At 40.5% G+C, this 61,506-nt stretch overlaps 3 protein-coding genes across 3 annotated transcripts; 1 reads left to right on the top strand and 2 right to left on the bottom strand.

The window, feature by feature from the left end:
- Positions 1-1,530: 1,530 nt before the first annotated feature.
- Positions 1,531-3,524, bottom strand: LOC131306863 (uncharacterized). Its single transcript, XM_058333292.1, has 3 exons — positions 3,239-3,524; positions 2,596-3,193; positions 1,531-2,542 (listed from the first exon to the last, which is right to left on the bottom strand). The coding sequence occupies exons 1-3, from the start codon at positions 3,522-3,524 to the stop codon at positions 1,531-1,533; spliced, it is 1,896 nt and encodes a 631-aa protein (XP_058189275.1).
- An 18,839-nt stretch (positions 3,525-22,363) lies between these two features.
- Positions 22,364-25,109, bottom strand: LOC131308515 (protein LOL1-like). Its single transcript, XM_058335455.1, has 6 exons — positions 24,945-25,109; positions 24,595-24,800; positions 24,005-24,118; positions 23,741-23,854; positions 23,547-23,656; positions 22,364-22,741 (listed from the first exon to the last, which is right to left on the bottom strand). Exons 2-6 carry the CDS (start codon positions 24,653-24,655, stop codon positions 22,607-22,609), a joined length of 534 nt encoding a protein of 177 aa, XP_058191438.1. The 5' UTR covers positions 24,656-24,800; positions 24,945-25,109; the 3' UTR covers positions 22,364-22,606.
- A 24,129-nt stretch (positions 25,110-49,238) lies between these two features.
- On the top strand, positions 49,239-51,290 carry LOC131306862 (uncharacterized). The gene is made up of 2 exons (XM_058333291.1): positions 49,239-49,862; positions 49,917-51,290. The coding sequence occupies exons 1-2, from the start codon at positions 49,239-49,241 to the stop codon at positions 51,288-51,290; spliced, it is 1,998 nt and encodes a 665-aa protein (XP_058189274.1).
- The last annotated feature ends 10,216 nt before the right edge of the window (positions 51,291-61,506 follow it).

The raw sequence follows: 61,506 nt of genomic DNA, 5'->3' as shown, positions 1-61,506 counted from the left end.
CTGCTTATTTGTTCGTCGTCGCTCGCTGAAAAAAGAATGCCAATATTGATTGATTCATCTCTTGACCAAAGACCCACGTTTCCTTTTCTTTTCCCGTTGCTGCTGCGTTTTCTAGTTGCCCTAGCAACCAATGAAAGATTGCTATATATAGTAGGGATAATAAAATAAATTTACAACTCAATAAATAAATAATCGCAATGACACGGACGAAAGGACGCATGCCATTGACAATCATAGATATTTTGCCCTTATAATCTCCCCCTTTGGCAATGCATGACAAAACACATCAAATAAAAAATCTAACACCTAATCCCAACAATCACAATGTCTCAACAAGCCGCAGTTAAATCCCACAACATCCTACTCCCCCCTTTTGTCCCCTTTTGTCATTGATTGACAAAGGAGCAGGGACAAATGAACATAGACTAGGCATAAACACAGATATATCGTTGAAACCAAGATACTCCCACTCACCAAACAAAGATATGCTCCCATAGAGAGGGATCTCAAAGAGACGAAAGAATATACCATGAAGCACTCAATCACCAAGATATATCACACAAAAGAAACATTGCATGGTACCCCTATTAATGATTGCTTTCAAAGGAGCTACTCTAAGAAAATTTCAAAGAACGACCATGGGTATGAAATCATGCAAGTGTTATAGTGAGTGTGTGCAATGATAGCCTTAACAATAGAATCAACTCAATCCCTATGAGGTCATATCAACCAAGAAGGGACCAACTTACATCATTCTCCCACAAGGGTGGCAGACCAACTCCAACCCACATGAAATATGATCATATCAAAAACGGGGTTAAGTGAGTATATAACATGATATTCTCCCCCTCAAGAGATGCCAACCTTATACCAAATAATCACACAATATTTTTGCACCGTCATGGGCGGCTTTCACACATCTAAGGCCGTAGCTTAAATCCATGACACGAAAAGAGAATACAAGAGGTGCAAGTCAATGGTAGGTTACACGTGCACATAGAGGTAGCCATTTCCTCAGGTCTCTCAATTTTTATATTTTCTCTCTCTTTTTTTTTTATCCCATCAAACCGAGCCAATCGACCTCACATGGGGTATGCAAGTCAAAGGTCAATACCCAAGGTGAATGACATAGGGTGTCCACCACAAGGACAAATACTCATCCAAAGAGAAAATGATCAACTTCTCAAGGCTATCAATGGGCGTGTACAAACACATGCAATGATTGCCATACACATGATTTTTCGATAAAACTCTCATGAAAGTAGCTCGTGAGAAGGCATGCATGACAAGTATGAAACCATGAGATGCACTATCATGAGATATAGCAAGGCATCAAGATGAAACATAGCATGCTCAAAGACATCCCAAATCATGTGGGTCATAGAAACAACTTCTTCTTTTTTAATATTTATAAATATTGAAAAACACAAAAAAAATAAACAAGAAATGCAAAAACAACAATGAAACTCATAGAGCTAGGCAATAGATTATTAGCATAAAACATCATAGTCTATGAATAAGGACCATGCCTCAAAAAGCAAGGTCAACATCTCCAGATGACCCAACATCATCTAAAGAGATACATGTATGATTCACTTGAGGCCTCACATCCAAACTTCTCACCCAAAGTGTTGGGATTCTCACTTTCTCAACTTTTGCCTTAGCCTTCGGAAAAGGCTTAGATTGGTGAATCACATTGGTCTTACGTGTAGGCATGTGCTTGTAAGTCCTACCCCAAAAACTTTTATCATAAAAATTAGAGTGAGCATGGGGGTATCCAATCAACTGATAACAATGTGGCCTTATGTGACCCTCGACACCATAGTGGTGACAAATGGGTATGAAACCCCTTTGCATAGGGGGGCTAGGAGGAGTAGGCTTTCGAGGTGCATTATTAGTTTTCTTGCCACAAATGAAAGATGAAGGATTAGAATAGTTACCTTTATCCTTACCAAATCCATGATTACCTCTGCCTTTAGAAGTTGATGCTTTCTTTCGAAACCCAAGGCCGGTTTTATTTGAGATTTCCCTTTGCACTCCAATGATCTCTTCTAAAACCTTTGACCCTGCATTCATTTTCTTAAATGTAGCATTGGCCTTGTCAAGCTCAACTTGCGAATTAGCTACCTTCAAGTCAAGAAGCTTGTTAGTTTCATAAGACACATGCAAATCAATCCCAAGTTTACCTTTCACACTCTTAACATCAACAAGTTCATTAATCAAAGAATCTCTATCATTCTCAACATGACTCACCCAAGTTTGAGCTTTCAAAAGCTCTTGCTTGAGTTTTACATTGGACTCATCGCTCTTCTTCACTTCACTAGATAGCTCAATGTTAGTCTTAGTCAACCTTAGGCTTTCTTTGTAAAGTTCATTGTAGGCTTTCTGCAAACTCTCTTCCTCCTCACTCTCGCTATTGCTCAAATACTCACCATTCACTGTCTCATCTCCTAACTTAGACTCACTCACATGGGGATGCACAGAAGCTCCTAAAGCCATGACTTTACTATTCCCCCCACAATTTTCTTCTTCATCAGAGTCACTATATCCCAAGTTTTGACATTATAGGATTTATTTTTCTGTTTATTAGCACACTCTTGGGCAATATGACCAAGCCCCAAGCACTCGTAACACTGGGGACCCGATGATTTGCTCTCTTTCCTCTCTTTACCCTTGGAAGACCTACCATTCTTATCTTTTGAATTAGGACCAAAAGCTTTATTCTTTTTAAAAAACTTTCCAAATTTTTTAACAAATAAAGCCATTTCCTCTTGGTCTAATTCATCGTCATCACTATCCGAGACCTTAAAACTATCTTTAAAACCAGAAAAAGCCAAGGATTTTTCCTCGTTTTTGTTCTTCTCTTTTTGAGGTCTGTATTGTGATAATTTAGTTTCAAAAGTTAAGAGGTGACCAACAATTTCCTCAACCTTCATGGAAGCAAAATTAGGCATGCATTCAAGAATTTCAACTTTTGTAATAAACCTCTCAGGTAATGAATGCATGATTTTCTTCATAATTTTTTCTTGGGAGATAGGCTCGCCTAGGTTAAAGCTTGAGTTCACCACTTCGCTCAACTTAGCATAAAACTCACCAAACATCTCATTATCTTTCATCCTGATCATCTCAAATTCAGTTATGATGCTTTGAAGTTTTTGTTGCCTCAACTGACTATTCCCCTCATGAGTAATGGCTAAAATATCCTATGCATCCTTAGCAATTTCACAAGTGGAAATACGTTGAAATTCAGGCAAAGACACACAACCAAATATAGCATTAAGAGCACATGAATTATATGTTTCATTCTGATGATCACCGTTGGTCCATGACTCATAAGGCTTTCGAACATTTTTACCATCCACGGTGGAGATAGGCTCAGTATAACCATTAACCACTGAGAGCCAAACTCGATTGTTTTGAGACTTCAAATAAGCCTTCATCCTAGCTTTCCAATATGCATAATTAGACCCATCTAAAACAGGAGGTTTCGTAACAACAGAGTTATGAAAATTAGGATTTTCCATAATAGCAAATTAGAAAAAAATAGGATCCGCTCTAGGAATAAACCCTATTAATACGAGCGACCCGCTTTGATACCAATTGAAATTCCTATTCTACTATCAACCCAATAATCAAACAATAATATGAACGAAGAAAAAACGATGAACACCGGATATACGTGGAAAACCCTAAATGGGAAAAAAAACCACGGGAAGTGATGCAGAACAGAAAAATGAATAATATAAATTAATTACGAATTATTTTGAGTTTATTATTTTGTTAGGAAATTCCGTTTTAGTTGCCTCTTGTTTTGGCAACCTTATATTTCTTTCTAGTATTTGATTTCCTAGTTAAAGTAGAAATTTTGCTTTTGGTAATTTTTGTTAATTAATTGATTCTGCTTCCTTTTCGAACGAATCAATTAGGGTTAGATTTTTTTCCTATATAATAAGTTGTAAGCCTTATGGCAAAGGAGTTGTTTTTTATGAATTGATTAATGAAAATTGAGATTATTTCTCATTATTGTGTGTTCGTAGAGGGAGTACCTCTAGTTCATACTTGTTCGTGATTGTCCTTGTTGCGCGTACTTCTATTTTGACACGCCTCCTTGCATCAGTTGGTATCAGAGCTTGCGTTCGATTCCGGATCATGGCGCGACAAGTAGTTCGTTATGGTCGTTATGCTGTTACCGAAGATGTGTATGATCGAAGTAAAGCTGCACGAGAAGCACGAATGGTGGCGCGGTTCCAACAACTTGAGCAGCGTGTGATGGATGCGATTGGCATCCTAACCAATCAGGTGGCTGCCATGGCTGTTGGGGGGAATCCACCTCGCCGTCGTCCGGTTCAACCTCGGTTTCCGAAAGAGGAGGAGGTGTCGGATGATATTTCTATCACCAAACCTTTGGCTGGTAACCCTCAGTCGAAGGGGAGGACAAAAGTGGATGAAGCTACCATCGAGTGGCCATTCACATCAAATATTATTCCAGATCCAGTAGTGGATTGGAATAAGTCACCAGTTTTTGATGAAAAACCAGCGAAGAAAATTCCAAAAAAAGAAAATCAGAAAATAATACAAAAAGAAGTTGTTACCGTGCTTGAAGATGGTGAAGTTGACTGGCGTAATAAATTTGTTGATCCGTTTTGGAATTTTATTGAAGGTACTATAAAGAAGAATTGTTGGATTGAGTACTTAGAACAAGTTGTGACAAACAATTTTGCTTTTATTTTTCAAGACTCATCTCCACAGTTTGGGGTCGAAAAAATTAATTTGAAGAACAAGCTTGATGCAGACAGGTTTCGGCGTATTCAACTGTATAAACTCGAGGACGAGTTTCTTCAAGACAGGGAGAATGATGCAGAACAGAAAAATGAATAATATAAATTAATTACGAATTATTTTGAGTTTATTATTTTGTTAGGAAATTCCGTTTTAGTTGCCTCTTGTTTTGGCAACCTTATATTTCTTTCTAGTATTTGATTTCCTAGTTAAAGTAGAAATTTTGCTTTTGGTAATTTTTGTTAATTAATTGATTCTGCTTCCTTTTCGAACGAATCAATTAGGGTTAGATTTTTTTCTTATATAATAAGTTGTAAGCCTTATGGCAAAGGAGTTGTTTTTTATGAATTGATTAATGAAAATTGAGATTATTTCTCATTATTGTGTGTTCGTAGAGGGAGTACCTCTAGTTCATACTTGTTCGTGATTGTCCTTGTTGCGCGTACTTCTATTTTGACACGCCTCCCTGCATCAGGAAGGAATCAAACACTGCAAAACACGAGGTTACAAGAACTCTTACGATAAGTTTGAACTCCACAAACCTAAACCTAGACGCTCTTGCCGAATCCACGTACACCTCTCTGAATGCTTGATTGTTGCTGCCTCAAATCCTCAAGCCTTCCAAAAACCCTTCGAAAATCCACCGAAGAACGAATCTATGTTTGTTGAGATAAAAATTGTGAACACCTCTTGGAGTTTGATTGTAGCTTCAATGATCCAATCATTGGAATGGAACTCCAAGATACAAGATGAACTTCATTCTCGGTTCTTTTTCAAAAACCCACGGCAAGTATATTGGCTGCTTATTTGTTCGTCGTCGCTCGTTGAAAAAAGAATGCCAATATTTATTGATTCATCTCTTGACCAAAGACCCACGTTTCCTTTTCTTTTCCCGTTGCTGCTGCGTTTTCTTGTTGCCCTAGCAGCCAATGATAGATTGCCATATATAGTAGGGATAATACAATAAAATTACAACTCGATAAATAAATAATCGCAATGACACGGACGAAATGAGTTTTGGCGCATGCCATTGACAATCATAAATATTTTGCCCTTACACATGTATTCTTGTCCTTGCCTTCTTTGCCTTTATAAGCCAATAATACCGTAGATTTTATTTCTTCCCCTTTGCTAACAAGGTTAGCTTTCTCTTTCACATGGTTAGTATCATTTTCACATTCCGAAGCAAAATGACCAAACTTTTGACAATTATAACATTTAACTTCAGATTTGTCATACCTTTGCCTTTCGTTGCCATAAATTTCTCTCCTACAACCTCTATTTGGTTGGAAATTTTGACTTCTTTCTTCATTGCGATATTGTCCACCTCTTCCTTGTCCTTCTCCTCGGCCATGACATCGGCCACGGCCACGTCCACGACCATTTTGATTCACTTCACATCTTTCATTTAGATTGAGCCTTGTTTGAAGAACTTGCTCCAATGGCTCTTTCTTCCTTCTATTGATCTTCAATTCATGGTCTTCCAATGTTCCCATGAGTTCATCAATAGTCATGGAATCAATATTTTTTGATTCCTCAATGGCCACAACAACAAAGTCAAATTTCATATCCAATGACCGGAGGATTTTTTCGACCACCCAAACATCATTCCAATTTTCACCATTTGCTTCATTTGATTTACAACCGCAAAAACTCTTGAAAAATAGTCCAAAATTGATTCAAACGTGTTCATTTGTAAAGCTTCAACTCACCTCGAAGAGTTTGAAGACGAACTCGGTTTACTTTGTCTGCTCCTTTGAAGGAATTTTGGAGGATCTCTCAAGCTTCTTTGGCGGTTGTAGCACGTGCAATCTTCTCAAAGTTGGCATCATCCACTCCTTGATAAATGAATGATAAAGCCCTTTTATCTTTCACCTTGGCGTCATGCCTTTGCTTTTCGGTAGTTGCACCAATTCCTTCAACGCCTTTTTCCACCACGTCCCATACATCTTCTCCACCAAGAAAGACCTTCATTTGAATACTCCAACGGCCATAGTTATCTTTGACTAGCCGAGGGAATGGGACTCCTTGGGTGGTCATCATCTTTAACATGAACCAACCTTAGCTCTGACATCACTTTGTTGGAAGGGGAGGGTATCTAGTATATATTTGGACAAGATTTTGAAAGGGAAGAGTACTTGTATTTCACTTAGAACTTGAACCTTTTTTGACATAGTATATAATGAGTAGAACTCATCCATATTTATAGTGCTCTATGGAAGGTTCTAGATATCTTTTACAAGATAGTTTATAGGTATATTCTAGATTTTACACATGTGACTTATACTAACAACAAATATCTAGATATTCTAGGGATATTCTAGAACTCTTCTAGAAACTAGGTCTTCTAGAAACAAGATATTTACACTCCTTCAATAATATTTTCTATTTGGGCTTCTTAATTGGGCTTGTCTTAGATTTTTCTTGGGCCAAAATACCAAATCAAGTTTATGCTCCAACAATCGTGTCAAACAAGGAAGTTGTGGCATCACAAGTTCGAATCCTGATCTTTGAAGCCGGTATTATTCAGTCTTTTGGCTTGTTTTCATATTGCATTGTATTTCATTATCAATTACAAAGTGATTGCTTCTGTTACTTAGTTAAGCCGTTCAGACTCTTCAGATCCGCATACTACTTCCATTTTTATATATCTAGACCGCACGGGCCATAATTTGGTTAGAAGTGTTACAGAATCTTTGCTATTTTTCTAAAGCAATAGGACACTAACGCTCCGTTTGTTTCGATATAAAATATTTTACAATGTAAAATGTTTTTCATGTAAAATATTTTTTCGAAAAATAAACTTTAAACTTTTATTTTCTGTTGTTTGGTTGGTACATGAAAAATATTTTTCAAAACAATGGTTTCTTAATAAACAGATATGCTTTTTTTTTTATCCGAATAAACATATATGCTCAACAGCTGTTGAAAGAAACCAATTGACAGGTGTTGCCATGGTTTTCTTGGTTGTGTGAAGGCACTGGTTGTTGCCAAGAGTGCTGCTTGTCCACCGAGGACCAAGCGAATGAGAAGATGATGGATTACGTGACAAGTGTTCGCTACTTCGTCAATTTGGAAAACAACTTACAGACTTTCTCCTCGTAAGTCATTTTACGCCAACTAGTGTAAAATAATTTACATGGTAAATAATTTTACCGGGCATTTGTACAGCTAAACAAGTGAAAATGTGAAAAATATTTTTGCTGAAAATATTTTACACCCAAACAAACAAAGCCTAACTATTTGTCTCTTTGTCAAGTACTCTGTTTCGAGTTGTTGCACTAACTGTGTTGTTCATCTGAAATCCAGACAAATTAGACACCTAAAGCATAGGGATATCTTCGGAATTGAAATCTATGGCATGCAAAATTCATATTCTGGTTTGTGAAATACTGTAGGGAGGTTTCTCGAATAGTGCAATTGATAGCCGAACACATGACAGATGGGTCCATGCTAGACCCCTACCTCCGATCAAGGTGATGATCAGAGGTAGATATGACGACGGCACAAGAGGCTAGTAACGAGCATGGGTTGTTTGGCGATGAGATAGCCGAATAGTAGGAGCGTCCAGTCTTGAGTTACCTAAAGAGATAAGGCGGTAAAGACATTCTGGAAGATTCCCGTGCGGCTAAACTCTGTGATGGAACAAGATCCCGCTAATGAGGGATGCTAGCTGTGTTTCCTAATAAGGATAGGATATTCAGCTTGGGGAAAGAGTCCCACAGAGATTGAAGGTGTGATCCAATAACGGAACGAGAATCCATTGTATTTGGGATAGGAAACCTAGGGAAATTAGGATGCTTATGCAGCAAGCATACAAACATCTATAAATGCGAGGTAAACCTAGACGTAAAAGGTATGCAGTTTGTTGCAATCAAGTTATTCACCTACTGATAATTAGGATTTCTTGAGAGTACGTGATACTGACTTTGGCATCGGAGGGCCTTTGCCAACAAGAGGCAAAGGTGCGCTCACCCTTGTTTGTTTTGCAGTTAGGGTTCCGGCAGAAGGCTAGGGTTCCGTCAAGGAGGCACGTGAAGCTGTTCACCAAAAAGCTAGAGTTAGCACTAAACGGATTTTTTCCCTTTACAATTGGCGCCGTCTGTGGGAAATGATATAGTTCCCATTGAAACTATTGTGGAAGAAGAGCCATACGACCCAAAGAACACGCGAGGTCCTGAGGGGATCATGACGAAATGCCACTGCAGGCTCCGAAAAAGCTTCTGGTGGAGAAAAAGAAGGGCGCGGCAGGTACAAGTCACTCGTTGGTTCAATCCTAGAGTTCTAAGGATAAAATGGCAGGATGAACTCAAAGTTCATGAGTGGGGGCAAATACTACCAGGAAAGATGAGTCCGCTAGGCACTCAAAGAGAGCTCAAAACAACGATGATCTCCTCGATAAGAGAGGCAAGAAATCAAGGGGTATGCACGCCTGATTAAAAAGCATGAGAGAGAGATTCGAGAAATCGAGTACAAAAGGGGTCACCTTGAAAAGCGTGGGAATTCACGAGAAGAATCCAAGAGGAGGAGCTGAACAATGGAAAGGCTCAAAAAGGCTTCCCCACGAAGAGGGAGGAGCATGAGCTATACTTATGAGCAAAAAAGGGTTTCTTCACGAAGAAGGAACCGTGACTGCACGAGAAGCAGCAAGGAGGGCCCTCAGTAATATTGCTTATTTTCCTTTCTCAAGGAGGTTGCAAGAGGCACGATTGCCGAGCAAAGTGAAGCACAGCCCGTTCATCCTCTATGAGATAGATGCGGTTCCCATGGCTCACATACAGCATTACCAGCAAGCCATGTTTATGCTTGTTGGCGATGATGCCATCATGTGCAAGATGTCTCCTTCAAGTTTGGGGAAGGTTGCTCTAGCCTGGTTCCATAAGTTGGACCCACACTCTATATGAGGATGGAGGCAACTAGCCGAGGAGTTCACTGCTCAGCCCCTGGTGAGCAAGAGAGCACCAAAAACCTTTGGGACCCTCTCTGCTATGAAACAAAGAGAGGATGAACCGATCAGAGAATACCCAAAGAGACTGGGAGGGCCTTGGAGTTGGACTAAGAATAAGTCCTTAAGGGCGTATTCCATATGATACATGGGTCAGCCCCACCTTACACAAGGAATGAGGTAAGGTCTCTCTAGGGGCACGCCAATCATGATTAGCATGTCATGAGTTAGAGTAAGGAAAGTGTCCGTGAAGATGGGTATGCAACGAGGGCATTGTCTTCACGGACGAAGACTTGGGAGGAGTCTAAGTGCCGCATAATAATGCTTTGGACATAACCCTACGAGTAGGGGATTATGACATTAAGAAATTCAGGGGCAGAAAGCCAGACGGTGACCAAGAAGGCCCAGAAAGCCCATCGGGTCCAAATGGTGAAAGTTCCCGATCAGCCGACCATCGAGGGTGGCAGAGGTGATCCTGTCGAGAGGGTGGTGGAAGGTTTGAAGAAAATACAGATCAATGAGTCTGATCTAGAGAAGTATTTTCAGATTGAAGAGACCTTGACAAAAAGATGAACACATCGGATAAAGTTTTTAAAAGGAACACGTGGATGTGGTTGCTTAGGTAGCCAGAGAGATACCCAGGGTGGATTCAGACGTGATCTTTCACCACTTGAATGTGGATCCCAACACAAGACTATGAAAGTAAAAGACACCACGAATGGAGGATGATCCGACAAGGAAAAGAAGAAGATGCCCTCTTCGTTTGGTGCTCCAGTGGAAGCACAAAATGGGGCTATGAACAAGTCCATTGATGATAGATGTTCCAAGAATTGGGGGAGTAGATCGAGATCCCTGGATAGAACACAGGTATTTGGTTTGATCAAAGGCGTACGCATAAAGCAATCTGAATCTGCTAGGCGTTCGCGTAAAGCAGTTTGAATCTGCTAAGTGTTCCTGAAGAGCAGTTTGAATCTATTAGGCGTTCATATAATGCAGTTTGAATCTGCTAGGCATTCCCGAAGAGCAGTTCGAATCTGCTAGGCATTCACGTAGAGCAGTCTGAATCTACTAGGCGTTCATGTAAAGCAGTTTGAATCTGGTAGGCAATCTTAAGGAGCAGTCTAAATCTGCTCGGTAGCAGTGCAATGTAGTCTGAATATCTGTTAGACGATTGGGTGGAGCAATTTGAATTTGCTAGGCAACCATGCAAAGCAATTCAAATTGCTATGCAACTACACGGAGCAGTCTAAATTTGTTAGGCAATCGCGCAGAGCAGTACACATTTGTTAGGCACTCTCGGAAAGCCTATCTGAATTTGTTAGATGAACGACAAGATCGGTCTAAGTTGGGCAATCGCAACGTACTCGAGACTACGAAGGGTCTCAAAGAAAAAGAATGTGATATTGAAGAAATTGCTTAGCGTATGAAAAAACGTGAGCAAGAGATCAAAGACTTATAGAAATGCCTACGAAAGAAGGAGAATTTAGGTAGGGCTCGAATAAGCGATGAACTGAAGAGCCGAGCACCTCTATGGCCGGAAACCTGGAAAGTGTATAGTTAGCACACAACGATGCTCTCGTAATAAGCCCATGAATGAGGGATTATGATGTAAGAAGGAATCCACCGAGCAGGATCAAGAGGAGTGAAAATTACTATATATGAAGCCTTGTTGATCAGGCTACGAGAAGCGAGAAAGTGGCAGCCTAAGATCTACTGGACAAGTATGAAAGGGTCTACGAGCAATAGATTAGCTTGGGATGGGAACCCGGTGCCTATACCATGGAATATACATATAAGTATTGGAATTACTTATTGCAATTTATTTTTTATTGATTAGCTATGGAGTAATATAAGGGAATTATGAACAGAATTTCGTAGAAAATATTGCTTATTATGCTTAATTAGCTATGAATTGCTATGAGAGAATTATGATTAGAATTTCATTCAGCTACGAGTGGCTTTATGATGAAATTATTAAATTTCATTTTATTTGTGTTCAGTCCTAGCATAATCAGCTAAGCATGGACCTAAAGACAATTAATTTGCCTCCATATTGAGGAGTAGAGAGAGTGTGTTTTGAAACTCAGAAATTGGCTAAGTGTGAATGAACTTAGGCCATGGCAATGAATAATGCCGAAATCCGATTGAGTACGATCAAACTCAGAATTTGGCTAAGTAAACTTAGGCCATGGCAATGAATAATGCCAAAATTCGATTGAGCACGATCAAACTCATAATTTGGCTAAGTGTGAATAAACTTAGGCCATGGCAATGAATAATGCCTAAATCCGATTGAGTACGATCAAACTCAAAATTTGGCCAGGTGCGAATAAACTTAGGCCATGGCAATGAATAATGCCCAAATCCAATTGAGTACGATCAAACTCAAAATTTGGCCAGGTGCGAATAAACTTAGGCCATGGCAATCCGATTGAGTATGATCAAACTCAAAATTTGGCCAGGTGCGAATAATCTTTGGCGAATAATCTTTGGCCATGGCAATGAGTAGTGCCAAAGATTGATTGGGTACGAACAAACTTAGAGTATGGCTAAGTACGAAAACACTTAGGCTTAAGCAATGAACATTACGTGATTATGGGGAATTACGAATAAAATTCATTTGTTATGATTTTAAAGTACAAGTTAGTTGTAAAGGATTATGAATAACATTCCTTTGAGTTTGAGTTATGAATAAAATTCTCTTTTCTGATAATGAAAATTGTGATTGATTGTGTTAACTATGAATATGGTTCCAAAAAGAAAGGAACTTTTCATTCCCATATTGGGGAGTAGTGGTTGGGTATACCATATTATATACGAAATAATAGCTAAGTTAGAAAAACTTAGGTGCGTACGAACAAGCATACAAATTTGCTAAGTCTGAAAAACTTAGGTGCATATGAATAGACACACAAATTTGCTAAGTATGAAAAACTTAGAGGTGTGTGAATATGTATGAGAAACTTAGACGTGTACGAGCAAATACGCAAATTTGTTAAAGTATGAAATACTTAACTATGTACGAATAAACACACAAATCTGCCAAGTATGAAATGCTTGGGCGAGCAAGCACAGTACTAAAAGTGTGTATGAATGAACGCATGAAATTGGCCAGGCACGAAGGGCCTAGGTTTGTAAATAAATGTGGTAAGAATTGAGTACGGTTGAGGTGTACGAAGAAACACACAAACCCGACTAAGTACGAATGCTCAAATGTGTATGAATAAACACACAAAACTAGGGTGTGTGCATGTAAGCACAACAATACTAAGTATGAGAAACTTAGGAGCTTGCTAAGTATGAAACACTTAAGTTTATGCTCGAATGCGCATAGAACAGTTTATTAATAACACTTAGTTATATGTGCATGAACAAGTGCGAGATCGAGTCACGTGCGAACGATGACTATGCTTGAGAGTTGCCAAGTATGAAACGCTTAGGCACAGAAGTAGCTAAGAATGAAAAACTTAAGCTTATAAATGAGATGCATAATATTGATAAGTATGAAAAACTTAAGAAGCTCACACGAAATTTGGGCAGCTACGATCGGCGTCCAAGCACGATATACTTTGCCCACGAAAGGCCATTAGTCAAAATAATGTCAAGTAATGGGATTACTTAGTAAGAGCATGAATATTGTACTTGTTCGGTCCTGGCAAGAACATGCTAATTAAGGACACATTGCCTCCATGCTGGGGAGCAAAGAGTATTCATCATAAATATTCGTTGAGTACGATCAAACTCAGAATCTGGCTAAGTGTGAATGAACTTTGGCCAAGACCATGAAGGGTGCCAAAATCCAATCGAGTATGATTGAACTCAGAATATTGATGAAGCTTAGTATGAATACACTTAGTCCGAAAGCAACAGTTGGCTAAGTAGGAAGACACTTAGGCCAAAAGAAATAAATAATACTAAAAGGAAGCTAAGTACAGACAAACTTAGATAGTTCACCGAGTTTGAACAAGTACGATCAAAACCTAAGTATGCATACACTTAGGCATACCAAGTGTGAATAAGCTTGGATAATGGCTAAAACATTTATGCTAGAGAAATGAGGATTGCGAAGTATTTGCTGAGTGTGAAAGAATTTGGCCATGAATAGGGCCAACAAAAAGCGATTAAAGGACATTTGCCTCGCAAAAAGCAACGAATGATGTTGAGATTTGGCTAAGTGCAAGTACACTCAGTCTGATAACAACAAATAAAGCTGAGAAAAGCCAAGTACGAATGCACTTGGGCTGCTACCTAAGTACGAATGAACTTAGATGATTTGCCACCATGGATAGGCTCAAACCGTAAGAGTACAAAAAAACTTTGTTGTATTTTGCTGTGTCGAGCATAAACGATGGTAGAGTTAAGTGCCTAGAATTGAAAAAGTAACCAAGCATGAAAACTTGAGTGACTACGAGCTAAATTGAAAATAGGTATGAATAAACCTGAACTATGACAACGAAGAATGTCAAAAGCAGACCCCAGTACGGAGAGGCTTGGGGTCTGAGCGGTAAACATTGCTCTGAGAGAATAACGCCGTTAATGTACGTAAGTGGGTCTAAGCATATATGCACTTAGGCCCCGAGTAGTAAATATTGCTCTGAAAATGGCTAGGTGTAAATAAACCTAGTCTTAGTAGTGAAGAATGCCAGAATATAACTAAGTACGAAACAACTTAGGATATGGGTGAGTCGTGCACAAACTAAGACCTAAATGTGAAGAGGTTTGAGGCTCGAGCAGCTAACATTACTTGAATCATGACAAGCGAAGATTGTTAGAAAAATGCCCAAGCACGAAGAAGTTTGGGGCCCAAGCAATGAACATTGCTATGATGCGAGTAAAGCACGAAATAAACATAGGCATGACAGTGGATTGGCTAAGAACGAGTATGCATGCTTAGGCCAAGGCAGTGAGGAATGCCAAAATCGACAAAGTCCAAGCAAACTTAAGCCTTGGCTACGAGTTGAGCCCGGGATAGGCTAGGTGCAAAGGAGACCTAGGTCTTGGCATTGAATAATGCCTGAAACAGCCATGTTCGGCCCAGAATTGGGATGAGTATGAGTACTCCTAGAGTATTGCTGGGAATTCGCTAAGTACAAGAAAACTTTGGGTCAAAGCAATGATTGAATATCAAGAAACTATGAAAGTTCGAAATGACCTGGGGTTGTTGCTAAGTACGAACAAACTTGGCAAGAGTGCAAAGGATTTGCTAAAAATGAATGAACCTAGCAGATGGCAACAATGGCAACGTGTACTGCCAGAGAATTCCTGAGCATGAGCAAATTAGGCGAAGGAACCTTTTGCTAAGCATGAACGGACTTAAGCAAAATATAGTGGTAAGAAGCTTTTAAGGTGTTGAAAGCCTGAACGAATGAACTCATAAAGCCAGTAAGGAGTATTGCGGTGCATATACACAAGCAACCATTTGAGCATCCCAAGCAGAGGTACCAAATAACAGCATGAGAGGCGTGCAAGACAAATATTATTTGCCATGAAGGGCTGAAAGTAATGAATTAAAAGTAAACGCCGCATAGGGCAGGGTTATCGAATGAACACCAAGACGTTTGGTTGGCACGAAAGGCAGGGGTACAAAGAAAGGGTAGGATTGAGTTCGCTTACAACACAAGAACACTCTTCCAACCAAGTCGAGGACCCGGTTACCCAATTTCAACGTGAGGCTGAGCAGTGCGCCGAGCACCACAGAGGTCGAGCAAATGTTCAAATACACGAGGAAGTAATGAAGAACAAAGAGGAGTTTTGCTCCATCATTGACAAAGCACTCACGAATGGCATTCTCGCCATCGAGAGAAATGGCTACGTTGTCAGGAATGATGAAACATGCCCTAAAGTCAGTCATGGTTTAAGGAGAGTTGCAGTACCTCCTAAAATCTCCTTATTTCTTACTATGGGTATACGAAGAGAAACCCTAGAGACGAAAAGCCCAAAGTTGACAAAAAAGACAGAAACAAAGTCGAAATGGGGAGCAGGAATTTATGAAGTTATGATTGAGTCAACTTAGTGCAAAAAGGAAGGTTCTTGAGGTGATGAGCAATGCTTCAATGATGGAAATTGCCTTTCTTCCTTTTACAGAGGAGGACTTAGCGAGCGAGATGTGGGTTTGCAATGGGGACGAAATCCCCTGAGTACCCCAGTTAGTGGGGTGACATATGTGAAACATCATCCCAGATGCCGTTTGTGCGTCTCGTTTCATGAGAACGTTTGTTGATAGCCCAAAAAATGGAGACGGTTGTGTTGACAGCCAAATTATTGACCTAAGAGCCGAACAAATAAAGAATTGTTCCAAACGAAGTTTTGGCACAGATAAGGCATTCGATGTGTGATAATGCATGACACGAAGAAGCTTTGACTCATCATCTACTGAACATAGATGACGGACAAAGCTGGGGAGTAATTGTAGGGAGGTATTCCCGAATAGTGCAATTGATAGCCAAACACGTGACAGATGGGTCCACGCTAGACCCCTACCTCCGATCAAGGTGATGATCAACAGTAGAGATGATGATGGCACAAGAGGCCAGTTATGAGCATGGGCTATTCGGCGATGAGATAGCTGAACAGTAGGAGCATCCTGTCTTGAGTTACCTTAAGAGATAAGGCGGTAAAGACATTCTGGAAGATTCCAGTGCGACTACACTCCATGATGGAACAAGATCCCGCGCATGAGGGATGCTAGCTGTGTTTCCTAACGAGGATAGGATATTCGGCTTGGGGAAAGAGTACCACACAGATTGAAGGAGTGATCCAATAAGAGAATGAGAATCCATTGTATTCGGGGTTTCCTATACGGGATAGGAAACCTAGGGCAATTAGGATGCTTGGGCAACAAGCATACGAACATTTATAAATACAAGGTAAACTTAGATGTAAAAGGTACGCAGTTTGTTGCAATTGAGTTATTCACCTACTGATAATTAGGGTTTCTTGAGAGTACATGATACTGACTTTGGCATCGGAGGGCATTTGCCGACAAGAGGCAAAGGTGCATTTACCCTTGTCTGTTTTGCAGTTTGGGTTCCCGCAGAAGGCTAGGCTTCCGGCGATGAGGCACATGAAGCTGTTCACCAAAAAGCTAGAGTTAGCACTAAGCGGATTTTTCCCCCTTACAAATACTATAAATTTTTGAGCTTTTATTTTGATGTTGCATTCCGTAAATTATTTTTTGAAGTTTATTTTTGTGTATACATCCCTCACAGATTGAGGGTGAGTTTTCCTACGGGGCTAAAGGGGCTTATTTTCGTTCGTATTTTGTGAAGAAAAATAAGCCCCTTTAGCCCTGTCAGGAAAACTCACCCTCAATCTCTTAGGAAAACAACATTCAGCCATAGTATTCACGTTAATACATCAGTCAAGTTGAACAATAATTGAAATTTCCAGTCAAATTTTTGTTGTCTGAAACGAGCGTCCATTGTTGGTCTACTTCTTGATGTATTAAGAAGACAACTGAAGCCATTTGAAATACTACGTACAAGGGTTTCATGTTTCAACATGTCTTCTCTGATGGATACATCAAGTTTGTATTTCATTTGGATATATAAGTTTATAGTTCTGCTCTGATGGATACATAAAGTTTGTAGTTCTTTTGTTCCAGCCATAAGAAGGGGAAAATGTAACTTTGATCGCTAGTTTTATGTCCACATTGCTTTGATCTTCAATGGAGGGGTCTGCTCTTGTTTTTTGAGTTTCCCATCATTTTATGACGACGAAGACGAACTGCTTCCTTCTCAGAAAATATAATGTGCGTCTTACGTTAAGTGCGTCTTACGTTAAGTAAGGAAAAGAATCATTTAACTGCAGTTTTGACAATGTGAGCATGAATTACTATGTGAGATGTGGATACGAAAACGAGATTTAATTAATTGGATGCCAAGAGGAGTAGTTTTTAGTAATGTGGAGTCAGCGTCACCTTGGCATGGGAGATGGTGTGGTCAAACTTTATCTGATGCTTGTCTACCTAACTAATGCTATACCCTGTTTTTACACTAGAATCTCTGATACTTTGATGAAATTCTAAAGGGAAGAAAAAAAAGTGCTATGGAGGCCATACTGGTTTGGAAGCACGTCTACGATAGAGGAGAGAGATTTTATTTTCCTGTTGTTTTTTTAGGTGGCTTGCCATGGGTTACTATGGTATCAAACCTCTCACACTAATAGTCTGTTCTAGATGATAAAATGCTCTTGATTTCTGTGTACGTCTGTTTGCATGTCATGGTGGGTATTGTTGTACTTTTCGCTGGCATTTGATTATGTCCTGTAGTAATCTACAATTGTTTTCGAATCTTCGTTTCTCCAATCTCAGCCATGGACACGGGATTCTTGACTAATGTGCAGGTATACTGGCTTCTGTTTGAAGTCTTTGGACGATAGTTTTGCCAAAGTTTCTATAGTCCGTACTCCATAAAACTTTTTCAATTAGAGCTCTCTGTACAATCTTAATGATAATAATAAAGAACAAGTGAAGTGATGATGAACGACAGCGGAATTCAACAAATTATCTCCAGGGCTCGATTTTGTGTTTTGGTTATCTTGCTTCTGTGATCTGTCACAGGGAAAGGGTGACTATTCATCGGATTTAGCTATGGGAGGTGAGTAAAGTTGTGCTAGATATGAAGTAATTAGAAGCAATGGTTATGTGTGAAATATGAAGGTGTATAATTTTTTTCCTCCCTTTAGTAATTCATGTTTTTATCCTTTTGCTTGGAGCAGACACTTCATGCTTTCAGTGGGTGACCTGTGGAAGGAATATGTTGTTTCAGCAGCTACCGAAGCAGTTGTTCTCATCCAAGTATATTGATTTTTTTTCCTTTAAAATTTAAATCTTTCAGTAGCCATTCCGTAGTTGCTTGATGACCAATATTGACGAGGTCAGACTATCCATAGCAAAAGATAACATGAAGGTCACCTAGACATTTTTAAAACAGGAAGGTCTTCTGCTTGGATCGTTTCTTCAGCTGAGTTCTCCCGTATGGTTTCTAAGGCATAAGAAGAAAATGTGGCATGAATCCAGCGATTCGAGGTTTAATGTAGTGGGGAGTCCTCATATTCATTTCCCTTGTTTCTGTTAGTTGTCTGATGAGCATTTCCTTTTCTTGTAAAGTATATACTTTACTAGAAATGCATTAAAATGCATTAAGTGTCAGAAATCAAGATAATTCTTGCAAGCTAGAAAGGCAGTGAAGCTGCTACTGCTGCTCTATGCAAACGTGCCTCATTTGGGTATTCCAGGCCGTATAAGGCTGCAATCTCATTCCGACCTGATTCTTGGAAGAAGATGTAGCTAAGTGCTGGTTCCAACAAAAAATTTCTTTCTTCTTTACCCGAACAAAAATTTAAATGCTTCACTTCCGTAAAGTAAGTTGAGGTACAATGATATGAGTTCTTTCGTCGTTAATTCTCCAAAAAAAAAAAAAAACAAAGAAGATAAGAGTTGTTTGCAATTAGAATGGTTTCTTTAGTTTCAGGTTGTCGTTGGTGCATGCTCTAGCAAAATATCATGATAAAAATCTAAGTCAAAGGAATAAAGAGAGTGAGGGAGAGAAGAGCTGTTTGACGAAGGTGTATACTGAGAAACGAAGAATGGGGTTATTGAATGAACTTTTTTGGTGACTTCAAACATCATCTAAGAGTAATTAGAATTCATTCTCTTTGTTATTGTTATTTGTTAGGACGTGTTGAATGTTAGGTCCTGCATAGGATAAACACAGTAAAAGTTAGGGCTTAATATATTATTCGCTCATCACTCACACACTTAAGTTTTTGAGTGTGTCTGAGTTAATTCAATTTATATTAGACCCAATGTATATGGAGTGGGCTCTGCAATTACCCCCAGCGGATTGGGCCTTATGCACCCAAGGGAGTATCAAAGCATTGCAGGAAGTCCCAAACCATTATTTGGAGTTATGGACATAGGTAGCTAAAATACGGGAAACCAAAGCCATAACCGTGATGTTTAATATATCGAAATGAATGTTGCTTTGAGATGATTGATTCTTTTACCAAAGAGTTAGTCGCAATGATTTTGTGTGGCTCTTATCCATACAGCCAATGATTCTTTTGTCATGCATTATGCTATGAAAGGTAGGATTTTCTTCTTCTTTTTTGGGTAGATAAAGGTAGGATTTTCTTTCTAGTTTTGAAATGTTTGATTGTCAATGAATAACACAAATGACTCACATCCTTCAGATTCATTTGCAAACCACAATGGAGCATGGGGCTGAATTGATCTATTCATAAAGGTGGAAATATCAAATATGTCTATATGAATGATGTTTTTTGTTCGTTTGGAAGATCTCCACAAGTCAGAGCTCCTAATTAATATTGATTACGATAGTATGCAATTTTGGCACTAATAATCAATGGTTTTGCAATTTGGCTCTCTTTAGCGGGAATGGTGGACAAGACCACTTCAAGGACAATGAGTTTCACCCTTCTTGGTGTTTCAGAAATAGTAGTGGTTGTGACGTTAAGATGGATAGAAATGACCTTTCTAATTGGATAGACCTCACATCAATGCTGAACCATCTATCCCATGATTGCTTAATATAGACACTGCATTTTCCGTTGTTGGTTTGTTCATTTTGTATGTCTTTGCTATTAGGTCAATCTGGTGGAACTCGGAGATGATTTTGAGGGCCTATGTTGCAGACAAGATTAGGTTAGTGCTCTATGACTTTCCTGCATTCCAAAGAAACATAGTGTTTACACCCAATTTTGGCCAAAATTTAGAGACAGATTAATTTAAAAATTAATGGTTAAAGAGCCATTATTTTCCATCATTAGAGGAGTTGTGCAATGGGCCTCTCATTTTTGGGGACATATAGAAGATCAATGGGCCACACCAAAGTTTCATGGATATGGGTCAGTTTTATGCTCAAGGAGTTCCATCAACTAAGGCCCAATCTGAATTTGTCTTGGGCCAAAGTTTTCAGAAGGCCTTAAAATCTAATAGCTTACTTTCCGGGCTTGGGCCTATTTGTGGGACTTATAATAGGTCCAAATCAGTTAAAGTTTTCTTTCCAGGCCCAGGTTAAGAAGACTTGGGCCTTTAGAGGCCCAGGTTCACATTCCATGTTCTTTCCATATTCTAGAATGTACTTTAACCAATCAGAACATGGTCCATGGGAATATGGGGAGGAAGGGAACATGGAATAATTGTTTAATGGCCAGGAAAGTCTATGAGCGGCATAATAGACTGCCCTGGAATGCAAGCAGCTCAAAACCTTTCTTCTTGATGAAGGAAGGCCAAAGGTGCTTGGCATACATGCAAGCTGCCAGCATAAGCAGCTCAGCCAGGCCAAGGACACATGGCATCCATGCAAGAAGATGATTCAAGCAGTTCAAGGCCTTTCTTCTTGATGAAGGAAGGCCAGGGGCACTTGAAATGCATGCAAGCTGCCAACACAAGCAGCTGAAGCAGTTGTGCTTCATATTCCTGCGTACTTAGATGCTGGGAATAGCAAGTGGACCCCTCGGAAGCACCTCAAAAGCCAATGAGGAGGCCAAGAAGCCTGGATGTTCTGCAACAACTGAAAATTCCTTTTGCTTTTATCAATTTTTGTGCAAAGAAGGAAGTTTTTTCAGGTATAAGCTGACTTCTTGGAGTGAAAAGCAAGTTACGGGCAAGTGGCAGCTTCCCATTGTTGCATTTTGAAGCAGCTCAAGCAGCTCAAGGCCTGGAACTTCTAGCTATAAATACCAGAATTTCAGGTCTTGGCAAGAGTTCAGCACCATCAAGCCCTGCGCTTATTAAACTTACCTGTCATTTACTTTCAGGAAAATATTGTATTTCCTTTCCATCTAGCCCAGCCTAGATTTTGTTATTTATTTCCTTGTACCAACTTTGTTAAACCGTTAATGAAGTTCTTTTAATTTCATCGCACCTTGTTTCTTGTTCTTTTATCCATTTTCTAACGATGGTTAGGAATATTTAGGTCCTTACCCAGCAAAGGCAAACAGCGAACCATCACGAGGTCTTACCCTTTGGGCCTAGCACAATTGTTCAAAAGAAGTCAGATTTTTAAATCACAAAGGCCTTGAAATACAGTTTGGACTGCATTCCAGTCCTGGCACACCCGTTACATTAGCCAATTTGGTTTTGCACTTTTTGTGTAGAAACACATAGAATACCATAGTGAGGGTGGAGTTTGTTTGATCATTTTGGGTTTCTCTTTCTCAAAGTCTACGGCCATTTTCAATATGCTTTATTGTAGATAGTAATTGCAATTTTGGATTTGTTTTGTCATGACTGCTTGGTGAAGTTAGATGAACACTGAACCTACTTTGAAATTGACCGGTACCTGTCTTGTGGATAATTGTTATTATTGTCCACAAATTCCTTGTCGGGCTTTTTTTGAAGTCAAGTTAAAAACCTTTATATTATGTCTTGTTACACAGCTAATTATTGGGTACTCCCGAAATACCATGCGGTGCTCCCCGTAAGAAAAATATCTCCACCACATAATGTAGGTCACTCTTTGTCTACCACGTAGGCAACGCCACGTGATGCTCCGGGAACATTGAATAGTGTTACACTCACAACAATATTTGCCCCTTCCTTATCTGTAGTGTCCCTTGACTCATTAATAGGCTGGCAACAAATATGGGGGACCCAATCCTTATGACAATTAAAAGAACATTGTACGAAAATCACGTAATGTCATGTGCTTCATGCCACTGATGCATTCTAATCAAAGGAAGTTTTTCTTATCCAAAAGCATTTAATGCTGGTTGCAACCTCAAAAGTCCTCTCACACAAATCTTTTCGTGATAATCTAATTACCGGAACTTCTTATTATTCATAATAATGTCACGCAAGGGCAAAATTAACTCTATACATGTAGCCATGAGGTAATGTTGTGCTGTTCAGCTTGTTCACGTACAGATGCAAGTACCGGGGGACACAAGATACGAAAATGAAAGGTGGTAGTTTGTGGTAACCGGCGGGAGAAAAAACTGTCTCACCCAGTTTTGGCTGTTGAGCTTTTGTTCAGCTGTGCTTGTTGAGGCCTGCATCATCCAATATACTTCAAAATATTTAATGAAATACACACAAGGAAAACTATTATAACCTGTAAAAGAGCTTGTTTTCTATTTTGACTAGTATTGTGGTATCGTTCATCCTTGTCTAAAAGCCTAGAAATGAATGAGTAAAATGCAGGAAGTAAATACTATACTAAAGGAGTAACTTTTCCGACTCGTGTAAACAATATTTGTTATGCAGGATTAGTAGCGTTTTATTAGTTGGAGTTTCATAACCTCAGCATCACATACATGAAGAATAAGCAACATACAAAGTGAAGGAAAATGTTTGGTGTAATACAGCTTACAGGAAAGTTAGACCATACAAAAAAAATGGAAACAAATGTTGAAGAAAGTTACCTTCTAACATTGACAAGTAAATACCATTTCCTTGAGAAGGCCTAAAACTTTGGTTGTTTTCATAAAAATTTCATTTTTTTGAGTGGATGGAAGTCCTTTCTTCCTAAATACGAGTTGATATTTTGGAATTAGGGGAGACCGGGGAAAGTGGATAAATAATTGCAGAGGAAAATGCTTGGGAATCGAAGCTTTGCTGTTAATAATGAGCTTAGTTGTATTGGAAAATAGGTATTGGGATCGTATTATGTGATGCTCCCCCATGATTATATGTATATTGACGTTTTACTTCTATGACCCAGAATTCTTCTGCAGTGTTTTTTTTATTTTCAAGCGAAATTTCCTGTATCGTTGGCAAAGGTTTATGTGCAGATGAGTAACCGATCAATCTGATTTACTTCTACTGGGATGGAGAATAGAACTGGAATTCACTGACCCCAACTTGTGTCACAAAACAACAAACGGCACATTTCACAGACCGTGCTCCATATTGATACATTAACAGCATCCGACAGCTTCCACAGTTGACATGGGCCACCTGATTTGCTGCCATCGTACACAATTTGATGCTTAACAACAAGCATATGATCTTAGAACATTATTCGCATATACCAATTATTAGCTTTTTACCTTCTAATGCCAAATTGACAGTATGACAACAAGAACATTGAACACTTGTTGCTCCACGAATATACATGAGTAAGGTGTGGCAGCCTCCACAGACCAACTGAGCCATTTCCGTGCCTGTTCGAAGTCCAGTCAACAACATAAGATATGTTAAGATTTCGGACACTGCAAATCATTTATCCTCAAGAAGAAATGTTTTTGAGTAATTTGTTGCGCAATGTTTTCATGTTAGATTCTTCGAATAATGAAGAAAGAGAGGAAACATACCGGGCAGTGGTACAGCCGTGACGGCATTGCAAACAGCACAACATACCGAGGTTGCTCCAACTGGATAGAGTAAAAGGTTTCGACATCCCGAACATACGAGCTGGCTTTGTGCACCTGGTGATCAGAATATACTTTCTAAGTAGTCGTTTGACCGATGACGAAATGTGGTTTCCAAAGCAGGGGAACTCTGTATTGGTTCAAAGCCACAGATTTCTTGCAACCACTTGATGAGCTCTTGGGTAATTAGATAACAAAACAATATTGCAATCTAGATAAAACTTGTCATTCCTCTAAAATGGATGATTTTTGTTTCATACTCAATTCCTGGAATCTTCAATTCTAATTTGTTAATCATATGGACATTGATATCAGATTCACAATTCCAGAGGTTTTTGCACCGAACTTTGCTTAGTTCTTGATTGATGAGATACCCAGTTTAGACATGGAGCAAAACAATACTCCTAGCTATGTGGACCTCATGATTCTTTGATAATTGATAATTGATAATTTTTTGTATTATGTTGGCATTTCAGCATTTGATAAAATCTAGACTGTCACAGGCTAGAACAAATGCAGAATGAGCGTTCTACCATTTGCAGGTGGTGTAGATGGCACCATAGCCGTTGGATATGGAGCAAGAGGAACTGACATTGTAAATCTACCAAAGGTACAGTCTTCCAAGATCTTAGAATCCGCCTCCTTTATGTTGAAACAGAAGTTTTTTCATCTACTCTTTACCATTTGCCGGAGAAAAGAAAAAAACTGCCAACGTGTGAGCTAAGCCTGTCCAAGAGACCTGAACCATAATTGGCAACCAAAAATACAGTGATTGGCTGTTCAAAAAGAGAAATCGGAGAAAATGGAGAAACAGAACCGGAAGCGCCCTTGTTTCAAAGCGAAAGGTCAAAAAATTGTACAAATAGCAAAAACAACGCGGTACCCAATTGATATAAGTTTGCATATAGTTGTGAAACACAAAAAAGTGTGCAGTATTTCGTCTAAGCTGTGGATTCAGTTGAAACTTAGAAAATAATGAAGTGGGCCAAACACAGACCTTTGGAGTTGCAGATGTGTGTGTGTGTGAGAGAGAGAGAGAGTGTGTGTTTTTTTAAGATGCAACTAGACTAACTTATATAGAGGTGATAACTAGAGGTGGTGTTATCAGGGGCGGAGAGGTGCAAGAGGTGCCCCGGCCCCTACACATCTTCGATTATCTCACCAATCATACTATAGTTTCAACTTGATTGGGAAAAATTCTATAAGATTGGCGCAAGTCTCTTAAGTGAAAAAAGAGTTGATAATTTTTTTTATGCGTGTGTGAAAAAACTCTTAAAATTTCAAATTATCAAACATCTTTCGGTGGTGGTTATAAAATTAATGGAATTACTTATATGTACACAATCTCTTCTTCTTCTTTTCGAAAATAGTAAGTAGAAATGTGTGTATTATAGACTATATTTTTTTGTTATTAGTGTAAAAATACACATGATTCGTGCCCTTGTTGAGAACAAATTCTGCCTCCGCCATTAGTTGTTAGGACCTAAGTCAAATCATCTTTCAGCTTGGCGTTCCTCGCGCTCTCAATTTTAACTCTAGCAAAAGTTAATAGTTTAGGATCGTCTTGAGAGACGCTTTCATGTTGCGCTTATGCTCTCAATCTTCGATCTCGCAAACATTAATAGTTTATGATCGTCTAGAGAGATGCTTTCATATTGTGCTCGCACTCTCACTCTCGCAATCGCACGCACTTTATGTGACGTAGGATATGATCACTGTTAAAAAGGAGTTTTACTACCATTTGTTTCTTGAGGTGCATTAAATCTTTCCTTTTCTTGCTTTCGGTCTGGTTCAATTGCATAGAAGTGGTGATTTCGGTTTCTGTTGGTGGCATATCAAGATCAGCTTTGTTAGTAACTTTGGGTCCCCGCCCGCCTCTATCTGTCTTTTTTTTTTTTTTGCATTAAGGAGTTTAGTGTATTTCAGTGCATGCACGTGAGTGATGCATTTACTAGCCACACGCTGCTTCCTTGGGCATTTGTCCACTCAGATTGGGCCAGGTCACCCTACTCAAGTAAAAACAGAGTCCTCTGAGATTTGGATTTGCAAACACTTTTGGAACATTGCATGTGGCCTTGTTCATGTTGGAAACTGAATCCCCAAGACCCAGTAATGACGCATACGGATTAGACAATAAAAATTGTAAAACCCTACAAAGCGGAATTAAGGTTCTACCTCAACTCCCTGCGACATGAACGCTGGTTGAACTTGTTATAGCATATCTTGCTATAAACCATAAATACTGCTCGACCGTACCTTACGATCTTCTATCGTATTCCCTGCGCCTGTGGAACACGAACCAAATGTGGACTCTTTTGTGATCTATTTGCTCTCTCTAAGCTTGCCTTTATTTCGTGAATAATATAAAAATGTCAATCTGACCTAGAGAGCATAACATGTATATATAGGGCTACGATAGGGACGTAAGAAGTAATTAGTCTAGGCTCCCAGTGTAAATAAGAAAACTTAATCCACCAGGATTCTATTTCTTATTTCACTAATTATAATTCACCCCACTACAGAATTATAATTGCATTTCCATCCTTATCTCAATTATATTACGAGCTCCATGATATTAAATACTTATTAATCTCCCCATATTAAGATTACAGATATCCGTGGATTAAAATAAATTACTAACAATCTCCTACTCAATCAACATCTTAAGTTAAAACTATCCACTTAACTTATTCGATATATCGGATACAAATATCCACCTACAGGGTTTGACATAATCGGAACTTATAAACTTACTCAACGGGTATCATCAATCCCTACTGGGACGTGGATTCCATCAATAATTAATAGTTGACATATATATAATGTTGCTACCCAACTCACCGAGACTATTGACCATATAAAGATCTCACTCTTTAATGAATCAAAGTCAACAACATTAAATATACACCTTTAATAATTATTTTTGGATTAAGAGCATAAGCATTCATAATAACCATGAAGTTTCAATTGTCTTATAAAGTTAGTATAAAGACAATTACCTCAATGCGGTCTCGTTCAATACACACAAAGTGTACTAGCACAATGAGTTAGAACTAGACCGTTCCTTGTAGTCAATACAGACCTACTAAACATTGTACTACAGTCCTACCGATGGTGTGTCCAGTTCCATCTAAAACTGTGAACCATATCTTATATTTCACAAGAACTGATGATCTGATCTTCTGTATGTAAGCCGAACTCTACACACCAGACCATCTACTTTATAAAATAAAAGACACACATGCTCAACATACAATAATATTATGCAAACATTGCCCATAAAAGATTCTCATCAAAAAGGGATAAAATTAATTAATACATAACAATATTAATTCATCATATAAAATCATAACTTTTACATAACCTCCTAACATACTCCCACTCAGACTCAAAGTCATGCTGGCACGCATCTCACTCACATTCCCTCTCCGTGACTGTTAAAAGTCTTAGCCTGTAAGCTGTACATAAAAGAATCTGGTAGGTTGTTTACTAATGCGATCTTGGACACAGCTACATCACCTCACTGAACGATCTATCGAATCAGGTGATACTTACGCTAGACGTATTTTCCTTCTTATGAGTCAATGGCTCTTTAGAGTTAGCAAGTTCCACCACTATTGTCACAATTGATGTAATAGCTAATTGCACTAAAGGAATCATTTCTAGATCCATCAAGAAGTTTCTAAGCCAAACGGCCTCTTTGGCTGCTTAAAAAGCTACCACATACTCAGCCTCCATGGTGGAATCAATCAATGCACGATTGCTTGATACTCCTTCAACTTATGGCTCCACGTCCTAAGGTAAACACATATCCCGAGGTAGACTTTCTGGAATTCCTATCTGACATAAAGTTTGAGTCTGTGTACCCATGAGGTACCAGACCATCTGACTAGAACACCAACATATGATCTCTATTTTTTTTTAGATACTTGAGTATATGTTTCACTACAGTCCAATGCTCTTACCCTGAATTACACTGAAATCTACTAACCATGCTAACAACAAAGCAAATATCAGGTCTAGTACACATCATAGCATACATGAGGTTTCTTACTGCCAAGGCATAAGGAACTGCCTTCATCTTCTCCATCTCCTCAGGTGTCTTACGACACTGATCCTTGGATAGGTTGATTCCATGTCTAAAAATGGAGGAACCTTTCTTGGAATCCTGCATGCTAAAACAAGCAAGGATCTCATCGATATAAGTAGCTTATGATAAGCCCAACATCCTATACTTGCGATCTCACATAAGCTTAATCTCAAGGATGCGACCGGCTTCCCCCAAGTCCTTCATATCGAACTGGCTAGATAGTCACACATTTACCGAAGACAACATTTCCACATCATTTTTGACTAGCAGAATATCATCTACATATAGTACCATGAACACCGCCACTTTTCCATTGCGCTTCTTGTACACACATGACTCATCCGGACATTGATCAAAACCAAAAAAACTTGATTGGTTGATCAAAACGGATGTTCCAAGATTTAGATGCTTGCTTGAGTCCATGAATAGGCTCCTCAAGCTTACATAACATGTGCTCTTGACCCTTTGCTATGAATCTATCCAGTTCCATTATCTAGATACATTCCCTATGGGTATAATCCCTTCAGGTGGTTCTACAAGATCCCAGACCTGATTAGAGTACATAGACTCCATCTCTGATTTCATAGCCTTTTGTCAAAATTCTACATCTTTATCTTTTAGTTCCTCATTATAATTGCAGGGTTCAGCATGTTGTTCTTCAGGGATCGTATCATAAGATTCTCCCAAGAACGTATACCGATTGTGTGGGACAACAACCCTCCCACTACGATATTGAGGTACCGGTGTGTCAACAACTCTTTCTTGCAGTGTAACCTCCTATACTATTGGTGTTGAAGAAGTCTTTATCGGTCCCTCTTCTCTCAATTTCTTTAGAACAATCTTGCTTCTGGGCTAACAATCTTCCTATACTATTGTTCTATTACATAGTCCTCTTCTAAGAACCGGGCATTAGGGCTAACAATGACCTTCTTATCCGTAGGACTATAAAATAGTCCACCTTTCGTTCCTCTAGGGTACCCCACAAACAAGCAAACTTCTGTCCTCGATTCCAATTTATCTGTGTCCCCATTCAGCACTTCTGCGAGACTACCCCTAACCCGAACATGCTGCAGACTAGATTTGCGCCCAGTCCACAGTTCTATGGGTGTAGATGGTACTGACTTAGATGGTACCAAGTTAAGAATGTACGCTTTTGTTTCTAGTGCAAGTCCCTAATACGAAATTGCTAAATCTGAATAACTCATCAATGATCTGACCATATCCATAAGAGTCCTATTCCTTCTCTCTGCTACACCATTTTATTGTGGCATACTTGTAGCTGACAACTGGGATGTAATCCTGTAACAACCCTGATTTTTAGTAAGTAAAAATTTCGTTAAAAATTTGAATTTTATTTTAATACTTGGATTTGCTTCCAAAAATTCCTTTTGTATTTCTAAAAATCTATCATAATTAGAATTTTAGTCTTTTAAAATTATATTTCTTGGCTAGAGATTCTACTTGGCAAGTATAGTTAGATTCTAATCAATTAGTTAGAGGGACCTAACTACCAATTCATCTAGTTACTTTCTCCTGACCCTAGATGAGCCTTTTGAACCTCCTTGAGCCTTTTTGAACCTTTCAAACCCTAGTGGAACCCTTTGGACCTTTAACCTTTACCCATTGGACCATAAAAGTTAGGAAAACTTTTATCCATTGAACAATAGACTTTCCATTAAGAAGATATCTATGCTAGATTGTTAAGTACACATATATAGTTATATATAGGTATATATACACATGCCTAAAGGACATATGGTATTATTCTAGTGTATATAGTACCTCACCCTTTTATCCATTGGTCAATAACCGCTAGGAAAATTATTACCCATTGGATAATAGAATTAGTAAGTACTAGGGTTTTATTTAATAATCATTTCCTAGATTTCCCATGTGATGTTATATTTGTATAAATATATATGTGTGTACTTTATAATAAAATACCCTAGGATTCTCTTGGTACAAAATCCATTATTATAATAGGAAAACATGTGCCAAATTGGATTATTTTAATAAGGGGTTTTGATCTTATAATTTTTTATTGGATCCTTGGTACCTACTTATATATTTGAATATGTGGACATGGGTACATATATATATCATATTATATTAAAGCCTAAATTTCCTAAAGTACTTAATTTAATATTTTAATAAGACACATGTGCTAATTTAGATTATTTTAATAAGGGATTTTGACCTTATAATTTTTTATTGGATACTTAGGATCTACATAGATTGCATGGTACATACTAATATATATATATATATATTTGTGTACTTGGACTTACTTATATATATATATATATATATATATATATATATATGTATACTTAATTTATTCCAAAGTACACATGTGTTTAATTGAATAGTTTAATAGGAAAAATCTTTACCCATTGGACAATAATTGCTACGGAAAATTTTATTCCTTGGGTAATAGCCAAGACTTTTGCTATAAATAGCACCCTTGTCCAAGCATTCAACTCACACCTTCACCTAGCAACTTCTCTCTCTAGAAAAAGATTATTGTTCTTACTTTATTTTTCTTGTTCTTGAGCATTCTTGAAGTTCTTCCTAAGTTCTTCAAGAAACTCATCCTAAAACCCCTTTTCGATCCAAAAAGTTCAAGTAGTTTAGTCAAGATAAAGTTTCGAGAGAAACCTTTTCTTTCGAAACTTCCAGAAGCATACTGTAGGAAGTTACTGCGCCCGATCGTCAACTTACTTTCCGTAGTCGCCACTACCGCCAAGAAGGAATGTAGAATACCTTGTTCCCTTAACTCTACATATAGAACCATATGTTAAAAAGTAGAATGTCTTTACTCTTTATAAACATATGTTGTTTTGAACTTTCCACAAAGAGGAAAGAATGGATTTTTGAAAGATAGAAACTTATCGCTTGTTTAGAAGTATTCGTATTTTGATCTTTAAAATGGTCATGAGCATGCTTACATGAATTGCTTGTATTACTTGTGGTATAATATTAAGTTGGATGATCTTGCTAGTTTAGTTTCAAGATTACAATGAATGATTTATGATTACTTTTGTGAAAAGTCCTACCGCGGAGTCAATGCATGAAAACGAGACACGGAAAACGAGAAAGTAAAAACATGACACCTAGGGTGTGGTTAAAGAAAAGGTGTGTTTTGACTTGGATAAAATATTTTTGAAACTACATAATGGCCGGACTTAGTAGCCATTGTGTGGGTGTGTTTTTCGAAAACCCAATGGGAACCCGGAGCGGCGGAACCATTGTGAGATACTCGGGAACCTTGAGCGGCGGAACCGAGGGTTTTAAACTGTGGATTGGTTATCCGTGGAGAGGAGCCAATGCCAAATTCAATGATTTTGTGTGCCAATGGGAACCCGGAGCAGCGGAACCATTGTGAGGTTGTGTGCGTTCCCATGGGAACCCGAAGCGGCGAAACCATGGTGAGGATCCTCGGGAACCCGGAGCGGCAGAACCGAGGTATGGCTTGGTTATCCGTGGAGAGGAGCCAATGCAAATTTTGTGTACCAATGGGAAACCGGAGCGGCGGAACCATTGTGTGGATACTCGGGAACCCAGAGGGCGAAACCGAGGTTGGGTGTGTAAAAACAATTTTGGAAATGATGATATGGAAAAGGAAAAATGGAAAATGGTGACACGGTCCATGACGAGTCGTGTATGAGATACTCGGAAAACCATGGACACAAACGATAGTTGATTAGCGAATGTGGATGTGTCATTGTGAACGGTTTTGTCAAATATGCATGTATTATATGGAAATCGTTAGTATTATGATCTACTGCTTGTAAGTTAAGGGTTAGTGGGTATGGGTTATTCTATTGAGCTTTTGTAGCTCATGGTGTTACCTTTGGTGACCCTGACATATTATATCGGTGGCGACGCTGGTATAATGTGTCAGACTTTGTAGATGAACAGGGTGAGCTGTACATCTTGGAGGCTTTTGGAGCCGAAGAGCTGGCTGAGATGGAAGAACAGGCAGAGCTATAGTTAGAAACCTTAGTTTCCCTTCCCTTCTGTAATGAAAGTACTCTTACGGAGGTTGTGATGTAATAAAGAGCCATACTCTATTTTGAAGTTGCAATAAATTTGTCTATTTAACGTACCCGAAATTGGGGGCATTACAAATCCCTTCAGCTGACAAGTAGTCCTTAAACTCTCCAAAGAGATATTCGCCACCACGATCAGATCGTAGTGTCTTGAGACATTTACCCAGATGCTTATCCATTTCCGCCCTATACTCCCTGAATTTCTCAAAGCATTCGGACTTACGGCGCATTAAATAAATGTATCCATACCTTGAGTAATGGTCAATAAAAGTGACAAAGTACTCAAAACCACCTCTAGCTTGGACATTCATAGGCCCACACACAATCAGAGTGAACCAATTCCAACAGCTCTTTGGCTCTATATCCTTTTGCTGAAAAAGGCCTTTTGGTCATCTTACCTTCCAAACAAGATTCACAGACTGGAAGTTTCTTAACTTCTAATGAACCTAAAGGTCCATCTCTAACTAGTCTAGAAATCCTATTCCGATTAATATGACCAAGACGTAAGTGCCAAAGATACGTTTGGTTCAATTTAGAAGGCTCATTTCTCTTACATGACATATCATTAGTGTTATTCATTAATTCATGCAGTTGCACTATAGGAAATTATAGGATTAATAAAGTAGAGATTATCCACCAATAAACCAGAATAGATAAAACGTTTATTTAACTTCATAACCACAAAGTTACTAAAATAAACCAAATATCCATCTTTAATCAACTTATAAACTGAAAACAAGTTTCTTCTAAGTGTGAAAACATAAAGACAATCTCTCAAAATTAAACTCTTATTGTTACTAAAATTTAAAATAACATTTCCTACAACAATTGTTGCCACTCTCGTAGCATTACCCATGTGCAGATAAATCTGTCCATCACTGAGTCTTCTGATTTCCTGGAACCTATGCAACAAATTGCAAACATGATTAGTGGTTCCCATATCTACACACCAGGTACTGGTAGATAACACCACTAAACATGATTCAACGACTAGCAAAAAGATCTATCTTGATTATTCATTTTATTGAGATAGAATAGACATTACTTCTTCCAGTGTTCTCGCTGCTTGCAGTGAAAACACTTGCCCTTAGGCTTTTTCACTCCATCCTGAGGGGCTCTAACTAGCTCCATAACCTTCTTCTAAGACTTGTTCTGCTTCTTCTTGTCTTTCGACATAAAAGTAGAATCCTTTTCTGCCACTGATACAGATGGTTTTTTCACACCCACAAGACCCTCAACTGCATGGAGTTTCTTAAGAAGTTTCGCCAAAATTAAATGCATTTTGTTCATAGAATAAGTCAGGCGAAATTGCTTAAAACTCTCAGACTGCAGTGAGTTAAGAACGAAATTGATTTGGGTTTCCCCGTCAATTTCAGCTCCAAGGATCTCTAGTTCATTAAGAAGAGCTATCATCTTCAGAACATGATCCCAAATCGGGGTCCTTCAACATGGGTGATACTCATCAATTTTTATAAAATTTTGGTTCCTATTCTGTGGCATTCTCATCAGGTCTAGGAGGGCACACCTCAGACAACACAAATTTGTGCCCCTCAGCAGTTAACACAATATCCAAGTTCCTTTTTCAGTCAATATAATTCGATCCAGTACATTTATTTTCTTTGAGAATAATGACAAGTGGATTGAAAGAGCCCATTTTTGAATCTGAGAATCACATAACAACAATTATGAGGGCAATAAAAACTTGAATTTCATTTCAATATTGGTTCCCTCAACCATATGTTAAAAAGAAAAATATTGGCAACCCTACACACCGTGAAGAGCATGCCTCGATGGGAAGTCTTCTACTCTTTATCATTCGTCTAGATAGGCACAACCTTTTAATTTTACTATCTAGACACTATACCATGCCAAGCAAAATTAAATAGCCAATATAGCTTTGGTCCTATAAATAATAATAGTGACTCAGATGGTGATGTTACTACTATTATTTACAGCTAAGTGTATACCATTACCTAGTCCCATGACCCAATGTTCCGTTATGAATTGCCTCAGATGGTGAAGTAAGTCACACAACAATTATCATAGACATATCCTTTAAGGAAGTTTGTACCGATGAGGCCATAATTAATTTTGCCCGATGGGGGGGGAGATTCTAAAACCATCACACATAATTAATTACATCATCTACATACTAGTAATGGAGACCATGGGATTTATAAAAATAAACTCCCTCTTCCACTTAGTTATTTAAAAATTTGTGAGGGTTATCAAATTTTTGAGTTTGCAAAAAACGTGATCTAGGTCAAAGATCAAATATTATCATGTTGTCTCAATATGGTAAACTATCACATATGCAAACAATATGAAAATACAAATAATAAAGAAACACAAGATAAAAGAATCCAGCCATTATGGTCAAAGATGCAATCCTTGAACAACAAGGAATCCTTCCAAACTTGAAATCCTTAAGCAATAAGGAGTGCTTCCAAACTTGAAATCCTTAAGCAATTCTTCCAAACTTGAAATCCTTCAGCTATACTTGTGTGGAAGACTAAGATACTTTGAATCAATCAAGGAAACCAAAATCCAACCGTGCTTAGGCAAGAAAATTCGGATTTGACATATTTCCGCGTAAATTGCACAGCCTTCAGTATTTTAACCATATCTTCCTCATCCAACTTCCAATTAAATTGATTCAAATTGGGTTGGATTTGAAATTCAATTATCTACAACTTTTGTGAAGAACAGTTGTTCTAATTCCAACGTTTACTGGGTCGAAATAGCCCTGCATTCAGACTCTACGATTCTGAAAAAAAATTGTTACAAGCCAAACAACTTGTATCTTTTGTATCTACCATCTTCGATCTCTGAATAACCGTCGAATGCTATTAAAATCGAAGAAACATACATACATCGATCTTATGCCTCCATTGGAGTTCACATGCTACGTTAATTATTACAACCACGAAAAATAATTGTGGCACCTAATAAATAACACATGGTACGTTAATTATTACAATCACGAAAAGTAATCGTGGTACCCAATAAATAACAATAACCATGAAAAAATTATCATGGGATCCAATCACACAAAATCAACAAAAAATAATGTGACCATAATAGCTAGGTAAGAATGCTGCAAACAAGAATTAGCACAGTTCTACGTTCTACCCTCTATAACCTACAGACAACATGGCATGTTTAATCCATACACGTGATTACAGCCTGCTCTGATACCACTATTGGGAAACTGAATCTCCAAAACCCAGTAATGATGCGTACAGATTAGACAACAAAAATTGTAAAGCCCTACAAAGCGGAATTAGGGTTCTACCTCAACTTCTTGCGACACGAACGCTGGTTGAATTTGTTATAGCATGTCTTGCTATAAACCACAAATACTGCTCGACCGTACCTTACAATCTTCTATCGTATTTCCTGCATATCTAGAACACGAACCGAGTGTGGACTCTTTCGGAATCTATTTGCTCTCTCTAAGCCTGCCTCTATTTCTTGAATAATAGAAAAACGTCAATCTGACCTGGAGAGCATAACATGTATATATAGGGCTGCGATAGGGACCTAAGGAGTAATAAGTCTGGGCTCCCAGTGTAAATAAGAAAACCTAATCTACCAAGATTCTACTCCCTCCGTCCCTTTTTTTGTGTCCAGTATTTCATTTTTGGCTGTCCCTTAATAAGTGTCCATTTTGTAAAGTTAGGGGGGTAAAAGTTGGTGTATTGTCTATTTTGTCCCTAAAAGTAGATTTTATTTTGAAAAGTTAGTGAGTAAAAGTGTAATGATGATGGGTAAGTAAGGAAAGTGGAGGAAAAAGTTGATGTGAAAGGTGTAATAATGATGTCTTTTTAATAAGTTAGAGTTACGAAGCAAGACACTTAAAAAGGGACGGAGGGAGTATTTCTTATTTTACAAATTATAATTCACCCCACTACAGAATGATAATTGCACTCCCGTCCTTATCTCAATTATATTACGAGCTCCATGATATTAAATACTTATTAATCTCCCCACGTTAAGATTACAAATACCCGTTGATTAAAATAAATTACTAACAGTTCACAGTACTAAATTTTTACTAACAGCTTTTTTCACATATACTGAAAATAATGCTAACGTTTTTACCCGTAATCTCAATATATACACCAATTTACTCAGTCAAGATTATGACGTTCAGTATGCACTCATCGTAGTTTATTATTGCACTATGATGTAATGTGTCATTAGTGCGCGTATTGACAATATCTCGAGTTGTTATTTTCGACTTTATATAAATGTTTTATGGTATAAGAACCGAAGCAATTTCACAAAAATTATAACACAAAAGATTCTCCTCTCTAATTTGGCCCCCCAATCCAAATCCCAGCTCCATCCCTTGTGGAATTGTTTTTTCTTTTTTTGGCTCGGCAGAATTGTTAATATCTTGAATTATAAACCATAGAGTTTTTAAGTTCATAGCAATTACTTGACCAGAAAAAAGTTCATAGCAATTGTCATAGAAAATGCTCAAAAGTAGGGATACGGAAGTTAATGGCCCTAATGGTAGACTCTCCAAAATGCTCGAAATTTTAAAATTGCACTGATCGATCGTATAAAGTCCATAAGACTTCAAAAGTCTGCCTAGCCCAAATTTGTCTGGTTGTTTTCTGAACTAAACGAAAAAAAAAGAGAGAGGAAATTTTCAAAATTATCATTACGTTGTTTAGTAATAAAAACTAAACGCGTATAATCAGGCTAATTACAAATCACGTTAGAAAACATATAATGGGAAAATAGTGACAGGCATAATAACCAAAACAATAGAGAGTGCAAACGAGTCGAACCAAGCTAACTAGTAGCTTGTCTATGTTTTACATGAAAGTTTAAGGGAAATGATATTGGCACTCCAAAAATTGATGGAGGCACTCCAAAAAATAATGAAAAGTGGCTTTGGAATTACATTGATTTTAGAGTGCCTGCATCAATTTTTTGAGTGCCAATATTAGTTTCCAAGTTTAAATGTCGAATAAATTGGTTCATTTTACAGCCCTAGAAAGCAATGAATTCATAGAGACCAAGATAGGCATGGACATTGTTCCTTCCAAATTTGAAGATGGAAAAACACTCCAAAGGAGCCTGTGGACACCCCAATCCGGACCTCTAAGGTTCTTTAAAATCCCCAATGATGAAATAAATGAAACAATACCTTCAAGAGCTTGACTGTGGACTCCCACAACCCAAAATAACAACAAAACCCAAAAGCCCAGCGAAACCCAAAAACCTAGAGAAAGTCCAAGAGCCAGGAGTGAGCCTGTAATTCCGCACGGGACACCTCTACATCGCATGGTATAATAAAACTTGTTACATCGCACGAGGTCATGAGGTACACCGCACGACATTTCTAGGAAAAGTTCTGACTGGCTAGAAGGCTTTCGGCCACGCTCACTTGAGCCATAGCTAGAAAACGACTTGGCAGAAAATACACTTCTAGCCGGCCTAGAAGATGTCTCCCCCATTTGCATTGATAATCATTGGCTCTTGCCTATAAATACACCCCTCCTCTTAGAGGAAAAGGGCCCTTGATTCTTGAATCCCAACCCTGACATCAATTATCTCCAAGTCTTGAGAAGCTATTCTAATATTCTCTTGACGTTCTATATCTCTCTAAAAACATTCCATCCCCCCCTCACTTCCAAAGCTTAGTACACTGCTGGCTTTGGAACTCCACCACTCTAAAACTCCAATACTCCGAACTCCAAGCTCCAAAACCATCTACACTCATCCATCCTCGTTCAAGCTCAAAACTGAAGGTAAAGGCAAGTTTCCTTGGGCCAAGCTTAGCCTTAGCCCTAAGGAGACTTTTTGCAGTCACACTTGACTTGTTTTGTTAAGTGTCGACTTAAAAACTATTTTCAGAAACTAAAACCAGCTACTGTGCTGGACCCACTAAATTGTGCGATGAAATAGTACACCGTACGCTTTAGTGTGGCACGACTCACCACGTTTTAATGTATACAGTTATTTGCTTTGACTGTCTTAATCATATCCATTCGCTCTTGGGTCTGCTAATATTGCTTAGATATTGATTCAGGTGTATTTCTGAATGAAATTATATCCGAAAATCATGCTTTTGGCTTATTGAAAGGGTTTTATGATCACCATCAAGTGCATCAAAAAGGTTTTCTCATAAATTGTTTTTCATCAAAAACAATAAGAAAGATGTCTGGGTTCATAGTTTGCTTCAATTTGAAAATCTAAAGTCATTATGAAATAAGAGGGAGGCCACACCGTGCGATGCTTTGAAGAACATCGTATGATGTAGCTAGTACCATGCGAAGATCTAAGTAATAATGATGGACTGACAGCAAGCTATTATACTGCACGGCTTATTAGAAAACCGCGCGTGGTAATATGATACGCCGCGTGGTATAATTTGTGATCAAGGCAGTTTGTTGTCATCGTATCATTTTTATTCCTACACATCATCCATTTATCATCCTCTGTACTACAAGCACCATAGACATGCCAATGTGATATATTTAATCCCATGTCCCTTTCCCTTATTTGCTTATTAAAAGTTTAATCTTCCAAAAGATATTTCAAAAGTTTCCCTTTTGAAAATGTCAAGTAGAGACCAATTCCAATTGGGCGAATGGGGTGCTTTTCAACAAAACCTTCCCCATTCGTAACGTGGCTCTCGGACCCAAAATCTCAACGTTGTCGCTAGGTCAAAAGCCTTCTTTTCAAATCAAACCCTCGGTTTCTCGGATCATCCATCTCAAAAATTCGGGTGGCGACTCTCGCGGGCGCACCAGTTGGGGAGCCTATAGTGGCGACTCTGCTGGGGAGAAATGGTTATTCAAAACTTTGGAATTTACTTTTATTTTTCAAAGAACTGAATAATTAAGAGGGCCAAGCTTGAAAGGCATTTTCAAAGGGGAATTTTCAAATATCTTTTGGAATATTAAACTTTTATCCTGTACACTTTGCACCGCACAGCTCCGCTAATGTATTTTGGCAACCTGGCCCGGCTCGCCGGTGACAAGCTCTCCCAGGATACCTAGCAACCCTCGACCGTGATGAGCCATCGTGCTGTTCAACCATTGTCTCGCAATACACTTGATGATGGGATGTACATCTTGGCTCTAGTCTTGGGAACCCCTTTAAACCAAAACCGGCCTTCTGCACTTGTACATAACCGTAGAACCATCCAAACTAGGACAAAGACCTGTGGTTTGGACTTATGTGATATATCCTGTTTGCGTGCATATTTCTTTTGTACATACATGTCATCCATTCATCATCGTATTCATGTAGGCTAGAGAATAGGACTCCGCTAGAGCGCTTCGTTCTCATTGTTTTTGAAAATATGCAAACACTCGATGAAGAGTCGTACACCTTGGTGTACATTGTCTAAACTTCATGAGTCCTTAGAATAATGAGACCTTGGGAAATCAGAATTTATTAAGCCTTTGACTAATGCTTAATCGAAAATTCAACGGAATACAAGGAATAATTTAGAAGCTATGCTGTGATACCATGCCATTTACACCATTCTGGTTGATGGCACCCTTGGTCGTGGTATCACGTCTTCCTTTCTAAGTTATTTCAAGTTTAAAGTTGAAACTTTGAATAAAGATTAGTTGAATACTTGGTTTATTTTGACATCTGTTGAAATCTGTCGTTCTAACAAAGGATGCACTCGAAAAAAAAAAACTTTGAGGATTGTTGCAATCTAAAAATAATAAAACCTTTTTCTCTGGTCAGTCTAAGAGACTGTAAATCCATGGAGTTTGAGATAGCTCCGGTGTTTGCCGTGCCCAAACAACTCCCTTGGTCTAGAACTAACCTTAAAAGTGCGCGTATCCGGATTCCCGTAATCATATTGCTTTGTCTCGGATGGTCAAGGTAAGGAGGTTGGTTCTGGTTCCCTCGATCGGCGGAATTAAACCTGCCTGACAGTACCTACCCGGATTATCGAAAATCTTATGTACAAATGCCTTTAAGTGAAATTTGAATCACGGTAGGCCCTAGGTTTAGCTTTCTAGGAGGCATGTAGATGGTAGGGCGATCTTTCATGATCAATTTTGAGTCGCTCCTTTTTACTTTATTGCCGGTTCTGAAATATTGGTCGACTGCAAAAAGAGGTTGTACCCAATTGCTTTCGTCTGCTCCGAAGACTAGTTCTCACAGACACTGTGGAAGAAACTCAGTTGTTTGAGGTTGAGGTACTGCAGGAAGGGCAGTCGTCGACAGAAACATTCCAAGAACCACTAGTAGCAATACCACCCGAGGATCCTTTATTAATGGTTGACCAAGCAAAAACAGAGCAAAAGGATGGATGAAAATTAGGCAAATCTGGATGCCCATCTCAAGCAGTCCATTACCAATGTTGATGCTCAACTTAAGGCTTTTGTCACTACAATGCAAAAAGAAATGCTCATGATGATGGAGACCATGCAAGAGATCAGTGATAAGCTACAGACTAGGCATACCCCACAATCTGAACAACCTAAAGAGGAAACACTAATTGTGGATCCTAACCTAGCTGCCCGCATTGCCAAAATCAGTAAGTTGGAAGAGTCTGTTCAGAAAATAGAAAGACTTGGGAAAGGGGAGATAGACATGAGCAAGCGATGCTTGTTCCCAAATACTAAACTGCCGGAAAAGTTCAAAGGCATAGATTTTGCAAAGTTTGATGGCACTATTGATCCCAAGGCTCACCTTTAGGGATATGTTGGATCTCTCACCATGCGAGGGATTGAAAAGGAAGCCATGGCACAGTTGTTTCATGAGTCTCTATCTGGACCAGCACTACAATAGTTTCTTACCCTTGAACCATCCAAGAAGAGGACTTGGGAGGACATTGGGACAGCTTTTGTTGCCCAGTATGATTTCAATATGGACCTAAAAATGACCACGAGTGAGCTAGAAAGTACCAAGATGGGTGACAAGGAAAGCTTCGCCGACTATGTGAAGCATTGGAGAGCTAAAGCCGCACAGATGCAGAATAAGCTAGACCTGAAGGAACAAATCCGAATCATAACCAAGAACTTGCCAAGTTCCTTTGCACCATATATGGTTCTCTCTTAGGTAGCTCTGAACTTTGAAACCTTCTATGACTCTAGGCTGGTCGTGGAGGAAGCTTGAGGGATGGTACCTTGGAAAAGAAAGAATCAAGTTCAAAGAATAAAATGGCATACTCCGGAAACAGCAATGTCCTTTTTGGAAATGCCAATCAAGCTGTAACCTCTTCTGCTAAACCGGCAGAAATAAACCAAATCTCTGAAAGGCCAAAAACCCAGAACTGAACCTTCACCCAATCCAGCACCCCTAGATCCACCCTGCTCAAAAAGCTTATTGAGTTTGGGGTTCTAAAAGTACTCCCACCACCACAAACTCTTCCACCAAACCTCAACCACAATGTCTACTGTGGCTACCACCAAATGCCTGGACATACCACAGATAACTGTATCCGCCCTCGTCATGAGATTTAAAACCTCATCGACAATAAGGTTGTTGAAGCTCCCCCACCAAACAAGCCAAGCACCATCTCAAATCCTTTGCCACAACATAGTAATACCTTCCGCATTAACCAAATCAACCTCACAAATCACTCAACCTCTCAAGACTTTGACCCTACCCTTTTCATCATTTCCGATACCGAACCAAAACCTATTGTCAAGATCCCCGAGGAAATTGCCCTTTGCTTTCTTCGAAAATGGGAAGATATGTGGGGAAATCTGATTTCTGATTGGGAAGAATTTGAAGCTACCAACTTCCAAAGAGCTGTTGAGCTACCATTTGAACCTGCATGGTAAACTGATTGGGATAACATTTAGGCTAATCCTCTAGACGGACTCTCCCTATACATGATGTTTGAAAACCAGAATGAGAACTATGAGATTCCTCAGGTGGCTCCTGAATGGGAATAGGATCCAGTCCCGAATGCATACCAACTCCGAGAGAGGGATGATCCTATCAACATGTTCTCTTTGCCTATGATGTATACCAAGGGTTACCAACCTAAAGGGATCACTTTTGAATGGCCGGAACTTACTCCACTTTGCCCAGATTTCTACTATTTCAATGACTACGTCATTGATAATTTGTACAATGATGTGAACCTCAATCCATGGAATCCAGAACCAAGGGAGGAAGAAGTGGCAAGCAACGAGTTTGACCCATTAGACTATATTATGGATGAAGCAAAATCAGAGCCATCAGTTACCTTCCCTAAGGATGTCAATGTTTCCATGCTACAATCTGAATCCCTCATGAACTTATGGGAGGATAAACCACAGCCATTCTTATGGGAGGCAGAGACTAGGCAAAACCCATGGGTAGATTCTGAAGTGGTCAACATGCAAGTGGGAAATGAAGAATGGATAGTGAACCGAGTAGTAATGGAAGCTGAGAAATGGCAACCCGAAGATCTTTGGGAGGACTTGGTCATTGCTGATTTGGCGGAGAATCTCTAAGGAACTACCATTGGCTACAAGTGTAAAGCAGCAATTGATTTATGGAGTGACGAATAGAAATTCCTCCAGATTGATCATTTGACAAGAAGTGGTTGTGTTTACCAATCCCCTAACTTTAAGATCGGAGAATCCTCCAACCCTGTAGCTCCACCAACCAAAGTGCCTTCCACACCAACCAAAAGTCTTTTCCAACCCTTTGCTCCACCAACCAAAGAACCTTCCCATCCGGAGAAAAACACCAAAGGAATGATAGAGCAACAACTCGAATAGACTCAAGCCAAAATGTTTATTTGGGATTTGCTTGTCAACTCCACTCGCCATCGTGAGGGACTTATCTAAGCCCTCTCTCACCTGAAATGTCACGCCCTCGATTTTCAACATAAATAAATATTCCGTTTCAATAAAATGGTCATCGCATATCATTAGTAATATCCCAAAAGAGTCCCCACCTGTTTAATTTTACAAACAAGTCCCCAATTTTAAGGAAATACAACATTGGCACTCCGGCCCAAATAAGCTTAAAACAAGTACGAACAAGTTGTTAAGTTACAAACTGTTTACTCAAAAGGAAATTTCTAAAAATGAATAGTTACAAACCCATCTTTATCAAAAGAAAGTCAATTACAAAGATGATTAAGTAACTCAGTACAAATATCCTCCGAAAAGTCTTTCACTTCTAAGCATACAATGCATGCGAGCTATTAACCAGCATTTGAACCTGAAAAGAAAGATTAGATTGAGCTACAAGCCCAGTAGGAAAATCTTTACCAATTCTATGTACAAACATGAAGACGAGTGCAGAGAGATGAAGACGTAAAAGTATAACTCAATCGATAGATAGGAATCATTTCAAAGGGATGCCAATCATTCATAACAACCATTTTAAGACTTGCCACTATCACCAATTAACCACATTGTTCATGAGACTCGAGCAACTCTACGGTTCGACACGACTCTCTATCACTAATCTCTACCATCGGTATTTCCACCCCTTGCGTTACCGTATAGCACTACAAGAGTCACTGTATTACCACCTCTAACGTTACGGTGTGCACCAACATCTAGGATCTCCGTATTACCACCCCATGCGTTACGAGACCATCTAAGTCTTCGTATTACCACCCCTTGCGTTACGAGACTTCCTAAATCGACCACCGACCCAAACAACTATTTCCTCACTCAACATTCAAGTTAAAGCTTTTCAAAATCCACATTCATTCATAAAGTATGTCACGACATGCCAACAATATCACAATATACCACAAACGTTCACAAACAATCATTCATTCGCAAGTTGCATCTTATTGACAATTTAACCAAGTAAGCCATTATTCATTCCTTACTAACAAAAGGCTAACGGCTCAAAAATAACATCTACAAATCATAGAAAGTCATAATGACAAAACAAGGATCATAGGAATAGACAATGGATGTTGGGAGACCGACACACCCCCACTCTAACAGTCATAACTTATTTTCTACTTAGAGTCTTTAGGTGATTTTGGTGGCAATGAAAAGCTAACTTCAAGACCTTCGAATCGATATAACGTTTACATGAATCCAACATCGGACATGAAAGTTATGGTTGTTTGAAGTTGAGCTGAAACCCAAAAGACGAGCAGAAATTCCAGAGAAGGGAGGGATCGATCCCCCCATCACCAGGGATTGATCCCTGGGCTTGCTGGACCAGAAATGAAAGGGGGGATCGATCCCCCAAGTTTAGGGATTGTAGGGAGGTATTCCCAAACAGGCATAAATAAGGCCCAAACACGTGGTACGTGGGACCATGGTATAATACGACAAGGACAGTCGCGGTGCAAGACGATGGTCGGCGATGTGGACCAGTGACCTGAGAAATCATTGGTCCAGGAAGGTTGTATGGGGTCTTGGTCCAATAAACATGAGAAGTTATTGGACCAAGGGACTAATAACGGAATAGTGACATGTGAAGTCACTGGTCCAAATAGCTTGTTCGGCAATGAGAAGGCCAAACAGAAGGGGAGCTCCTGAGAAGACATTGGGCCAAGTAATTGATAAATGACCAGTTACATGTGAAGTGACTGGTCCAGGCAGTTTGTTCGGCGACGAGATAGCTGAACAAACAAAGAACTCCAATCAAGTGTTACAGTAAAGGGAACGCTCTGGAAGGGTCCAGAAACAGTGGTATTCTGTTAAGGAATGAGATCCCGAGAATGTAGGATCTAGAAAAGATACCCAACGGGAATGGGATGTTCGTCCAGTTATGGAAAAGAGTCCTAAAAGGACTAAGGTAATGAACTGATAAGAGAACGAGAATCCAAGATATCCTAGGTTTCCTATACGAGATAGGAATCCTAGGGCAATAGGGATGCTTGGGCAGCAAGCATCTAGGAATCTATAAATACGAGGTAAATCTAGAGGTAAACGTACGTAATACGAAGCATTCATATTATTTTTCTATTGATAATTAGGGTTCATCTGCTAGTACGTGATACTAACTTAGGCATTGGAGGGCATTTGTCACGAGAGGCAAAGGTGCGCTCACCCCTTGTCTATTTTGCAGATTAGTGTTTTCGACGACGAATTAGGGTTCCGGTGCAGAGGCAAGAATAACTGTTGCCAATTGGTGTAATTCTAGGCATCAATTGTTTTCATCCCCCTACAATTGGCGCCATCCATGGGAATCAAACGACTTCCCTTTGAAAAACGACCATGGTGGAAATAGATCTAGCAACACCACACGATCCGAAAAATCTACTAGATGGAGGTGGAGATAAATCTCTGCCCGGGGCTCCGAGAAATCCCGAAGACGGACACAGGAGGACCACGAGTAAGGGCCGCCCCCTTACTGTTCATGACAACTCTAAGAACAGAGAGGGAGGGATGGCTTCGAGATCCACGAGAAGAGTAAATCCCACCAAAGGGATGAATCGGTTGCACACTCCAGGAGTGTGCACCATAGCGAAGATGTCCTCGATAAAAAGAGGCAAGAAATCGAGGAGTATGCTCATCTGATTAAAAAACGAGAGCATGAGATCAGGGAGCTAGAGGGAATTCGGGAACACCCGGAAGACTTCCGACTGTCTCGAAGAAATTCCAGGGGCAACGGGTATGATATGGTAAAATACAGAGAAGCCCCTTCACGAGGAAAAAGGAGCAAAAGCAGAAGTCCAACCTCAAGGCGACGCAAAGCTTCTCCACGAAAAGAGAGGAGCAGGAGTAAGAGCCGAACACCCGAACGAAGAAGTGCTTCTTCAAAAAGGAGAAGAAGCAGGGGCCGAAGTTCTACCCCTGAGGAGAATGGGACTAGGAAACATCATAGGGACAGGTATGAAAGACCTGATTCCGATTGGGAAAGGACCAGACCCAACAAAACGAAGGGACTAGAAGATGAAACCATGACTGCATGAGAAGCAGCAAGAAAAGCATTAAGGAATATTGCATCCTCCCTTTTTGCAAGAAAGTTACAGAAGGCTAGGTAGCCGAGCAGAGTGAAACATGGAACATTCGTCATCTACGAAACAGATGCTGATCCCGTGGCACACATACAGCATTACCAGCAGGCAATGTTCATGCATGAAGGAGACGATGCAATTACGTGCAAGATGTTCCCATCAAGTTTGGGGAAGGTAGCTTTGTCTTGGTTCCATAAGTTGGAACCACGCTCCATCCAAACATGGGTGCAGTTGGCTGAAGAATTCACTGCTCGTTTCTTAACAAGCAGAAGAGCTCCAAAAACTTTTGAGAGCCTCTCCTTTATGAAGCAAGGCGAGGATGAGCCGATCAGAAGTTATGCCAAAAAATACTGGGAGACTTTCAATGAGATTGAAGGTTGCAGTGAGGAATACGCGATAGCCACGTTCAAAACCGAGTTGCCTGTTTGGGGAGAACTGCGTAAATCCTTGAATATGAGTCCAGTGAGAACACTAGCAAAGTTAATGGAACGGATAGAGCAGCATGCCAGGAACGAAGATGACATACTTCGGGAAGATGGCAAGGCAGAGGCCTTGCAAAGAAAGCAGACAAGCCAGAGCCTAAAACCTATCGAGAGAGGAGGGACTATGGGCAGGCTAAGAGAGAGCCGAATAAGCAAGCACCTGATCCCAAATCTTTCTTTTCCATTACCACGGTTTAGAAGGAGCCCATCTATAGGATTCTTTATCGAATAAAGAATCAGCCTTACTTCAAGTGGCCCCCAAGTCTTGGTGGATAGAGATAAAAATACAAAACGTGCTACGAATCAGCACTGCAACTTCCATAAGGATTGGGGCCATATGACTAAGGATTGTGAGATGTTTATAAGGCACCTTGATGATCTGGTCTTGCGAGGTTATCTCAAAGAATTTATCCAGGAAGATCCCAAGGATAAAGAAAAAGCAATGAAATTGGATTACGAGCAGAATCCAAAGGGTATAATCCATATGATACATGGATTGGCCGAGCCTTATACGAGGAATGAGGTGAGATTACTCCAAAGACAGATCAAACATGACCAACATGTGATGCGGTTGGGAAAGAAAAGAGGGCGTGACGAAGAAACATGCAACGAGGGCATAGTTTTCACGGATGAGGATCTGGGAGGAGTCCAGGTACCTCACAATGATGCTTTAGTCATAACCCTGCGAGTTGGGGAATATGACATGGAAAGAATCCTGGTTATTATGATGCATTCAAGAAGTTGCGACTGACTCAAGCAGATTTGGTACAGTCAGAAACCCCCTTGGTCGGATTCGGGGTAGGAGCAGTTTGGCCATTAGGAAAGGTAACTTTGCCTGTTCGGGCTGGGACAGTGGTACTACGAACTGACTTCCTGGTGGTGGATGTGCCATCCTCTTATAACGTGATTATAGGGAGAGCATGGTTACACAAGATGAGGGCAGTCTCTTCCACCTTCCATCAAATGGTAAAGTTCTCGGGATCCAATGGGATTGAAAAGATCAAGGGTAACCAGAAGGTAGCTCAACAGTGCTTGGTGTCCATCGTAAAGAGAATAAAAAACGCCGACCATGTCCATACGGTGGAAGTCTCAGAACAACCGACTATCGAGAATGTCGGAAAGGACCCAATAGAGAGGGTAAAATACAGATCAACGAGACTGATCTTGATAGGTATTTTTTAATTGGGGAATCGCTGCCAGCAGAGGAAGTGGCTGAATTGGCAAGTTTCCTAAAGACATACGTTGACGTATTTGCCTGGACGCCAGAGGAAATGCCTGGGGTGGATGCAGATGTCATCTGCCACCACTTGAATGTTGATCCACAACATAAGCCAGTCATTCAAAAGAAAAGAAGGGCAGCCGTACAGCATGTTGACACTGTAATTGAAGAGGTAGATCGTTTGTTGGAAGCCAAAGCAATAAGGGAAGTTTACTATCCAGAGTGGCTATCCAATACTGTTGTTGTGAAGCAGAAGAATGGAAAATGGCGTGTCTGTGTGGACTTCACAGATTTAAACAAGTCATGCCCAAAGGATAGTGATAAGTAGAATATACCTAAAGAGCTCATCACTACCAGGCCTACGGACCTGGGGAGTACGAGCTCCCTTCTTTCCAAGCTCCTGTAGAGGACCTACGAGGAACGGAGCAATAACCTTCCAGCTGCGTCCTATGGCCGAAGCTGGAAGAAAGTCCAAGGACCAGCTCCGACTCCTAGCTCCCTTGGGAAGCTTAACTTCTACGGTATCATATGAAAGGTATGCTTGTTTAGATAAAGATGCCACGACAGGAAGAAGGAATCCTAAGGGATAAGGGAAGGAAGAGATAAGCCCAAAGGGCCAGAGAAAAGCACAACCATGATTAAAGATGAGAGTCCTAGCCCCGGCAGGAATCACATGGAATACTAGCTAAGGCAGGACTCCACGCTCCTCAAAGAGGAGATCCGGAACCTACAAGGTATAGTCCAACAAGGACTCAAACTTCGATAGTAATGCCTATAAATATGACGGTAGAACACCAGTATTCGGTACACAACTCTAACACAGAGAATTTCCATTGATTTACGATAAAGTTCCTACTGACTTAGGCATCGGAGGGTGCTTGGCACGCCACCATACCGGTGACATAAGTTATCATTTTTATTTTGCAGGTTCGGGTCGGAGCTATCATCAAAGTTGCTTCATCAGCTGGCGCCGTCTGTGGGAAACGTATTTTTCCTTACGGTGAACAGCTTTGCATGGTAAAGACCCGATCAAGCAGAACAACAATGGCTTCAAACCCCGAACAAACGGGTATCGATGACACTGCACAGGCCGCTGCTACTGCAAGAACTACTGCTGCAGCCAAAGCTACCAAGGCAGCCGCCGCTGCCGAAAAGGCTGCAAAAGCAGCAGAGGCGGCTAAGGCCGCTGCGACGAACTTATCGGAGGGTAATCAGATCACCTCTGAAGCATTCACCTATATGCAAGAACAGATAAAGACCTTAACCCAAGGGTTACAGACCGCGAGGCAAGAAAACGCAAACTTACGAAAACAAATCTCCGAGTCAAGTATCCTGAGATTGCAAAATAGTCGCCATAATGACGACGAGGGAATGGAGGAAGGCGAATCCAGCGAAAAGGAAAGCCAAAACTAAAGAAAATATGGTAATCCACCCCTAGAGAAGTCGCCTCACGAGCAAGGGATGATACTCAAGATGCAAAACCAGATTGAAGGATTAATGAAGCATGTTAAGGCACAAACCCCTGCCACGGTAGAGGAATTGGTGCAAAACACAGATTTACCTTTCACACCTGAAGTAATGAGACGCCCTCTTCCAAGGAAGTTTAAGATGCCCCAATTGGAAACATTCAATGGTTCTACGGACCCGTTGGATCATCTTGAGACGTACAAGTCCCTGATGCACTTACAAGCAGTGCCGGATGAAGTAATGTGTCGGGCATTCCCAGTTACCCTCAAGGGAAGTGCCCGAGCATGGTTCAACAAGCTCCCACCAGGAAGTATACACAGCTTTAAAGAACTTAGCACAAGCTTTGTAAGTTACTTCATTGCTGGTCAACGCTACGGCAAACCAGCAACGCATCTCCTGACAGTAAAACAAGAGAGATGGGAATCGTTGAGAGAATATACCACAAGGTTTAATAAAGAGGTGGTCCAAATAGATGAAGCTGACGACAACGTGAGCATAACTGCTTATATTGCTGGGTTATATTCAGGGCAATTCCTATATCTTGTGTCTCAAGAACCGCCAAAAACCATGGCAGAGCTCATGCTCAGAGCTCAGAAGCATATGAACGCAGAAGAGGCTGTTTATGCAAGGCGTGCACGTGATGGTTTTGATCCCTAAACAGGGCCATCACAGGTTGGTGAATTCTCCCTAACAAACAAAAGGAGGCAAGAAGCTGTCCGCAAAACAGGGGGAGAACCTAGGAATAAAAAGGTGGACTCAAGATCATCCTCAAAAAGAGGATCAACTGGAGGACCTCCCCAAGGAAAATACAAACAGTTTACCCCACTCATAGCCACGGCAGAGCAAATCCTCAGCAATCTACAAGACGATCCAGACCTCAAGTGGCCGGGAAAGCTGAGGTCCGATCCTAGCAGGAGAGCTAAGGATAAATACTGTAGGTTTCACAGAGACCATGGACATAATACAGATGATTGCATTGACTTGAAACAGCAGATCGAGGATTTAATTCAAAGAGGGAGACTTCAGCGTTTCGTAACAAAGAAGCACCAGAAGCAACCTAGAAAGGAAGATGCAAACAAAAAGCGAAGGGACGGAGCTCCACCTCGGTCCGGCCCCATTGGGGAGATCAAGGTCATCCATGGAGGATTTGCTGGAGGTGGAGAGTCCAGCCATGCAAGAAAGGCCCACCTAAGAAAATTGCGAACGGAGGAATATTTGGAGGTCAACACGATCGACCACCCAAGCAAGATCCAGAAAAAAGAGGAGATACCCATAATCTTCTCAGAAGAAGACCTCAAAGGAATCCAGATTCCCCATGGTGACCCCCTGGTCATAACCATTGTCATAGCAAATTACCTCACACGAAGAGTATTGATCGATAGCGGAAGTTCAGCTGATATACTCTATCTTCATGCATATGACCAGTTAAAAGTCGGACGAGAAAGGCTAAGGCCTATGGTGTCACCACTAGTTGGGTTTACAGGTACACCTGTTTACCCAGCTAGTCAGATAGCACTACCGATTACTATGGGAGAGGAGAAAAGCCAGATTACACGTATGATTGATTTCATAGTAGTCGACTGTCCCTCAGCATATAACGCAATCTTAGGAAGGACTACTTTGAACAAGATTGGAGCAATAATCTCCACTCACCATTTGATGATAAAATTCCCAACATCAGATGGAGATCAGAAAGCAGCACGGGAATGCTATGTTACCTCACTCAGAGGAGCTAACATTACCATGAATATAGAGAGTCTCGACACTCGAGATGAAGAGAAACTCCAACATGGAGAGCCCGTGGAAGAGCTTATAGAAGAATTCCTGGAGCCACGACAATCAGGGAAGACAATGAGGATTGGAACAGGGTTGAATACGATTGCAAAATCAGAGCTGCTGCAATTCTTAAGGAAGAATAAAGACATTTTTGCGTGGTCCCATGAAGATATCCCCAGAATTGACCTAAGGGTCATATCTCACAAACTGAATGTCGACCCCACTGTACGTCCAGTCAAGCAGAAGAAAAGAGCCATTGCTCCAGAATGAAATGAGGCGGCAGCCAAAGAGGTAGATAAACTCATTCAGGCGGAGTCCATCCGTGAAGTTCTTTACCCCGATTGGTTGGCCAACGTGGTCATGGTGAAGAAAGCTAATGGCAAATGGAGAATGTGTGTAGATTTCACAGACCTCAACAAAGCATGTCCAAAGGATAGCTTTCCCCTCCCCAAAATTGACTCCTTGGTAGACTCCACCACCGGACATGAGCTTCTTAGCTTTATGGATGCATTTTCAGGGTATAATCAAATCCAAATGCACGAAGGAGATCAAGAAAAAACTTCATTTATCACCGATAGGGGATTATATTGCTACAAAGTAATGCCCTTCGGTCTTAAGAATGCAGGGGCGACATACCAGAGGTTGGTCAACCGGATGTTTAAACAACAAATCGGACGCAATGTAGAAGTCTATGTAGATGACATGTTGGTTAAAAGTGCTAAGGCACGTAACCATATTGATGATCTAGAAGAAACCTTCCAGGTTCTCAGAAAATACCGAATGAAGCTCAACTCAACAAAATGTGCTTTTGGAATCTCGTCAGGGAAGTTCTTAGGTTTCATGGTGTCTCAAAGAGGGATCGAAGCAAATCCAGAAAAGATTCAGGCTATACTCACCATGCGTTCACCACAGAACATAAAGGAGGTCCAAAAGCTCACAGGACGAGTTGCAGCTTTGAGCAAGTTTATTTCACGAGCAACTGACAAATGTCAAACATTCTTCAAGGTTTTGAAAAAGGCCTTTGAATGGACAGCTACGGAGGAATTGGCTTTCACCCAATTGAAGGAGTATTTGGCGTCACCACCACTTCTGGGTAGAACTCAGGATGGGGAGAATCTATTCTTGTACCTAGCCGTCTCCCCTCATGCCGTCAACGCGGTTTTGGTTCGGGAAGAGCAGGGAACTCAACTCCCAGTATACTATACAAGCAGGGCATTACGAGGAGCTGAGTTAAGATACCCCAGAGCTGAAAAAATAGCTTTTGCAATGGTAATAGCAGCCAGAAGGCTACGGCCATACTTCCAAGCTCATCCAATCAAAGTGTTAATAGGCCAACCGCTTCGAAGGATTCTCCACTCACTGAAGACGTCAGGCCGACTAATTCAATGGTCAATAGAGCTTGGTGAATTTGACATAGAATATAAACCTCGAATTGCCATCAAGGCACAGGTATTGGCAGATTTCCTTGCAGAATACACATATCCAGAGCCGGAGGAGCTCCACAGAGAAGAACCCAAACCTTGGGTCCTTCAGGTCGACGGATCAACAACTAAAGATGCAAGCGGGGCAGGCTTAATCCTAACATTCCCGAAAGGACAACACCTTAGCTACGCGCTTAGGTTTGAGTTCAAAACAACCAACAATGAAGCCGAATACGAAGCCCTAGTGGTTGGATTGGAGCTGGCAAGTGCCGTTGGAGCTAGCCATGTACTGGCCAAAAGCGATTCACAGCTGGTTGTGGGACAAGTCCTTGGGGAATACACCGTCAAGGAGGGGATCATGCAAAAGTATGTGGATAAAGTAAAGGCTCAAGTTGCGAAATTGCAAAGCTTCAATATTGTCAGAATCCCAAGGGAGGAAAACAATGAAGCAAACTATTTAGCAAAACTGGCCACGGCTAAGGAAGACGCTATTCCACGGAATACACCTGTAAGATACTTAGAGTTGCCAAGTATCGTCTCCCCAGATACACAAGTTCAAGCCATCAATTACAGTGACTCATGGATTGGACCCATAGTTGACTATATAACTAATGGGACGCTACCAGAAGATAAGGTCAAAGCCAGATAGCTCAAGATCAGAGCTGCAAAGTACTTGATGATAGGAGACGTGCTATATAGAAGGAGTTTTTCATTACCTTACCTGAGGTGCCTCACCACAATGGAATCTTTGAAAGCTATGGAAGAGGTCCACCAAGGAATATGTGGAGATCACCAAAGTGGCCACATGTTAGCTTACAAACTCCTCAAGTTAGGGTACTACTGGCCCAGCATGCAAAAGGATTGCAACTCTATGGTGCAAAAATGTGAAAGATGTCAACACTTTGCAAATATCATTCATGGATCACCTACAGTTTTAACCCCACTGAGAGGACCTTGGCCATTTGCCCAATGGGGGTTAGACCTGATTGGCTCACTTCCAATGGCTGGGCCAAGTTCAGTATGCTATAATAGCTGTGGATTACTTCACAAAGTGGGTTGAAGCTAAGGCACTGGCCACAATCACAGCGGAGGTTACCACTGATTTTTTATGGAAATTAATTATTAGCCGCTTTGGATTGCCACGAGTAATCGTTACAGATCGGGGAAAACAATTTGACAATGCTCAGTTTAAAGCATATTGTATATCCAAGGGAATACATGTGCATTATGCCTCTAAAGCTCACCCAAAAGCTAATGGGTAGGTCGAAGTTACAAATCGAACCATCAAAAAGGGGATTAAGAAGAGGCTGCGAGAGGCCAAAGGAACCTGGCTGGATGAACTTTATAATGTGCTATGGGCATATCGAACAACACCCCGAACAGCAACTGGAGAAACACCATATTTTCTTGCATTCGGGGCAGAAGCAGTAGTCCCCATTGAAGTGGAACTCCTCAACTACAGGACTGCAAGCAACGACCACCAAGAAAACCAAGAGGATCTTAGGGCTGAGCTAGATCTCTTGGAAGAAACGAGGGAAACAGCAATGGCCAAAATTGCCGTTTACCAGCAGAGGATGATCAAATACCATGAAGCGCATGTTAGGACAAGAAGCTTTCGTGCTGGTGATCTAGTTCTACGGAAAGTAGATCCTACTGGGAAGAAGGTGGGCAAACTCGGCCCAAATTGGGAAAGCCCCTATCAGGTCCTACACCATGTCACAGCTGGTGCATACAGGCTTGCAACCCTAAGGGGAAAAGAACTACCAAACTCATGGAACGTAGAGCATCTCAAGAAGTACTACAAGTAGGTGCTTACAATGGGATTATGTTTTTGCTTTTTAGTTTCGTTTCTGTTTTTAGGAAACTTTCAATTTTCAATATAGCCTTAGTAGAAAAAATGTTTTAGGACCACGTGTTTTACTTACGATTCTGTGAGGCCAATAAAAATCCCCACGAGGGACAGTTATTTACTTATTCTCCTAAACGCATGATCGAAAAAGAGAAGCAGAAAATAGAAAAATAAAAATAAAATTTTATTAATAAAATCCACACCCTAAGGGGTGTGGACAGCCTTTTTACATAAAAACTTTATTGGTAAACCCACAAAGTTACAGCCTAAACATTATCTCCCTCCCTTAGAGGGGAGGGAACAGAAGGGGCCGGCTGTCCTCAGAAAGCTTCCAACTGGTCCCAGTTGGCTATCAGCACCATGTGGACCATCTTCTCCGTGACAGAAATAGATTCTGCCATGGCCTCCACCTTTGAAGACAGCCCATCAATGGCTGCCTTCAGATTTTGCAGCTCTTGACGCAAATCAAAGGATTGCTCTTCGTTCGCCATCATCAAAGGAGAACTGATTATGAAGCGAGACGTAACCTCTGAAATTCGTCAGTATTTATAACAAAATATAGGCGGTTCATTAACTGCTTGCTGAACCAATTAGCACGATCATAATCAAAGCTGTGGGTACAACCACCGCTCTAAAACTGCCTAGAATAATGGGAAGTTACACATCCGATTACCTCGGGTAAACAAAACGACGCAACAAATATTAAAATCCTCAGAGCCAATCTGGTGTGTTAGCTCTTAGACGTAGCACAGCTATGCAAAATGATGAGCTCAGGAAAAATATCCAAGCTCTTAGATGTAGCACAGCTATGCAAAATGATGAGCTCAGGAAAAATATCGAAGCTCTTAAACGTAGCACAGCTATGCAAAATGATGAGCTCAGGAAAAATATCGAAGCTCTTAGATGTAGCACAGCTATGCAAAATGATGAGCTCAGGAAAAATATCCAAGCTCTTAGACGTAGCACAGCTATGCAAAATGATGAGCTCAGGAAAAATATCGAAGCTCTTAGACGTAGCACAGCTATGCAAAATGATGAGCTCAGGAAAAATATCGAAGCTCTTAGACGTAGCACAGCTATGCAAAATGATGAGCTCAGGAAAAATATCGAAGCTCTTAGACGTAGCACAGCTATGCAAAATGATGAGCTTAGGAAAAATATCCAAGCTCTTAGGCGTAGCACAGCTATGCAAAATGATGAGCTCAGGAAAAATATCCAAGCTCTTAAGCGTAGCACAGCTATGCAAAATGATGAGCTCAGGAAAAATATCCAAGCTCTTAAATATAGCATAGCTATACACTACAAAATTACGATTCCCCCTAAATGAATACCCATGGGAAAAACTAACAAGTATATCCATTGTTTGGACGCAAATGATGAGTACACTTAGGGGAGTACAACGTAGTATACAACAAACAGTTGGAATTCAAAGAGTAGATCAAAAGGGGGCAAAAATCTGCAAAAGCAGTAGGCAAAGGCCATACAGAGTTACCATCAAACACAAAAGGAAAGTATTCTTCCATTTTGTCTACATCCAAAACAGCCTACAAGAACAACCAAAGTCAGAAAGAAAAAGTAACAAATCATAAAATGATAAAGTCAGAAAAAAAGGAGCATACCATGGCTAATTCGACTAACATTTGTTCCCCAACCTCTTGAAGAGACATCTCCCCCATCAATTCTTCATCTGTTGTATAAAGCAACTCAGAAGCAAGTTTAAGAGCTTCCTGACGGTCACCCAAAATGGAAGGACCAACAGAGACCTTCGACTTCTTTGCAGAAGGAGAGCTTCCCATTACTGTACCCTTCGCTTTTCTCTGTAAATTCTCAGCATTTTCGTTGACAGTTTGCTCGATTGCCAACTCAGAAGCAGGATTAATGAAGAGGTCAGCATCCAAGAAACTTTCAACATTTAGCTCTTTCTGAAGACGACAGCTTTTCCTTTTCGGAGCTGCGGCTCCGGGCGACTGCTAGGCTTTCTCAGCTTTCAATTGAGCCAGTAAGGCTTTGTCCATCTTGGGTGCCATCTTTTTACCTTCACCTTCTTCTTTTGAAAAGAAAAGAAGTGAAAAGCAATATGAAAATCAGCTAGAGGCATAGCAACAAACCAAAATAGAAACTACCTCTAGAGAGTGCTAAGGCCTCACGAGTAGTCTCTGGACCCAACAGATATGCGGCCAACTACTCTGAAGTCACAAGCAATTCCAAACTATGAACTGAGTAGCCCTTAGCTTGTTGTAGCTCTGCTTCCTGGGAAGAGCTCAAAGGAAATGGGACTTTAGCTGCCAAAATAGAAGTAAATCATGAGTATATGGATTAAATTATTCAGACAACAAATTTAGAAAAGCATTGGCTTACAATTTGTAATGGAAATTCCCCATCTACTGGGAATCCGAGGAGTACATGTTCCAATCTCCCAATTGGGAAGCTCCCAACCATCACCACCAACAAAAAAGAATTTATCTTTCCAATTTTTGCTCACAGTAGGAAGATCTATGACTAGCTCCCCTCCACCAGGCCTCTTCGCAAAATAAAACCACCCAGAACCTCCGGGGGCTTCTTTAACTGGTTCAAGAAAGGTCCTTTCGACAAAGAAATCTGCCATCAGACATTGCTCCCCATAGCGCGGCACATCCTATTAAGAGGCGCCAAGAATTCGGGACAACCTGGCCAGGAGCCAAACCAAGAAAACTGAAGATATCCCTCACAACGGTGGGCAAGGGCAGACGTAAACCCCCTTCTAAAGAACCAACATAGAGGCAAGTCCCATTCTCAACAAAAGAGCAAGCTCGCTCTAACCCAGAGGGCTTCCTAAGAGAAACAGATTCTGGAATAGAATATCTAACTCTGAGAGCAGCTAACTCCTCATTTGTGATGGCGGAAGGAATGTTAGAGGCAGAAAAAATAGGAATCCTGCAAGAACCCCTTGATAAAGAAGCAGGGGGCGATGAATGTCTGACGCCGCTAGACTGACCCACATCAGGCGAAGCCCTAATACTACTACGACGATGCATCAAGACCTTTTTTTCTATCGTCGACTCTTCAGTGTTAAGAATCGACGAAAAATTAATGAAACCTTCTGCCATTAAGGTCCCAACAGCGAATCGTGGGTACAAAGAAGCAGATAGATAAAAGAGGTCCCGAAAAACCCTGTTTTGGAGAACAAGAGAGTAAGGTGCAAAATCCTCTATAATGGGAGAATGCAAATTGATACAGGAAAAACCAATCAACCTAGCACAGATAAATCCCCCAGGAGTGACCCGCGTCGGGTCCGTAATCTCTATACCAGAAAGCGGATCCAGCGTAAAAACGAAGAAAGAACAGCAAGAGAGAGAGGAAGCGTACCTACAAAGGATAAGCTCTAACGCGATGACGGAGAAGAACGACGAAGGAAAATCTCACATTGAAACCGCTTGAGAAGTTTTGAAAGCCTCTCTACACTAAAAGGGTGATCAAAGAAGGGGGGAACCTAAAAGATCAGCACTAGTCCCGAGAACGGTTCCTGAATCTTCGTCGTACACCTCATAAAAACAAAATAGCAAGAGATCTCGACACCTATCCCATGATGGGACCCGCGTGTTTAAAACTTTCTGAAGAGTAGCCAAAAAGCAGCAACCGCCATTTGAGCTTCTCCAATGTTCCCAACCTCTAGAGCGAATCTAGAGCTTAGGAACAAGGGAGTACCTGATAAGTAGAATATACCTAAAGAGCTCATCACTACCAGGCCTACGGACCTGGGGAGTACAAGCTCCCTTCTTTCCAAGCTCTTGTAGAGGACCTACGAGGAATGGAGCAATAACCTTCCAGCTGCGTCCTATGGCCGAACCTGGAAGAAAGTCCAAGGACCAGCTCCGACTCCTAGCTCCCTTGGGAAGCGTAACTTCTACGGTATCATATGAAAGGTATGCTTGTTTAGATAAAGATGCCACGACAGGAAGAAGGAATCCTAAGGGATAAGGGAAGGAAGAGATAAGCCCAAAGGGCCAGAGAAAAGCACAACCATGATTAAAGATGAGAGTCCTAGCCCCGGCAGGAATCACATGGAATACTAGCTAAGGCAGGACTCCACGCTCCTCAAAGAGGAGATCCGGAACCTACAAGGTACAGTCCAACAAGGACTCAAACTCCGATAGTAATGCCTATAAATATGACGGTAGAACACCAGTATTCGGTACACAACTCTAACACAGAGAATTTCCATTGATTTACGATAAAGTTCCTACTGACTTAGGCATCGGAGGGTGCTTGGCACGCCACCATACCGGTGACATAAGTTATCATTTTTATTTTGCAGGTTCGGGTCGGAGCTATCATCAAAGTTGCTTCATCAGACAGCTTCCCTCTTCCAAGGATAGACCAGTTGGTTGATGCAACTGCTGGATACGAACGGATGAGTTTTCTCGATGCATATCGAGGATATCATCAAATTGCCATGTTTGGGCCTGATCAAGAAAAGACTTCTTTTATTACACCACGAGGGTTGTACTGTTATAGTGTCATGCCCTTTGGATTGAAGAATGTAGGGGCAACATATCAAAGATTGGCAACCATCATGTTCAGAAAACTGCTTGGCAAAACTATGGAGGTTTACATAGACGACATGGTGGTAAAAAGTAAAACTGGACAAGGCCATCCAGCAGATTTGGAAGAGGCTTTTGAAATCTTGAGAAAGTACAAACTGAAGCTCAACGCCTCGAAGTGTGCGTTTGGAGTCGGTTCTAGAAAGTTCTTGGGTCACCTTGTAACCATAAGAGGGATTGAGGCAAACCCTAACCAAATAATGGCCTTATAGAATTTACAGAGTCCTAAGACAACTAAGGAAGTACAAAGGCTAACTGGGATGGCAGCGGCCCTTAATAGATTCATCAGCCGGTCAAGTGACAAGTGCAGACCGTTTTTCCAATTGTTGAGGAAAAGGGAAGGATTTGAATGGGGAGCAGAGTGCGAGCAGGCCTTCCAGGACCTAAAGAAATATTTGGCTTCCCTCCCCCCCCTTCTTGCAACTCCAGAGCCAGGTGAGTCTCTAGTTTTATATTTAGCTATTTCTGAACATGCTGTGAGTGCAGTCCTGTTAAAGGATAAGGGATCCGAGCAAATCCCTGTCTATTATGTGAGCAAAACGTTGCTAGATGCAGAAACGAGATATCTGCCCCTCGAGAAATTAGTCCTGGCATTAAGAACTGCAACTAGAAAACTGCCACATTATTTCCAGAGCCATAGAGTTGTGGACTATACTGAGTTTCCATTGAAGTCACTGCAACGAAAAGCAGACTTCTCGGGAAGGATCTCAACTTGGTCTGTTGAGTTGAGCCAATATGATATTGATTATCAGCCGCGCACGGTAATCAAAGGCCAAGTGTTGGCTGATTTTGTGGCAGAATTCTCACCCGTAGTAGCACCTATGCCTCCTACGAGAAAGGAACAGGTAACAGGACCACCAGCAAAGAAGAACCAAGCCCCAGCCGAACAAGATCCCCTAGAATGCAAGCTGTTTGTTGACGGATCAACATGTAACACTGGATCAGGAATCGGGGTTGTACTTTTTCCCCAGAAGGATCAATGTTGGAACTATCTGTTCGGCTAGGATTCAATGCATCAAATAATGTGGCGGAGTATGAGGCATTCCTAGATGGATTGAGGAGTGCATGAACATTGAAAGTAAAACGGGTTAAGGTATATTGTGATTCACAGCTCGTGGTCAATCAACTGTCCGGGGAATACGAAACCCGGAGTGAAAAGATGGCGGCCTATGTGCAGGCAGACAAAGATCTGCTTGATACCTTCGAAAGGGTATATATTGAACAGATAAGTTCTGGACAGAATACTCATGCAGATTCATTAGCTTGGTTGGCTGCAGCTGTACCAATTGAGTTTAAAAGGAAGGTGGCAGTAGAGTATCTGAATGAGCTGAGCATTGGAAGAAGTGTGGAGTTGGTCTTGGACGTGAACCAAGGACCAAGCTGGATGGACCCAATTATGGAGTTTTTACGAGATGAAATACTCCTTTCTGACAAAAAGGAGGCTCACAAGATAAGGACCAAATCTACTAGGTTTTGGCTATCCCTAGAGGAAAAATTGTACAGGAAGTCTTTTACAGTTCCTTATTTGCTTTGTGTACACCCTGAGATGGTGCAAAAATTCTTACACGAAATTCATGAAGGAACCTGTGGAAGCCATGCTGGGGGCAAATCCCTAGCCCACCGAGCAATCACCCAAGATTATTGGTGGCCACACATGTAAGAAGATGCCAAGGTTTATGTGAAGATCTGTGAAAAGTGTCAAAAGTTCTCACCAATGATACGAGTGCCAGCAGAGTATTTAGTGCCACTAACGAGTCCCTGACCATTTGCCCAATGGGGCATGGACATCGTGGGTCCACTCCACAAGGCAACAGGAAATAGGAAATTTCTGTTGGTAGCAACGGATTATTTTACCAAATGGATTGAAACAGAACCTTTGGCTAAGATCGCTAAACTCGCTAGGTGTGTCGATTTTCTACTCAATGCGTCCGCTACAGCATTCGCCTTTTTTGGATGATATTGCAGCTCAAAATCATAGTCTTCTAAATGTTCCATCCAACGGAGTTGACGTAGATTGAGTTCTTTTTGTGAAAACAAGTACTTTAGACTCTTGTGATCGGAAAAGACTTCGAATCTCTCACCGTAAAGATAATGACGCCAACTTTTCAAAGCAAAAATGACGGCCGCAAGTTCTAAGTCATGGGTAGGGTAGTTTCGCTCATGAGTTTTCAATTGTTGCGATCCATACGCCACCACTCGTTCCATTTGCATCAACACGCACCCCAATCCCTCTTTCGAAGCATCACAATATATGGAGTAATCGACTCCTCGTTCGGGCACAACCAAAACCGGCGCGGTAGTCAACCTTCTCTTCAATTCCTGAAAGGCCATCTCACACGCGTCACACCAGATGAAACGAGTCCCCATACGAGTCAATTAAGTCAACGGAGCCGCTAGGCGAGAGAAGCCAAGCACAAAACAACAATAGTACCCAGCCAAGCCTAAGAAACTACGAATCTCGAATACATTTTTCGATCGCTGTCAATTCATTACGGACTCTATCTTTCTCGGATCAATGGACACCCCATCCTTCGACACAACGTGGCCCAAAAACTTAACTTCGGATAACCAAAACTCGCATTTGCGAAGCTTAGCATACAATCGGTGTTCTCTCAAAAGTTCAAGAACTATAGAAA

This window comes from Rhododendron vialii, chromosome 11a, assembly GCF_030253575.1.
Source record: "Rhododendron vialii isolate Sample 1 chromosome 11a, ASM3025357v1".
Lineage (NCBI taxonomy): Eukaryota > Viridiplantae > Streptophyta > Magnoliopsida > Ericales > Ericaceae > Rhododendron > Rhododendron vialii.
This window is presented reverse-complemented; position numbering and strand designations above follow the sequence as displayed.

What these genes read in the sequence shown, in the direction of transcription:
- LOC131306863 (XM_058333292.1), bottom strand. Translation starts at nt 3,524, where the DNA reads ATGGAAAATCCTAATTTTCATAACTCTGTTGTTACGAAACCTCCTGTT. An exon ending in GTCTTTGCCTGAATTTCAAC is followed by an intron (nt 3,194 to 3,238) that starts GTATTTCCACTT and finishes AGGATATTTTAG; the next exon opens with CCATTACTCATGAGGGGAAT. An exon ending in CTTGGTCATATTGCCCAAGA is followed by an intron (nt 2,543 to 2,595) that starts GTGTGCTAATAA and finishes CTTGGGATATAG; the next exon opens with TGACTCTGATGAAGAAGAAA.
- LOC131306862 (XM_058333291.1), top strand. Translation starts at nt 49,239, where the DNA reads ATGATACTCAAGATGCAAAACCAGATTGAAGGATTAATGAAGCATGTT. An exon ending in ATATGAACGCAGAAGAGGCT is followed by an intron (nt 49,863 to 49,916) that starts GTTTATGCAAGG and finishes GGGCCATCACAG; the next exon opens with GTTGGTGAATTCTCCCTAAC.
- LOC131308515 (XM_058335455.1), bottom strand. Translation starts at nt 24,655, where the DNA reads ATGTCAGTTCCTCTTGCTCCATATCCAACGGCTATGGTGCCATCTACA. An exon ending in ATCTACACCACCTGCAAATG is followed by an intron (nt 24,119 to 24,594) that starts GTAGAACGCTCA and finishes TCTGATCACCAG; the next exon opens with GTGCACAAAGCCAGCTCGTA. An exon ending in GTTTTGTGACACAAGTTGGG is followed by an intron (nt 22,742 to 23,546) that starts GTCAGTGAATTC and finishes TGGATGATGCAG; the next exon opens with GCCTCAACAAGCACAGCTGA.